Genomic DNA, 72,089 nt, shown 5'->3' with positions numbered 1-72,089 from the left:
GCACATAGGGGCCTGCGCGCACGCAAGGGGGGGTATGGGCGCGTGCACCCCTACTGCGAGCATGTGGCGTGGCTGCTCTCGTTGCTAGCTCGTGGCCTTTTTGCGTGAAGCTTCGATCCTAGAGCTCTCATGCATCCCTATAGTCGACGCTCTCATGTGATGCCCGCGAGGAGGGCAGCCTTGAAAACTTCATTTTTGCGCGTTCATGATCAAGACATGCGATGATGGTGATGCACGAGAGCGCCAAAGCCAAAAGTGGGAGCTTGTCTCTTAACTTGCACATATGCCAACCAAATGATGCGAAAGCTTGTCCCAAGCATCCAAAAGACTTGGACAACCTTCCAAAACGAATCCTGAGGGCGAAGTCCTGTAAAGAAAGAAAGTAGAGCAAGTAAAAAGGAAAAGACGAAAATACCCTTAAAATGCAAGAAATTGCAAAGTAAAGGGAATGAAGGAACTAAATCATAAAAGATCAAAACTAAAGCATTGTTTAAAGATAAAAGATATAAAATATAAGAAAAACGTCCTAAAATGCTACCATATGAGTGCCATAAATGACACTCATCAAGTAGTCAGCTGGTCTCCTGGTACGGCTGAGACTAGGACTGAGGATGTCGGCTCTGGGTGTATGGAGCAGCCTTGTACATCCCCAAAATCGATCGTCTCTATGTCTGTGTAGGACACAATGGCTCGGACTAAACAAACAGCCACCAGACGGTGAAGAAGAGACGGTACATTAGAGGTACCATCTGATGAAGTAACGCCGGTTGAGGGGGAAGACATGCAAGTTGATTCGGGGGAGTACTCCCCTTCCCAGGACCTCAAGTGACGGGATCTTATATGAGTCTGAAGGTGGAGATGGTGAGGAGGCTGTCTCCAAGGTTGGATTTGAAGAATTGATCCCGAAGATGGAGACATGGAGAGAGCCGCGTCTGCCTCGGGGGTCAGACGGTGAAGAGGTCTCCCAAGAGAGAGACGGGGGAAGCACCGTCTCTGGGTCTAGCTCTGAGGATAGTAGCGATGCTCCCTTTTTCCCGCTTGAGGATAATTGAGGAGAGGAAAAAATGGAATGAGGGTGGAGATTCCTTTAGAATCCATGTCTTTGCTAGAGATAGGGAAAGTATGTCAAAGGGTCTTAAAGCCTTTACCCTCAAACGACCCCTCAGAGGGGGATATAAGATTCGGATGCCGCGCCAGGTGGGCACCATTGCGTGGAAAGATGACCAGCCTAACTGCAACGAGTATTTCGACTGCTATGAGGCGGCGTTCTTGGCTAGTCTCCGTTTCCCCCTGCATGATGTAGTTAAAGCCATCTTGCGGGGGTATAACCTTGATATCTGGCAGTTGTCCCCAAATTCCTTAGTCAACATTCTAGGGTACATAGCCGCCTGTGAGATGCAGGGGCTGCACCCCGAGTGGGAGGCATTTGCCCACATGCACTATCTCAGTCGTAACTCAGGCGGCTGGAGAGCGTGGTACACCTTGACCACCTAATGACCTTAGACAAACCGTCTAAGTGGGACAATTGGAAGAACCGGTTTTATTTGGTTTCTGCCCCCACATGGCGTGAGAACCATGAGTTCCGCCGATATATAACAAAGAACCTGACCTGCTGGGTCAAAAATGTAAGTTTCCTGCTATCCCGAATGAGGACTATGAAAAGATCATAGAGGCGGGGTTTTTTGAACTCAAAATGGACACCCTTTTAACCGGGGAATTAATAAGTGTCTCAAAAAACTGGATTCCGAAGCATGAGTGGTTGAGAGACGAGGTGTTCTTGTCCGTCTGTGGCTTGAGCACAATGTTTGACAAGCGTAGGTTTACCATGCATCCGGCAATTAGCCGTCTATATTGGCATTTCCATTTTTTTGAACAACTCTTGAACTGACCGTCTTCCCTTTGTTTCGTAGCCACTACTTTGAGGATGCTTCCTGAAGACGAGACACCCACGCGGTTTGCCGCTCAAATCCGTAAGGATAACGTGGAAGCCAGACGGGCCCAAATTCAGGCGAAGGTAAGGACTATTTGATTCTTCTTTGTAAACATTATAATTTTTGATAATGCAACCGGTTTCTTCCGGTTATAGGTCTAATGAGCAATTTCATTTGCAGGGTGGTGATCCTCCTAGGTCCTTCCAAAAGCTGATCAAACGGACCAAGCACGACGACACCTCCAGCCCTAACAAATCCCAGAAGGCATCGTCCATGCAGGCGGCTCCGGATGTTTCATCCGGTAGAAGCCGTCTGAGCATGGGGGGAAAAGCATCAGCCTTAAAGGCTTCGGTCTAGGCATTGATCTGGGGATTAAGTCGGGTGCCCATTCGGTACCGAAGGGTGGTGATAATCCACCCAAGACTGCAACCGATTCTGCATCCACTGTAGGCGATGATAGCCTACAGGTCCTCGAAGGTATGGATAACCCTTTCGAAACTCTGCCTGTGCTTGGCTGGCCACTGCGAGTGAAATCACACTCTCATCTGACGGATCGTCGGGTAGCCGGCACCTACCAGGTAGGTGCCGCCTATATAGCTCACTCACCTAATCTTAATTATGGTGCAGATCGCTCCCTCCGGTGGCCGGACGTCCAGCAGCATGCCAAGTCCATGCTTGGGGCCATCTCCAAGAAGGAAAAGGTTGCCATCCCTTGCATTGAGACGTTCAATCTAGAACGCATCCTGGCCCTCTTGTCTGAGGTATAACATTTTTCCTTAGATTCCAAGTGTTATCCTGCTTGTGTCCCTAACACCATTTACACATTCACTACTACAAAATGATTGTTTTTTCGCCGACGCTTGGTAAGGGGTGTCAGCACGTAAATTTAGTATCCGCGTTTTTTCGACGCTTTTAGGTGACGAAAGCAATTTTGTCGCTGGTAAGCGTCGAGAAGACAAGCACATGTCACGCACGTGAATTGTTAGTACCTCACAACTCAGCCCACGTTTCAATTTTAAGGGGAAAATAAACCCAAAAAAAGAAAAGTAAAGAAAAAACAGACTCAGTTCTCAACCGTAACTATTCCTCCCTCCTTCACGAGATTCATGAATTCTAAATCTAGATCTTAAATCTTCCTGCAATTCCCCAAATTGTGCTTGGTGAAATTTCTCTACTCACTTTGAACTGTGATCAATTTTGTCACTCTCTATGCCGCCGTTAATTCTAAGGTACATCTTTCATTTTCGAACGAATTCGAATTTCGCTTTTGATTGAAGTCTATTAAATTGTTTTTAGCAACGTTTTTTTCAATATTATCACAAAATTATGATCTGATGTTGTTTGATTTTTGAATATATGCTTGCGATTTACATTTGAATTTGGGTAAATATTCGGTTATTAGAAATAGTATAGTCAGATTTCATGGGCGAATTTGAAAGAAGTTTATATTCAATCGATTGAATTGGAGATTTTGAAGTAAATTCCTAAATAAAAGTTGTGATTTTGAGAAGTAGTAAGTAATGAAGCAAAGTTTAACCAAAAAAAAAAAAAGTAATGAAGCAAAGAGAACCAAACCGGAATGACAGTTTCTTGTTCCTTTTTACTGTATTGGTGTTTGATATATTTTTTATTTTTAGTTAGTTTTAATCAAATTCAATTCATCTTTGGTTGTTGCTTTTACCTAGCAAATGTTACTTGTAATTTGGTTAGTTCTAATATGATTTTACAATTTAATAATTAATTCCTCCTCTAGATCTATGCATCAAATACAGTGTTAAAGTTCTTTTGGTTTGCTTTCTTCCATTCTTTTTTTTAAAGGTGTACTAGGGACTGTGATTAAGAGGTTTTGAAGAAGTTTTTTCTTCACTTGATCTCCCTAATGCTCTTGTCTTGCTGACATAATATAGCAACCACATTGGCAGCCTCATGGCTGGTGGCTTGGCAACAGGTTGGGTGTTGCAGGTACCTATGTGTTGTTGCTTTTGTTATTAATTGTTGTTCTGTTTTTGGTCTTGTTTGATGTTGCTGCTGTTATTGTTTGATGTTGCTGCTGCACGCATTGAGGTGTTGTTACAAACTCGCTACTGCCTTCCTTTGTTGACTGAGATGCTGCCCCAGCTATCTTCATGGCTGTGTTTGTGTCCTATCTTGTGTGTGTGTGTGTGTGTTCGTTGTTGTGATTGTGTCCTATCTTGTGTTATTTAGACTTAAATCAATAAAAGAAATCCTTTTTGTGAGTTTATAAAACTACTAGGATTCTACTTTGACAAAGCTAAGCTCACCTATGGCCCAACCTCACTTGCCTGTGGGACTATTTTTAGTCCCATCTTGTTATGTACTTTGACTGAAATCAATAAAAGAAACACTATTTGTGTACTAATAACTTACCTATAGGACTCTAGGACTCAAGTTTAATAAATCTAAGCTTACATTTTTTTTCCAAGGAGGTCAGCAATTGCTTCAAAAACTACTGGGAATGAAATTCACAATCTTGTTTGGAGATATGTTTATTTATTTAAGAACTTTTTCATACTTATTTATAGGTAAAAGAGCCATTTTATGTGCTAGGTTTTTGTATACATCTTTAACCTTTTTTTGGTAAAGTTTTGTCCATGTTTGAATATTTTATAAATATAAGAGAGAAATAATTTGATTATAGAAATTATAATCTGAAATTATGAGTTAGCAAAAGATGAACTTTGGTTAAAATCGACTCTTTAACTGAATTGTAACATATTTTTCTTCAACTGAATTGCAGCATAAAATTACGAATTAGTAATTTTTTTGTCTTATTTGTACCCTCTAGCTCTCTGCTCACTTTAAAAAAAATTTACTTAATTAGTAGAACTATAGAATCCTGATGATTGTATGGAATACTATCTCTTTTGAAAAATGAATGGCCTTGAAATGAGGGCTGCAAATCCTGCAATAGGGGTAGCTTGATTAATTCATTTTTCGGAATCTTGCCTTTTGAAGTAATAAGGTTTTTTAAAATCCTGCATTTGAAATAAAAGTGTTCAAAATTACTATTCTATTTGTTGTTGTCTTTGGGTTTGTGATCTACACAAATTTAAGTTTTACATTTTGTGATGCTTTGGGTTTCTGAATATATAAATATATAATTTACTTTTGTATGTGTAATCACTGTAGATTAAATGCAATCTTTTTTTATGAAATTTAAATTTACTAGTAATGTATACTAGAACAACTGCTGTATGTGATTGCAGTCCGTATTATCATGTACTGTGATATGTTTTAACCGCCACTGTTGTAAGTTGCAATTAATACATGTAGACTTCTCTGGTTTTGGGTGTTGATTTACGCATGTATATGTTTTGTAGTTGTTTCTGAACTCTTAACTTATGATGAGCTCTCCAATTTGTTAAAAAATTTCTATTGTTGTCAATTTTATAGTGATATGTTGCCATCATCTTTATGTGGTACTCCTTCAGTTTAAGTCTTCTATGATTGCTCATCTTATAGATTGATGTGGTTCAATTGCAGCAACTGTACCTCGAGGCACTAACTGTTAAGTCAGCAATACCACATCCAAGGATAATATACCAGGCATTGATGTATCTGTTCCTCTACCTTGTTGTGGTGCAGGATTCTAAATTTTTGTACAAGTGTGTGAGAACTTTGAAAGCCCTTGCTTTATTTCATTATAAAGAAACTATTGCTGGAAACGTGGGTCTAGGCTCACATGCTACTAGTGGTGTCAAGGATACAGGGGAGAATGTTTAGGAAGGAATTTTGAGTCGCTTCCTTCCTTCCCTACTGCAGTTAATTCTGTTTGAGGATTACAGGTATAATTTTGTTGAAAATTTTAACTTGTTTTATTTTATTTTTTATTTTGGTATCAAGCAACGACAGTTGCTTCCGCTCTAAATTGTGCTATCCTCGTGGCTAAGGATATAATCTCCTACCATCCGGGCCTATGTAGTTTTGAGTTATTTTAATGTATACTATGTCACTTTCATTAATTGCCTAATGACTACATTAGCATGAATCAATTTAAAGGCATGGTAATACAAGAGTTCGAGAAAAGCAGTAATATTGCTAGGAAGGCTGCATCATTTCTTATGTACGATGAGAAAGAGAATGGCAATCTATACCTGATGTAATTATCTGCTAATATTCTGCTGTAATTTTCTGTCAGTTTGTTATTTGCCTTTTGTTGATTTAACAATTTTTCTGTACTTCCTTACATGCAGAAGTACGTTGCTGTCGATAAATATAGCTGTGTTTCTGTTTGAGATAGCTAGTCTAGTAAAAGGTTCAGACTACAACCTCTATTCGCTGCTCCTGATGTACGGTGCCAAGGTTAATGATCTGATCATAGTTGGCCAATGGTGGAGGCTTGTCACACCAATGTTTTTGGTACAAGATTAGTGATACATAAAATGTATTTACTTTTCTTTTATCATTCTTGCTTATATAAAAAATTGTCAGAATATATTGGTTTTTGGCACTGTATTGTAGATATACCAAGTTGTACTCTTCTTTGATTATGATCAATAAAATTGCATTGTCTTCAAAATTTTCTTGTAATTTCTTTTTAACTCTGATATGGAGTATATTTGCTAGCTATATTAATTTCCAGTGAATGAATTAAATTTTATTTTTGCCGGAAAAAATTTCTCCACATTGGATAAATTTATAAAGAGTATGGACTAGAAAAAGCGCCGCTCAATTTAAAAAAAATGAACTGAAAAAAGCGTTGATAAAATATAGGACATCTAATATAGGAAGCTAAGGACACAAAAAAGCGTTGTAATTTTGTGAAAATAGACAAGAAAAAGCGTCGCCAAATATAAGAAAGTGCGCGAACTGATGCATGTTTCGACGCTTCGTATAAAATTTGGACAATAAAAAGCGTCGAGAATTGCGACGCTTTTTGTGTCCACCAAATTTCTCGACTCACCGAAAAGTGTCGAAAAAAAAATTCGATGCTTTTTTGCGTCAAAAATAAGCCTTAAAAGCGTCCAAAAACCACGAAATTTGTAGTAGTGATTTCAGGCTATGCTGAGGGTTGATGGGCTCAAGAGGCCATACACTCAAAAGAGAGAAGAGGTAAAACGGGCCAATAAAGAGGCTAAAGATTCCGCAGACGTTGCCCAATATCAAAATACCATAAATGAACTTGAAAGTAAAGCCTTCGAAATGACGCAGGCGGAGAACATCAGGCGTTTGGCGGCTGAGTTGGAGGTTGAAAAGAAGAAGGCCAGCGATTTCGAGGCTGCCCTCAAAAACGCTCAGTTGAACCTCAAGGCTCTAGAGGGTGCTGATAGCGAGAACACCAGCCTAAGAGCAAACGTCGCCCGCCTGATGAAAAACGAGATGGCCCAGGCTCAGGCTAACTTCATGGTCACCTTGAGGGCGGATCAAAATCGCCTCATCGAGAAGAATGAGACCAACTGCGAAAATTGCATGATGATAGCCTGGGAGACGCTACATCCGGGGAAGGAGTACGGCATCTGGGCTTTGGCTTACCAATATGCTGATGAAGTTTAATCAGCACGAGATGAAAGGAAGCCGGAGCCAGAGCCGTTTGACGTCTGGGCCAACAAGGAGGTTGATGAGGGGGAACCGGCTCAAAGGGCTGTTGGAGGAGGGGAGCAAGAGCCAGAGGAAAGTATCATACATGACTCCCCTATTCCTCCGTCTGAGACTGACGCTCAGGACCACTCGTCTGCACCTCAATAGTTTCTGCTTGGGCTATTTCTGCGGCAGTATACCAATTAATTTTCTCCGGCATGCGTGCCGTTTGTTTGAATGTAATGAATCAACAATTTAGTTTTCTTTTTACCCGGATGGTTATCTAGTCAACAATATTCCTCCCGGCTACTATGGCCGGGTCCTATTTATGAAAGTACCGACTGAGTCGGTTTTGATTCAATTTGCTTCAATTTTTTTGCATTTTCGATTTTTGCGTATGTATGTGAATTTGCTTAACTTTTAAAAGCGTGAAGCAACCGGCTGTACTTGCCCCTGGGCGGCTGTGTGGTTGGTTTCAAAACTTGATTGATTGACTTGGGAACTTGTGATACTTTAAAGGGTATGAGATGTTCCTAAGTCAATCAATCACAGTAGTGATTGCCCCAAACCAAGTACACAGCCGTCCAACTAGCAGATCAGCCGGTTTTGTACCGTCTAGGGTACTTGCAATCCAATTGTACTCTATGTCCGTTTGCCCCTTTGGGAGGACTTGTACAATTTCAAAAAATAATCTAAGTTAGAACTTCGCCGGTCACCGGCTGATGTCTTTAGACATCCGGCTCTCGTAGACTTAGTAGTTCTTTAGATTAACCAGGTCAGACGGCTGTGAATTGACCAATTAGGTTGTTCAATCTTTGTCGTCGTCTGTATGCGTTTTTAGAGCAGTGTGCCACCCAAATGGGATATTCCCTCTGCGACGATTCCACCCGGATGGGCGTCGCCGGACGTCTTACTCATATTGGAGCAGACGGATTTATAAAATAGACTATCATTCGGCCATTACCCTCATGTCTCTTATACATTTGCTTAGCTACTAAGTTTTTAACTTAGTTTAGATTTAGCAGGTGAAATTGGTCGTCTGTGCTTTGCATAGGTGACGCTTAAGCCATATTACGCATGTACGTAAAGCAATAAATAACAAAATTGAAAACAAAAAGCAACTTTTCATTGATGGGCTTTTCATTTAAAAAAATTTACAGTCTCTTAATAGTAGTACTTTTTTAAGATTGTCTACATTCCAAGTTCTGGGCAGCCGCCTACCGCCTAGAGCCTACCGTCTCTTACTTCATCATAGATCCGGTAGGGGCCTTTCCAATTGGGCGTCAACTTGCCTCGTTCATTGGCCCTACCGGTTGCCTCCATTTTTCGTAACACAAAGTCCTCAACTTTCAAGGGCCGTTGTGTATTTTCTTGTTGTAGGCTCTGGTCATTCTCAGACGGTAAATCTCATGATGCAAGGCGGCATTCCCCCTGCGTTCCGGGAGCGAGTCTAATGCTAGCCGCATGGCCTCCCAGTTTGCCTTTTCATCGTATAGCATGACTCGTAGAGTCGGCTCATAATGTTTGATGGGAAAGACTGTTTCAGCACCGTATAACATGAGAAATGGGGTTTCACCGGTTGCCCCCTTTTAAGTTGTCCGGATGGCCCATAGGACATGAATTAATTCTTCTGCCCATAAGCCTTCGGCTCTTTCAATTTTCTTTTAAATTCAATATGAGATGAGTTTGTTGAAGGCTTCAACTTGGCTGTTTGCTTGGGGTCGGCCGACTGATGCAAAGCAATGTGAGATCCCTTGATCTCCGAACCAAGTTTTGAGCTGAGGCATCTCAAACTGAGGGCCATTGTCAAAAACCATAGACATAGGTACCCTAAACCGGGTGATGATGTTCTTCCAAATGAAAGAGATGACATCTTTAGTCTTGATATTTTTGACCACCTCTGCCTCAACCCACTTGGTGAAATAATCCATAGCCAACAGAATATACCGTTTTGCACTTGGTGTAGGCGTATACGGACCCAAGATGTCCATGCCCCATTTAGCAAACGGGACTGGGCTATGAATTGCTGTCAAGTCAGTGGCCGATTGATGGATGAGCCTGCCAAATCTTTGGCACTTGTCACATTTTTTGACCATCTCCATGGCGTCTGACTCAAGAGTGGGCCAGAAGTAACCCTGCCGCTTGGCCCTGACAGCCAAGGATCTGCCGCCTATGTGAGAGGCGTAGTATCCGCATGCAACTCTTTGAGAACTTCCTGCCCCTTTTATTGGGTAACACACTTAAACAGAGGTTTTAAGAAACCCGCCTTGAATAGTTCTCCGTTTCTTATCTCAAAGTTTGCAGCTCGTTTCTTCATGACAACCGCTTCCTATGGTGAGTCAAGCAGCGTGCCGTCTTGGAGGTATGCCCGGATGCCATCCATAGAGCTTCGGTCAAGTACTCCAATGGGCTCTTCTTTAGTAATACTTCATTTTTCCATCACTTCTTAGAAGACTGACTGTAGGGAATATTTCAACCATTACCCCAAACTTGAACCCCACTGTGATCATACACTTAAGCATGGTGGCGTCCAAAGGGAAGGAAGCTAGAGTAAAAGAGTCGCCAACAAGTTTTAGGAACTTGTAAACCGTTCACAGGGTGAAGGTTACACCCCTTAACGATCCATGAGATCGTCAACTCCAAAAGGTCTTGAACCAAATAGGGTTCGGGGATGAAGGTACAAATCCAATCTAAAAGAGAAAGAACCTGCCCTATAAAATAGGCCTCTACTTTATTCTTCTCGTATTCATGTGCGCTTTCAAACACGGAGTCCACTTATCAATCAAAATTGACTTGTAAAGTCCGTATGAAAACTGAAGTCGTATTTTTCATAAAATAATATTTTATTCCAAGTAAAACTTATCAAAATCTAATTATTAATTCTAATTTTATTAGGACTTAAGATAACCTTCTAGAGAATTCTAGAAGACTATAATTAATTCTAATAACTTTAGGAATAACAATTAACATTGAGCCCTCCCCTAGATCATCGGGCCGCATGTAAAGATCAAACCGGGCCCAGTTTAGTATTTTGGCCATAACTTCCTCATTATTCATCGGAATTGGGCTTATAATATATCGTTGGAAAGCTCTTTGCAAGCCCCATCCAACTACACTATTATTGGACCCTTGTCGTGGACCAAACTAAACTGGATTGGCTATTTTCATAAAATAGAGTTATTTTTCGAAAACAGAAAGAAAGAATTTTTAAAACTAACCGCAACACCTGACCTTTCACACTTTCACTTTATTCGATTATCATTCGACGCAAAAGGTATTCATCACTGGGTTTGGTTTTGGGGAGACACAAATGGGTGTCTACACCGACCGAGGCGTATCACAAGATGTTAGTTTAGATGAACTATTACGAGAGGGGGGGTGAATAGTAGTAGGTTCTAATCACGGAACTTAAGCGGAAACAAAACGCAAAAGGAACTTAAAGCACACAGCAATTTTACGAGGAAACCATCCAGTGTCTAGCTGGAAGTAAAACCTCGGTCCTATTGGGACTTATAAACAAATTCCACTATAATAGACAACTCTCCTAGTACAACCTATTACACAGACCTTTGCTTCGCAAGTTCCTCCATAGACACTTGCTAATTGATAAGAACCTATCCTATCAGACCTAAGACACACTCAGGCACCTTTTTCGACCCAAGACACACTCAGGTTCCTTTCTCGACCTAAGACACACTCAGGTTCCTTTTTCCCACTGTGCAACCCAAGACACACTCGGGGTGACTCACTACCACTTGAATTTTAGAGAATTCAAACTCTTATACTCAAAAGTGAATTTAAGAGAATTCACAATCTCACCCCAAAACCCAAAACACTCAAACCCTTTTTCCCATTACAAGATCTCATTGAATAACTCTAAATACATATATATGAATAAAGAGATAAAACAAATATGTTGGACACTCGAGATCTGTTTGGAACTCACTGGACGAACTGTAACCAAAACCTGATAGGAACTTTGATCAGGAGGACTGACTTAGCTTCGTGGTGAAGGATAAAATCATTAAGCACGACCACTCCACTTCATCAGCCTCGACTTTGAATGAATACATATGAGCATATTTATAGTATACTCGAATTATTCATTTCACCTTGAAAAAGATAGGTTTTACGAAAAGATAAGTTTAAAAGATATTTTCTAAAAATAAGTTTTCCGAAAATATATCTTTTTGTTAAGAATAAAATCTGTCATTAATAATAAATATATAATTAACATAAAATCAGATTTTATTCAAAACTTATCTTTTTGTTTAAAAATACTTTTTAAACTAACTTATCTTTTTCCAAAAGGAATTTATTAGAAAATAAATATCTTTATTCAGTAAAACCACATCCCTAAAAGATATGCACGTATTAGATAAATATATATCATTAAAACCAACTTTTAAAGACGTGCATACTTAAGTTCCTATTAGGTTCTAAACTTCTGACAGTCTCTGAGTTCCTGACAAGTCAGTAACTCTAATTTCATTGACTGTCTGGAGTTCACCTTGGTTCTATATAAACTTGTTCCAGACCGACTTTTATGTCCAACATACTTACATGAATCCTAGAGCAATATACTTCTATTTCTCCGTCTTCATGTTGCTTCTCTGAGATTCTTGTTCTGGAATCCTGTAGTATTCTGGATCTCAGGTTTTGCCCTATCATTACACCGGAACCGGGTCATTATAACCCGTTGATATGTTCTTGTCAGGACACACCATTGCCCCAACATTACACCGGATACAGGTCATTACAACCCTTGATATGATCCTGTCAGGGAACACCTTGAAGTTCCATTTCTGGAACTCTTCTTCTAACTTTACTTGTATCCTCATGGATCTTCTAAAGTTCCTCTGTTTCAGTTCCTTCTTCAACTCCCAGAGTTTACTAAACCTGCAAACATCACAACACTAGAAAATCCTTATTAAATGGAAGTTTGCTCAATCATAACTATCATCATCAAAACCTCATAAGGGTCAACAAATTGCCCCTTTTTGATGATGACAAACTAAGCAAACTTTTGAGGATAACAAAGTAAAACAGAAGGTTTTTTTTTCATTTATAAAAACAATAAAGAAAACTAAACTAAATTAAAAGACTCCTACACATACATGACCTATATATGCATAGGATACTTACCTCGTGAAGCTAACATATGTAAACATCTATTTACATAGTTACCTTCATGAATCCTTCGCCATCATCATGCTCATCAACCATCTCTCATTATTGCGCTTGTTCCTTATATTGCTTATCATATATTACTCAAGTTCCTTACATATATACCTGTCATTACCAAGATTCCTTGTACCCTATTCCAAGCATAACTTGTTCTTTCTATGCACAACTAAACAAACATGTTAGATAGATAATCATCATTAGTTTATAATCATCAAAACCTAATTACTCAACACAAGAGGCGGAGGATGCCAATTTTGACAGTGCATCCGCTTGATTGTTTTCAGACTTGGGCACTTGACTCAGATGGAATTCTTCAAGTGTCCCAACTTTAGTTTTGACCGCCTGAAGGTATTTGATCATAGCCGGATGGGTGGCTTTATAGTCACCATGGTATTGGCTTACGACCAACTGTGAATCAGAGCAGGCGTCAATTTTTGTTTCCCCTACCGCCTTACACATGCAGATACCGACTAGAAGGGCTTCATATTCTGCCTCGTTGTTTGAGGCTTGGAACTTGAACCGTAGTGTGTACTCATATTTGTCCCCTTCAGGAGACTGACAGATTACGCCTGCACCACAGCCGTTCATAGTAGAGCTCTCGTCTACATACACTTTCCAAACTTGATCAACATTGTTCGGTGTAACTGGCCTTGTCATCTCGACAATAAAGTCGGCAAACGCCTGACATTTCACTGCCTTTCTCGGTTCAAAAGTGATTTCAAGACTTTGCATTTCAATAGCTCATTTAAGCATCATACCGGATGACTTCAAGGTTGTCATTGGCCACTTGAGTGGTTGGTCTGTGTAGACCACAACCGGATGTGCCAAGAAGTAAGGTTTCAACTTCTTGACAGCCATGTAAAGAGCAAGGCCACATTTTTCAACCATGGGGTACCGTAACTTAGCATTTCTGAGTACATGGATAATGAAATAGACCGGGAGCTGAATGCCATCTCTTTCAGCAAGGAGAACGGCACTGAGGGCATGATTTGAGACGGCTAAGTAAATGTAAAGCGTCTCTTTGGGCAGAGGGCTAACAAGCCTTGGAAAAGAGTGTAAATCTTCTTTTAATTTTTGATAGGCCACCTCAGCATCGTCCCCCCATTCAACTATGGGATACCGTAACTCAGCATTTTTGAGTACATGGCTAATGAAATAGATCGGGAGCTGAATGCCGTCTCTCTCAGCAAGGAGAGCGGCACTGAGGGCATGATCTGAGATGGCTAAGTAAATGTAAAGCGTCTCTTTGGGCAGAGGGCTAACAAGCCTTGGCAAAGAGTGTAAATATTCTTTCAATTTTTGAAAGGCCGCCTCAGCATCGTCCCCCCATTCGAACCTTGTCTTCTTCTTGATCGCCTGGAAGAAATAGAGGCACTTGAGGAACCTCCCCAATGCCGCCAGACAACTAGTGAGTTTCTGAACTTCTCTCACAGTACGGGGTGACTTCATGTCTATCACCGTCTGTATCTTCTCGGGGTTAGCCTCTATCCCCCTTTGATCAATCAGGAATCCGAGAAACTTCCCAGACTCAACACCAAAAACACATTTCTTGGGATTTAACATGACCTTATGCCGCCTGAGTGTGGTGAAGGTTTCTCGGAGATCAGCGAGGTGATCCGTCTGTAGCTTGGATTTGACTATCATGTCATCAATGTACACCTCTACATTCCTCCCAATTTGATTAATGAAGACAGTATTAATCATTCGTTGGAAAGTAGCAGGCACATTCTTCAAGCCAAACGGAATCACGGTATAGCAGAATAACCCCCGATCAGTGACGAAGGCCATCTTCTCTTGATCTTTCTTCCACAGGGGTATCTGATGGAAGCCTGAGTAGGCATCCATAAAGCTCATTAAGGCATGCCCGGCTGTAGAGTAGACCAGACTGTCGATCTTTGGAAGCGGGTAACTGTCCTTTAGACATTCCTTATTCAAGTTAGTGTAATCTACACACATGCGCCAGGTACCATTCAGCTTCTTTACAAGCACAACGTTCGCAACCCAATCAGGGAAGTTACATGGCTGAATGAACCCAGTGTCTAACAGCTTTTTGACCTCGGTAGCTGCCGCCTAACTTCTTTCCTCGCCGTGATTTCTTTTTTTTTGCCGGATGGGCTTCTTTTTAGGATCCACGGCGAGTTTGTGGACAGCAAGATCTGGGCTGATGCTTGGCATCTCTTCCACTTCAAAGGCAAAGATGTCTTTGAACTCTTTTAGCAGGAGGTGCAAGTCTGCACCTAACCTTTCAAAAGCAGCCGTCCCCACCTTAATAGTTCGCTCCGGACGACTGTCGTCCAGAGGAATATCAATGTGCTCACTAGCCGGCCGGGGATGGAGCTCATCTGACCGTTCCCCGGTCAGTGATTGCTATTTCTTCTCCTTCTTCACCTCCACCAGCTTATCAGCTTTTCTTTTCTTTCCGGCTGCTGGTAGGGCTGGGTCGGAGTCCTTGACATCGTCAAGGTCTATTGGCTCTTTCGTCTTATCGGCTGCAGTAGCCGTTGGTTTGACGTTTGAGAGGTAACACTCCCTGGTTGTCTTCTGATCCCCGTTGAGTGAGCCAACAGAGCCATCATCCTTTTCATATTTTAACAACATGAAAGCTGGGATGATGACGGCCTTACACTCGTTCAGAGTGGGTCGGCCCAGAATGATGTTATAGGCGGTCAGCTCTTCACCCACCAAAAACTGAACGATCATCTGTCGCCCTTTTCACTTTTGCCCCAGTCGGATGGGTAGGTCAATCTTTCCGACTTGGTGCATGACCCCTCCCCCAAAGCCAACAAGGGGATGAGAGACATCACGCAAATTGTCCAGCTTATAATTCAGCTTGGACAGACACTTGTAAGTCTGCACCTAACTAGGGGTGTCCATTCGGTTTTTGGTTTGGATTTAGCCTAAATCCAATTCGATCGGAAATATATTTCGGTTTTTAATTTTCAAATCCAATCCGATCCGAATTACTTACCAAATCCAATCCGAATTATAATTCGGTGATTTGGATCCGATCCGAAAATCCGAATTAAAATACGTTGCTAATTTTTTTTGAGCCTAATGCGATTATAAAAATAAAATTGCAATAATAAAATTTCAATTTTTGAAAGTATAATAGTACATGATTTATACAAGTATTGAAACACATAGGTTTACATATTATTATAATCATAAACATAGGTTAACATGATTAATATTAACACTATTTTTTCGTAAAATAACATTTTCATAATTCGGTTATTTCGGTTTTTTAGATCCGAACAAGGTCAATCCGATCCGATCCGAAAATCCGAATTTTCAAAAAAATTTATCCAATCCGATCCGATCCGATTTAAAGTTCGGATCCGATCCGAATTGATAATTCGGTTTAGATTGGATTGGATTTCGGTTTTTACCCAAATAATGGACACCCCTACACCTAACCTTTCAAAAGCAGCCGTCCCCACCTTAACAGTTCGTTCTGGACGACTGTCATCCAGAGGAATATCAATGTGATCACCAGCCGGCTGGGGACGGAGTTCATCTGACCGTTCCCCGGTCAGTGATTGCTATTTCTTTTCTTTTCTTCACCTTCACCAGCTGATCAGTTTTTCTTTTCTTTCATGCTGCTGATGGGGCTGGGTCAGAGTCCTTGACATCATCAAGGTATATTGGCTCCTTCACAAGGCCGACTGCTGCAGCCGTTGGTTTTACGTCTAAGAGATAACACTCCTTTGCTGTCTTCTGATCCCCGTTCAAGGAGCCACCAGAGCCATCATCCTTTTCATATTTTAGCAACATGAGAGCTGGGATGATGACAGCCTTACACTCGTTCAGAGTGGGACGGCCCAGAATAATATTGTAGGCAGTCAGCTCCTCAACCACCAAAAATCGGACGATCATATGTCGCCCTTTTCCCTTCTCCCCCAACCGGATGGGTAAGTCAATTTGTTCGATTGGGTGCACGACCCCTCCCCCGAAACTAACAAGAGGGTGGGAGACGTCGCGCAGGTTGTCCAGCTTGTACTTCAGCTTGGACAGACACTTGTAGTTGATGAGGTTAGAGGAGCTACCCGTGTCTATAAGTATCCGACCAACCAGTTGTTTGGCGGCCTTACATTCAATGACAATCGAGTCGTCATGCGGTCGGCGAACTTTGCCCCGATTTTTCTCAGTGATGAGGACGTCTGGGAAGATACCGCTGGTAGAAGCCTGACCCTCATCAACAACATTGATCATCTTTTTTAGATGATCCTTGGTGCCCCGGATGGTCGGGCCACCACTTGCAAATCCGCCTGCTATGGTGTAGACCGGCTATTTTTTAGTGTCCAAGCTACTAGCAGGCTGGACAGTCTTGGACGACTGTCCAGTATTCGTCTTGACAGTCGCTTTGGACTTCAAGATGTAAGACTTCAGCACCCCCTTGTCAGCCAAACGGTCCAACGTCACTACAAAAAAATGTCCATATAGAAACGAAATTCTAGCGACGGAAATCAATCCGTTTCTAAATTAGAGACGGAAATAAAAAATCCGTCTCTAAATTAATTTAGTGACGGAATTAAAAAAATCCATCTCTAAATTAGAGACAGAATTATAAAATCCGTCTCTAAATTAGCAACGGAATTGAAAATCCGTCTCTAGATTAGAAACAAATTTTTTTATTTTCCGTTGCTAAACTAGAAACGGATTTTTTCTGTAGCTGAATCTAGCAACGGATTTGTTTTCCGTTGCTGAATTTAGAGACGAATTTTTTTTCCGTTGCAAAGTTAGAGACGGATTTTTTTTTTTCCATTGCTACATAAAGAAGGGACGCATCTCACGCATGTTCATGGTTCATAAGTTTGAGGTTAAACATTGCTCCTCTCTCTATTTTCAAATGATGATCTATCTTGGCTTTTACACTAATTATATATACTAATTTAATCTCAGTTTGTGCTTTATACATAAAAGTCATATCGTTTTAACATATGGTTTTCGAATAACAAATTTCTAAAACTTATACTTTTTGTTTTTAACAACTAACTAAAGATTATGAATCAAAATTTCGCATTGAAAACCATAAGGGGCAAATTAGGACATCTTGTAAAGCTTAACCATGCATCTACGGTCTCTTCTATCTGATAGCTCATCTATTCCAAAGGTTGGCTTACAAATTTACAACTATTACACCCAACCCAACTAATTGAGTAATTGAGCCTAACACTTGCAAGAACCAAAGAAACAACACAAACTTTTAAAAAAATCGGGTGTACATTATTATTGTACATATATTATAAAGATAGTTTAAAGTGATCAAAAGTTACCCCTGAAATAAATAAAAGTTACTCCAATATGTATAAAAATAACCCAATACAAATAAAAATTATCTACGCTTTATTAGTAAAGAATCACATTTTAAATGACTAAAAATCAATGATTAGTGATTGAATGTAATTAAATTATCTTTAAAAAACTTTTTTTGTTGTCTATTTATATAAAAATTGTATTATGTTTAAAGTTATCTAAAAAAAGATAAAAAGTTACTCTAAAATTAGCTAAAAATTACTCTTATACTACGCGATGTACACTAATATTAGTGTAAATTGGGTGTATACAAAAGTTTTTCAAGAAACAAAGACACACCATAATACAAAGAGATATTTTCCATTTAAAATACAGATTTTTATGATATTATTGGATTGCGACCTCGTGACTTATCAACTTTTTTCCCACTAAAAACTAAAATACACTAAAAAACAACAAAAATAATCTTAAATGAATAATTTCACAGTCAACCACGTATACTCAGAAATTAACAGATATTTATGCCACTTTTCACATGCCAGGTTGGCAAAAAAGTGCAAATAATTTAAGAAATTAGGCCCTACAAAACCAAACTTTTCTTAATTTTCTTAAATTTAAATATCCAAAAAATCATTTTCAATTATTTATTTTATTGATTTTTTCCCCAAATGTCACGTCTCCTGAAACTGGCCCATGCTTATCATGTGCCCTTCTTTCATTTCCATTCTTCAAAATTTTCCCCTTCTCTCTCTAAAAAAAAAAATCACTCAACTCAACTTTCTCTCTCTAAAAAAAATACAACTATGAAGCTAGAAGAATGCGATTATTGCAGCAAAAACGCCGCCGTTTTATTCTGCGAAGCAGATTCCGCCAATCTCTGCTTACTCTGCGACAGAGAAATCCACTCCGCAAATTCCCTTTCCCTAAAACATCTCAGAATACCCGGGTTCGGAACACCCGACCCGAATTCCGAACCAAAATCCGCCATTGATGGACTTCCAACAGCTATTGAGCTTGCACCCATTTGGGGTATTAGCGATTTAGTTGTTCCTTGTTTGGGTGATGAAGAAAAGGATGCCGTTGTTAAACAATTGATGACTTTGAGTAAGTGGGATTTGGAGGAAAGAGAAAATAATAGTTCGGAGTTTGGTCCGGATACTCCGAGTCTAGAAACGGGTGATGGGTCGGATATGTTAATGCATAATATGCCCTTTACTTCTTTGTTGATGAAAGAAGGTGAACGAACTTTTGCTGAAGATAGAGATTTTTTGTGGGATTTTGAGCCTGATTATCAACCTCCTCAGGTATAAATTTTATTTAATTTTATCTTTTTTTTTTATAATTATTTAATTTGAATTACTGCTTTTTTATTTTTATTTTTGTTATGTTATTATTATATTTGGTTGATGGTGTCTTTTGCTTAAAAGTCGGTTCAAGTTGTGATTATTATTATTATAATATATGATTGTTTTCATTTGTTAGATATTATCCTGGTTGTTATTTTTATATTATACCTTTTGGTGTTATTGTGGTTGATTATGAGTGGTTTGTTACTTTGTTAGTCATATCAAGAAGATATTTTTAATTCGTATAGTTTAACTGATGCTTAATAGTGTTGCTTAATATTCTCTCCTTCCTTTTTGTTCTTCCTATATAAAATCCGAGGGCGGTGGTTGTTGAATTAAGGTTGTACGCAAGATTTGTGTTTATGGCGGCTATATAGTAAATAGTAATACCATCCTTGGTTAATGTAACTATGTAAGTCTAAAGTCTAAAGGGGGGTTGGTTAGTTGGTGGTGGTTGGTTGTTTTTAATTAAGGTTGTACGCATAATTAATATCTAAGAGACTGAAAGAGTTTGTGGTTTACGGCGAGGCCAACCTGGCTGTTCTTCATTGCTTTAATGGAGGATTAAAGAACTGATTAATAGCAATTAGAGTTGTAAAATGTCATTTGTCATGTCTAAATGGTTATCCAAAGCACTCTTCATGGAAATTGGGTGTTTTGTTATTAAATTCGGAATTTGTTAAAAATGAAACTTAAAATTGCCTGCTAGCCCCTGGCGGTATGAGTTTAAGGGTAACAATATATTAGGTGAATTGAAGATTTTATTTGCAATGAAGTGAGATTTGTTGGTTAGTGATGACTATGGAATTATTTGCTGTTTCTGCTCTTGCACTCCTATATCGCTGCCCTTGTGTTATAAAATGCTTATTCAGGAAGTGAATATGCAGTAGAAGTAAGCTTAAGAAAGTGATGAGTAGAAGATGACTAGATGCTGTGTAAGATTTAGAGAGTGTAGACATGAGTTACTGCATAATTATTAAGGTTTTAGCATAAGTTGGGTCTTTGATCTGGTCTCTTATAACATGTTTGATATTAGATTTTGCTTTACGTTCCAACCAATTTTAAGTTTTCTGTTTTCTGTTTTAAGCTTTTTAAAGATATAGGTTGTAAACTTGTAATCGAACTTAGATTACTCATATTTATACTGATCATGTTATATTTGAAAATTTATAACAGAATATAGCAAGTAATAACTACTATTATTTTTCAAAAACTTCTTTTTTTTTTTATTTTTTTTATTTTTTAATTTTTTTTTATTTTTTTTTATTGAAAGAAAACTCTCAACAACAAAGTGGCCCTTGTTTTCCTAATTTTATTTAATTAAATTTGCAGCTTGCTGGATGCTTGCGTAGTTGTGTGTATCCATTAACTCTGAGCTTGTCATTAATTTCTTGGCTGCAATACCTTTTACTCCTTATGTCTTATGTAGCGAGTTGAGTGTGTTACTCCTATGTCATATGTAGCGAGTTGAGTGTAGAATAGTAGATAATGTAGTTAAAAGTGTATTAAATATTTGATCTTTCAATCTTTTGTTGCGTGATCCATAACTGACCTCCAAATAATGAATACTCTTGCTAATGCTTCTCTTTATATTTGAATGTGGCTAAGGACTGGGATGGTCAGTGGGGAGGACGAATGGATTTTGAAGAACCTTCATGCACGTCAACTGGGGTACCAGAAGATATGTCTGAAATGCAATGCTCAAGAAATCTCGAAGGTTCTCAGTCAACTGGAGTACCAGAAGATGTGTCCGAGATGGCGGAGATGCAAAGCTCAAGAAATCTTAAAGGCTCTCAATCAAGAGATGTAAGTGAATCTAAATACACCAGTACTATATTGAAACTATTCAAATTAAGTATGGATCTTACTTTTTTACACAGGCTGTAATTTAAAATTTGGTATTTACAGAAATTTTCTTGTGCTGAAAGCATGTTAAATTGTTTCTCTCTTCACTTCCTGTCACCCATTTTATGGAAATACGTTTCTCTTCTGCACTTCTTGCCTCCAATTTTTAATTTTTAAGAGTGGACATTTGCGTAAAGTAACAGCAAACACTAAATTTAGTTGGAGCTTTAATGTTTGGTTGAGTTGTTAGCAACATGGTACCTGAATTATTGGCGGGCGACCTCAGAAGTCAGAAATGTGATCTTCAACAAGGTTTGGGATATATAGATCTATGTTGGAAGCTAGGTCATGAATCATAGTTCTGGACCTCAGGTGGGGCGGGGTGCATGATTCAAGTCTAATTGCTCTGTTGTATGAATTCCTTGTACCATGACTATCACATTGTAAGAGTTGGCAATAGTTGATTAATAGATTTGTTTTGATCAAAAACTCTGCAGGATGGCACAAATCAGATGATGGACAGTGAAGTTTACTTAACAGTAGATAACTGCAGTGTACCAGTTGTTGGAGCATCTTCTGATGATAAAGTAATAAAACCTGAGATGATTGATGGGGAGCACAATATGCAGTTCATGGAGTGGCCTTACTGGAGGAAACCGATGAATACAGCTGATGTGGAACAGCTTGCAGAGAATCGAGGGAAAGCTATGCTACGATACAAGGAAAAGAAGAAATCACGAAGGCAATTAAATATCATAAATTCTGATTACATTTCTTTTATATTTCGCACTTATCATTCAATGCTTATACTTGGCAAAATCTCATGAACAGATATGACAAACACATTCGATACGAATCAAGGAAGGCTAGAGCTGATAATCGACAACGAGTGAAGGGTCGATTTGTCAAGGCAAATGAGTCACCTGAAATATGAATTGGCAGCTGATTGCCCTCGTTACTCTCTTTTTCGTGTATGTAACTGTGTATGCGGTCATTTGGTTGGACATAGGAAGTCACGCTGTCCCGGAATTTACAATTCCTAGGAAGTATGGAATATTGTTTGGATGATTACAGGAAGCTCCATTCACCCGGGAAGACTTAGCAAGTAACTTTCCTATGTGGAAAATTGAACTTCCTGTATTTTTGTCAACCAAGCATCTCCCAGTTTTCTACTTCCCATGTTCTTCCTATGTAAATTTGTCTCGACTAAATGACCGCCGTAACTATGCTGACTTAGTATGTATATATTTATATTCATGTAAACCAGCTTTCCTGTCGACAATAGATGTCTGACTGAAGTATTATATTCCCCCTATTTTCTGTGAGAAGGATAGATTCATCTCTAATTTTTATCTAACGCGGTTGTTGGATGACTGTTTTTGGAATATGAATGAGAATGGCATATCTTAAAATTCCTGGTCCATTGCTGTTGGTCTGAAGATTCATGGTATATGCAAAATGTATGGAGATTCAATATCTATGCTTTTGCTTATGTTGGAATTCAGATACTCTTGACAGTCTGATTCTGACATGCCAAAACCAGTCTATTCTTGTTTTCTTCCATCAACTATATATCTATGCACTTGTACCTTGACATAATTTTATTCATTGCATTACTTGATATGGGAATAGGCTAAAACTGCACCGAAATCAGTTTCCAGCAATCTTGACATAATTTATTCACTGCATTCCTTGATATGAGGCAAAATCGAAACTATGCCGAAATCGTTCCAAATAACTTGCTTGGTTGCTTTTTGCTTATATTTTCTCACAAGCTAAAAGAGTAAATAGTTGAATGTCAGAAAAGAGGAAAATGTTTATACAAAAATGGACCAAGTAATTTGGAAATTTTGGAGTAAATGAGTGTAAAATAACTAGTGAGTAGTCCGGACATTGTTCCGAGTTGCTACTTTTGTAATTGTACAGTGGAAGTATTTTTTTTATGGATTTTTTATTTTGCAATTGTCTTTGTGTAGGCAAATTTTATTTTATTTTATTTTTTATTATTATATTTTTCATAATAGGAATAAAGAGTCAAGTTGTCATTTAGTACCCACCTTAAATCATTAATACGGACAATGTCTTTATGTTTACCTGTCTTTTTTTTTCTTTGAATGAATGTGGGTGTTTTTTTTTAAATAATTAAACAATATATACTTTCGATTTTTTTTAGTTGTAACTTTGGAATATTTTATATCTCTCAAATAATACCCCAAAGTTGCAACTAAAAATAAAACGGAGGTAGTATATATATATATATATAGGGGAAGGGATCCGGTAAGAACCCTCTCTTATATAAGATCCTTACTTATATAAGAACCCATCTCAGCCGTAGGATTAAGTTATTTTAAACGGTTTAAATTAGAACACGTATCCTCCTCTAACCCCCTATCCACCGCCCAAATTTTTCTCTCTCCTCTAACTTCTCTCTCTTACTCACGCATCTCTCATTTTCTCTCTCCTCAAACCCCCAAAAATCTCCATAGAAATTGCAATTTGAAGGATTTTCGTTTCAGGTATGTTTTTCTTTTCAATTTTGTTCAAATTTTCATGAAATTACCATGATGCTAAATTGGATTTTGCGATTTTTCGATATAATTTTTGCGATTTTAGGGTTCGAATTTAAGGTTCATTTTTTGAGTGCGATTTTTGTTCAAGTGCGACTATTGTTGGTTCGAATTAGCATGATTGTTCAAGTGCGATTTTTTTGAGTTCGAGTTTTGCAAATTTAGGGTCCGAATTTTTTTTTGAATTATTTTGTTGGATTTTTGCGAATTTTTTTGTTCGATTTTTGCGAATTATTCTTTTCGATTTTTGTTCAATTTTTTTTCAGATTAATTAGCTCAATTTTTGTTCAATTTTTGCGAATTAATTAGTTCGATTTTTGTTCGAACAATATAAATCTGTTGATTTTTTTATGTTCGAATTAGTTCGTTTTTGCAAATTAATATCAATATTTGAATTTTTTGTTCGAATTAGTTCGATTTTTGCTACAAAAACACCTTTTCCTTTTTATGTCTTAAATTGCTAAAGAAACCAGCCAGATGGAACTATCAAGTTCGTTGAGAAAATAGGAGAAGTTAAGATGGCAAGCAAACTGATTCTTCGCAATACACTGTGTATTGAAGAATTTAAACACAACTTACTGTCAGCAAGTAAACTGATTGAAACCAGCAAGCTCAATGTGGTGTTTGATACAGAAAGTTGTATCTTACTTTAGGGAAAAATTTGTGGTGAGGTGGGTTTTCAAAGTGGTGTAGGTGGTTTTTGGGGATGAGGGTAAGCGAATTAGGTTGTTAGGATGGGATTTTGGGTACCAGAGTTTTTTGGGGTGAAGGGGGTGGGACGGTTTAGGTTATTGGGCTGGGTTTTTGGGTGGTGTGGTTGGTTTCAGGTTTAGTACTCTATCCTTTCTCGCAATTCTGCTAAAGACACTTGGATTGTAATTGGGATGAATACTTGGAATTGTTAATGCTATGTACTTGTGATTTTCTTGATTAAACATTTTTGGCTATTATGTGCTCTTACAATCTGTTCTATGTTGTGTAGTCCTTTCTGTAAGAACACAATGTATATTTTCTGGCAGTATGGTGCTACGCCATATGTTTAATGAACAGGATAAGGGTACCATTGTTTCTGCTACTTCTTGTATAACTTGTACACAAGGTTCCTATATTAGGCCTCTGCTTTACTTTTTTGCTTCAACATCTAGCATGGCTGTTAATGTCCATCCTGTTGCGCCCAGCTCCCAAAACTCCCAACCTATTTCGCATACTGGATTCTCTCTTGATCAATGTTTAGTCTTCCTGAATCATGGAACTCATCCAATCAATCTTTGCACTTCGTATGTAATCAGCTTTGGCTGACTAATGTTAAATTCTTCTTGCCTACACAATGTTCTAATCATTCAATACATGTTCGATAGTACCATCAAATCTACTACGATCTGAAGTAAAACTTTTAAATGATAACTATGCAAAAGGGCAGACTTCCCAGATGCATTCTTAACTGAAGCAAGGCTAATACAATACTTTTTTTTGAAGTGGGTGGGATAGTTTAGGTGGTTGGAGTGGGTTTTTAGGTGGTGGGTTTGGTTTCGGGTGAAGGGGTGGGCTAAGGCAGTGGGGGTGGCCGGGTTTTTTGGGTGGTGGGCTTTTGTTTCGGGTGAAATCAGGTGGTGGGGCTAGGTTGTGGCTAAATGGGGTGGTAGCTTAGTGGAGATGGTGGTGTCTGCAAGGGAATGGTGGACCATTAATAATCAAGTACTATTTGGATAATGTATAGATTTAGTGCAATAAGAGAACAAATATTAAATCTATCTCTTGCTGTGTTCTTAATTGTTAGTGATATAATTATCATAGCATGTTCTAAACTATTTTCCAGCATGTTCTAAATTATTCCTATGTTTAAAATATATTACTAATGTTGGAATGTTACTAATGTTTTTGATTTCTTAAAATTGCAGCAAAATGGAAGGCCAAAATAAAGAAAAAACAGAAGAAGAAATTACTATTATACCAGATGATAAAATTACTTATGAAAGAAAAAGGTAATTAAAGTTTATGTATTATTTTTCCCTTATGTTCTAAAGTATATCTATTATATTTTAAAGTATTTCTATTATGTTCTAAGGTTTTCTATTATGTTCTAAAGTATTTCTATTATTATGATCTAAAGTTTTCTATTATGTTCTAAAGATTATTATATATGTTTGAAATTATTTATATTACATGTCAATGTTTTAAAGTACTTTTGAATATATGTTCTAAATAATTTATATTTGATTTAAAGGAAAGTTGTTGAAAATGAAGCGGAAGTAATTAACAAAGATGAATTTGAGAAACATGTGCAAAGTCTAAAACAAAAAAAAAAATAGCAAGCTTCCATTAAGGATTCAACCACCTAGAAAAACGAAAAAAAGGAAGAAGAAGAAGATGATGACAATGATGAGAATGATGATGGACCAAAGTTGGAGGAAAAAGATGATACTAATGAAGAGATGGATGGACCAAAGTTGGAGGAAAAAGATGATAACAGAGAGGACGTGAAAGATGATAGAAAAAAGGTTCTAAATTATTTGTTGATGTTCTAAATTATATGTTAATGTCATAAATTGCATGTTTATATTCTACATTCATGCTTATGTTCTAAAGTAAATGATTTAATTAATATGTAAGTTACATACTTACATTTCCAAGTTTATGTTTTAAAGTATATACATGTGTTCTAAACTTTATTTTTATAACAATAACCTATATGCTTATGTTCTAAGTTACATGTTCTAAACAATGAAATTATGTTCTAAAGTTCATGTTCTAATTTAAATCTTTTTTCTCCTAATTTGTATTCTTATAATCTGATATAATTGTGTATGTTATAAAACTATGTGCTCATGTTAATACTATGCACTCATTGTAAACTATGTGCTTATGTTCTAAAGTATAAATTTTTAACAAGTACATGTATTCTAAATTATATGCTAATGTTCTATACTTTATGCTGATGTTCTAAAGTTCATGTTTTTATTATGTTAAAATTCTTTCTAATGTTCTACTTTTTTCAGGTGGTTCTGAAAAAAAATCTGAAACGAAAGATTGAAAAAGAAAATGATGATGAGGATGTCAAAATAATCAAAGAGGAAAAAAAATAAGAGAACAACTTATCAAAGAGTTACAACTATTGATGAAACAAGTGTTGCTAAATCTTTCTGATAAGCATAAAGAAGCAATTGAGAAAATTGGATTTGGAGCTTTTTTGAAATTGGATGTACCACATCATGCCGATTCTTGGTAAGCACTAGCACTAAGTTTTATTTTTATTTTTATGTTTTAGAGATTGACTATTATGTTCTAATTCTTATAAGGTTCTAATTAATGTTCTAGAGTTTAATTATTATGTTAATTTTTATTTTTATTTCTATTCTAATCTATATGAATTTTGTATTCTAAACCTTTAATTTGAATCTAGGTTGACAGAACAACTTCTTATGAATTTTGATCCCAAAAGATGTTGCTTGATGCTACCGGGGAGAGAAGAAGAAATATTCTTTGATGAAATTGATGTTCACATGATATATGGATTGCCAATGGGAGATATTCCAATTGTTGATACCTTAGAAAATAAGGAGAATGTGGAATGTGCAAAGTTTATGCAAAAATGGAGAAAAAACTTTGACCTTGAAGTGGTATGAATATTTTTATGTGTGCTTGTATTCTAAACTTGTTATTTGGGTTATGTTCTAAATTATATTTTTTGCATATTTACATTGAAAAAACTTTGACCTTGAATGGGTATGAAAATTATATTTTTATGCTGTATATATCTATGTGTGCTTGTACATTGCATGTTATTCTGATCATGTTCTAATGTATATATTTATATTCTAAATTACTTGTCCATGTTCTAAAGTAATTCCGAATATGTTCTAAGTTACATGTGTATGTTCTAAAAGTAATTCTTATTATGTTCTAATTTACATATCAATGTTCTAAAGTATTTCTAATGATGTTCTAAATTATATATCTATGTATTAAAGTAATTTTGACTGATTTCTAAATTACATGTCAATGTTTTAAAGTATTTCTAATTATGTTCTAATTTACTTTTATAATCTTCTAAAGTATTTCTGATTATGTTCTAAAGTATTTAATTTTATGTTCTAAAGTATTTCTGATTATGTTCTAAATTACTTGTCTATGTTCTAAATTACTTACAGGGTGCTCCAAAAAATGAACAATTGATTAGTAGGATCCAAAAGGTGAAAGAGGTAGATAAATCACACGATCGAGTTTTCGATGAATTCATTTGGAACTTCATTGTTTGTGTAGTTAATAGTTGCATTCGTTCAACTAATAGCAACCAACTATACATTAAGTTTTTGTATAGTTGCAAGGATATAAAGAATATAGTGAAGTTGGATTGGTGCAAATTTGTGAAGGAGCACTTGATGGAAACTTGTAAAAAATGGCTAGATGGAGAATCTTACTTCACGGGTCCTTTAATCTTTCTTATGGTAATTATTAATTTTTTTAACATTCTTTATATATGTTATTTATATTATGATTAAAATGCACTAAATTAGTCTAATTAATTAACCTTATTTTAAGTTATTTTGATTATGTTGTAATGTACATATCTATGTTCTAAATTACTTGTCTATGTTCTAAAGTAATTCTGATTATATTCTAAGTTACATGTCTATGTTCTAAAGTATTTCTGATGATGTTCTAAATTATATATCTATGTTCTAATTTACATATCAATGTTCTAAAGTATTTCTAATGATGTTCTTGTAGGTATCCTATTTTGACCGGGTACAAAGAAAGGGGTTGGTGATACCACGTGGAGTTCCACTAATATCATTGTGGAACCAAGAAAGGTTTCATGCGAGATTGAAGTTTGAGAAAGACCTTGGATTTGGAAAAGGAAAAGTACTAGAAAGAATAATTAGAGAAAAGCAAGGGAAAGACAAAGGTAAGAAGAAAGAGCAACCCTTGACAATTAGAGAAAAGCAAGGGAAAGACAAAGGCGAGAAGAAAGAGCAACCCTTGACAATTAGAGAAAAACAAGGGAAGAAGAAAGTAATGAAAAAAAAACTCATGCCATTGTCAAAAAAGCAATGGAAAGACAAAGGAAAGATGAAAGTTATGGAAAAACAATCCATGGCTTATAATTCTATCACATCTCCAAATGACATGATGGTATAATATTTATTTTTGTTTTATTTATTTAATTACTTATCTCTATAATGTTTTAAATATTCATTACTTTATGTTCTAAATTATTAGGGCTTTTTAAGCAAATTTGGAGATTTAGCAAAAAGTCTTGCATCGAATGTGAAAGAGATGTATTGCATGTTGGACCAAGCAAAAGATTTCTTTGTTGAGGAAGAAACAAGTGAGAAAATGCATCATCTTATAGACAACATTTGGGGAAAGTATACCACAAAGGTATTATAATCATGTTCTAAATTACTTATGATCTAAATTAGCTTTTGGTTATGTTCTAAACTATTTTCAGCCTATGTTCTAAAGTGTAATTTTTATATATAGCCATTGGAAAATCAAGAAAAAAAAAACCAACCGAAGAAAAGTCCTTCTATACTTAGTCAAGATCAACATTTCTTCGACGAGCCGGCATTCATAGAAGAATTGGATATGTTGATGAACATAGCATGGAAGAAATTCAATGATGAAAAGCCACCAAAGACATTGGGACATGGTAATTACATGCTTAATTTCTAAATTATACCTATGTTCTAAATGATGCTCTTAAATTAAGTGTTTATGTTCCAAATCAAATCTTTATGATATAGTTATGTTCTAAAATTGTGTCTTATAATTATTATGAAGATTTGACATCAAATGAAGGAGAAAGAAAAAAACAACGATGAAAGGAAAAACAATGAAAAGAAAGATGATAGTATCTCCTCACCTATTGTTGGTAATTTCACATTATTTTCAAACTCATTTCTTATTAATGTTCTTTAAATAAATTGATTTGGAAAAGAAAAAGTACTAAAAAGTATGAAATAGAATATTCGTATATGCTTCTGTTCTAAAGTTTACGCTATATGTTCTAAAGTTTACACTATATGTTCTAAAGTTTACACTATATGTTCTAAAGTTTATATTTATGTTCCAAATCAAATCCTTATGATATTATTATGTTCTAATATTGTGTTTTATAATTATTTTGAAGACTTGTCATCAAATGAAGGAGAAAAAGAAGAGAACAACAAAGAAGAGAAAAGCAATGAGAAAAAAATGATAATATCTCATCACCAATAGTTGGTAATTTTACATTATTTTCAAACTCATTTTCTTATTTACTTTTCTAGGTTGTATACTAATTGTTTTTATTTAAAATTTTTAAATAGAAGACAAAAAAAGCAAGGAGAATGAAGAGAAAAGCTTGTTGCCCTCTCCAGAAATTGGTAACTTCACATTTATTCAAATTACATGTCTTTATTATAAAGTATTTTGTACTTATATTTCAAAGTTCTTATGTTCTAAGTATTTTCTTATATTCTTTTTCATTCACATTTGCTTTAGATGAACAAATGGTTGAAGATGTTCTTAATTGTGATTTTCTAAACCCGGAAAGTGATCACAAAGAGAAGCAACTAGAAAAGAAAGAGGAAAAGCAAGAACAAGAAGAAAAGCAAGAAAAACAAGATGAAGGAAAAGATGAAAAACAAGAACAAGAAGAGAAGCAAGAAGAAGAACAAGATGAGAAGCAAGAAGAAAGACAAGAGGAGAAACAAGAAGAAACCAAGGAAGAAGAAAAAGAGGAAAAAATGATGAACAAGAAAGTTGAAGCAAAGGAAGGGTAATCAATGTAACTTAGTAATAGGAATATTTAAAACAATGGTTTTGGTTTAGAACATATGTTGGATGATTTAGTAAAACTTTAATATAGAACTAATGGTTTGTATGTTCTAGTTATATATATTGGTTTGTGTGTTACAAGTTTGTTTGGTGTGGTTTGGTGTGATTTTTACAACTTTGGTTATGAACTAGGAATAGAATAACAAATACATAATTATTTGCTTATGAAGCTTTTGATGTTTGACTTAGACTAATTATTTTTATTTTTATAATGTTCTAAAGTATTTCTGATTATGTTCTAAAGTATTTAAGTTTATGTTCTAAAGTATTTCTGATTATATTCTAAGTTACTTGTCCATGTTCTAAAGTAATTTTGATTATGTTTAGACAAAAGAATAAGCTTAAAATTTTCTTGCGTACAACGAAGAAGAAAGAGGAAAGGAATGAGGACACACCAAAGACATCAATACCTCCAAAAAAGACATATAAAGATATTTCTCCTCCAAGCTTCAATTTGTTGTCTCCCTCACCAATAGTTGGTAATTTCAACTTATTTAAATTTTATTTTTCTTATATGTATATTGGATATTTATAGTATTTAATTTGTATGATATAAATTTTTGATTATGTCAAAAGTTGTTTTAATGTTCTAAATTTTTTTTGGTTATGTTCTAAATTAATTATGTGAATTTGTTAATTGTGATTTTTTTTTTGAATCAAGATCTTCCACCTACATTGAATGAAGAAAAAGAGGACAAAAAAACCAAAAAAGAAAAGAAGAAGCATGATGAAGAAAAGAACAACAAAGAAAATAAGCAACGGTAATCATTTTAAAAACATTAGAAATTAGGTTTAGGCTATGACGGTTGTTTGATTATTATTTGATTATAGTTTTTTTTTTTTTAAATTCAATTGAATAGGAAGCAAGAAGAAAAACAAGAAGAAGAAGAAACAAGGAAAAAAAGAGGAAAGGATAAGCTTCCAATGTACTTGCGTTCGCCTTTTATGGTTAATCATGAAAAACTCTTCAACAATGTAGATCATAAAATGATAGCAGAGTATGCTTTTGCTCAAGGAGATAACACGTAAGATTTCATCAATCTATATTTATATGCTTATAATAAATATATATACTTATGTTCTAAACATTATACTTATATTCTAAGGTAGATGCTTATGTTCTAAAGTACATGTTTGAAACTATATGCACATGCCCTAAATTTAAATGTTGTTTTGATTAAATATAGTTTTTGTTCTCATTTTAGGGAACTTTTGTATGCTGACAAAGCGGCAATGGTGATTAGGAGAGATGAGATGGATAGTCTTTGAGGAAATAGTCACATGTTCAACAACATTGCAAATGCTTTTGTTTCCATATTAAATTGTGAAAACAAAAGGCGGGGTGTAGACAAGAAGAGTTGATTTTTTTTTTCTACTGAATGCTATGTATGTTCTAATTATGTTCTAACTTATACGTCTATTTTCTAAAGTAATTCTGATTATATTCTAATTTACATATCAATGTTCTAAAGTATTTCTAATAATGTTCTAAAGTAGTTCTGATTGAGTTCTAAATTACATGTCAATGTTCTAAAGTATTTCTAATTATGTTCTAAATTACATGTCTATGTTCTAATTCTGATTATGTTCTAATTATATGTCAATGTTCTAATTACTTAAGTTTTAATTTCTTTTTTTTTTTCAGCTCATTCTTTGCACTGAAAAATACATCAAAAATACAGAAAGTTTGGAAGATAGAAAGAAAGCATTGTTTCATCAAATGAGAAAAGAAATGAGAAATGCCGAAGTAACAACATTTAACAACTTTTAATTGGTAACATATTATTTTTTATTTTTATTGTGTTCTGTTTATTTTTATTTATGTTCTAAAGTATCTGATTATGTTCTAAACACATGTTTGTTTATGTACTAAAGTATCTGATTATTTTCTAAACGCAGGTTTTCTTTCCGGCTGTTTTATCGGATCACTATTATTTGTTGTGCTTCAACTTTTTGGAAGGACCTCTCGATGTCATTGATAATAGATTTCTTCCACCAAATTTTTCTGTTGAAGATAAATATGGAGATGACTTTACAAAGATGGTAAGGTGTAGAGTTTTGACTTGGTTAATTATTATTTTCTTATTATGCTATATAGAAATTTTGGAACATTAACCTAATTTAAGTTATTCTGATTATGTTCTAATGTACATATTTATGTTCTAAATTACTTGTAAATGTTCTAAAGTAATTCTGATTATATTCTAAAGTACATATTATTAATTTTATAGTTGAAGGCATTTGGTGAGTTCTATGAAGAAACTGATAACAAGAGTGTTGTTTTCTCCACTTACGAAACAAGAAACATTGAGATGAAATGGAAGAGCGATGTAAACAAACATGATTGTGGAGTATTTCTGTTCAAGCACATGGAAACTTATGAAGGCCAATGTCAAAAACAATGGAATTCGAGGCTAGAGAAAGATAATGTAAGTGTCAAGACATATGATTAGGTTCTAATTACATGTCAATGTTCTAAAGTAATTCTGATTATGTTCTAAATTACATGTCTATGTTCTAAATTACATGTATATGTTCTAAAGTCAATCAGATTATGTTATAAATAACATGTATAATTTATTTATTTTATTTTATTTTATTTTATTTTTTTGTTTGAATAGCATATTCAAAAGTATTTTTGACTATGTTGTAAATTACATGTGAATGTTCAATCTGACACTCTTCATTCTCTTGTCACTATTTGGAACATGGGTATCATTTGGAACATTAACCTAATTACAAGTTATTCTGATTATGTTCTAAATTACTTGTCTATGTTCTAAAGTAATTCTGATTATGTTCTAAGTTAAATGTCTATGTTCTAAAGTTAATCTGATTATGTTCTAAATTAAATGGGAATGTTCTAAAGTATTTTTGATTATATTCTGAATTACGTGTTTATGTTTCTAAATGTGTGTATTTTAATTTTAACGTGTTTGTATTTTTTTTTTTTTTTTTTTTTTTTGCAGTTTGAGCAAATGAAAAGGTTACGAGTGGAGTATTGTGGGAAAATTATAACATCAGAAGTAAATGAAGAACGGAAAAGAGTGACGAAGATGGCTAAAAAGTGGTCAAAGATGAACAAAATTTGATATATGATTGTGTAAATCTCAAGTATATATCTTTAGAAAGATATTTAAAACAATATAATAGTACATTTTTGTACAAATATGGAGATGACTATTTTGAATATGGTATCATTTGGAATATTAATATCATTTGGAACATTACCCTGATTTGGAACATCATTTTTATAATGTTCTAAAGTATTTCTAATTATGTTCTAAAGTATTTAAGTTTATGTTCTAAAGTATTTAAGTTTATGTTCTAAATTACTTGTCCATGTTCTAAAGTAATTTTAATTATGTTTAGACAAAAGAATAAACTTAAGTTTTTCATGTGTACAACGAAGAAGGAAGAGGAAAGGAATGAGGTCACACCAAAGACACCAACTCCTCCAAAAACGACACAAAGATATTTTAACCTTTTCTTTTATGTATATATAAATATATTTTTTTTTATGTAAAAGGTTATGGTTTTGATATTTTGGTTTAAAAATGCAATCAAAAAGTTAATACTACCTTCAATTATTGTTACTTGAAAAATTTGCCAAAAATAAATGGTTCACATTACTCGCAAAAAATTATTCTTTCATATTCATCCAACCCCATTCTCATGGTAAATTCCGTTTTGTCGGTGTGGTTTACAAATGTTAATTCAACATGATTTTAGGTTGTAGCCTCGTAGGTGATATGTTCACATGGTGGGGTTCGTCAATGGTAGGTTGGTGAGTTCAAATCGGTGATTTGTCGGTGGTTGTGGATCAATCTATGGGTTGGATACTATTGTTAAAGAATAATTGGACAAAAAAAATAATATGATATTATGTTAATAAATTGAAAATAATACAAAATAAATATAAAAAAAAATTACACAAAATTTTTTCCATGTGCAAGTAAATGAGATTATTTCCTAAAAATAAAATGTCCCATGCGGTTGTACTAATAGCATATCCATCAACCTGTAAAAAAAATTAAAAAAAATTAGAACATAAACACATTAAAATATATGATAAATTTTAGAACATATTCAATGCATTTTAGAACATATACAAAATGATATGAAGAGCAGAAGAGGCATTTATTAAATTAAAACTCAAAGTAAAAAGTTAAGATATCATTAATAGGCTTTAACACATATATTATATAATAATTTTAATTTATTACTAATTAAAACATAAGAAAACTAAAAAATGTTTACTTACAATATCACTTGACTTTTCCTAGACAATTACGACTATCATGATGACCAAGCTCTCCACATGCTCTACATAATCTTTTCTTCTTTTGACTTTGTTCAACAGCTTTTTCTCTGTCACTCTTCATTCTCTTGTCACTATTAGGAATATGCGTGTCATTTGGAACATGGGTATCATTTGGAACATTGATATCATTTGGAATATGGGTATCATTTGGAACATTGATATCATTTGGAACATGGGTATCATTTGTGACATTGATATCAATTGGAACATTAACTTGATTTAGAACATGAACCCCCATACCTTTGTTTTTTGAAATTTTAGTTCATGTTAGCCGACCCCACTTTTGGGATTAAGGCTTTGATTGATTGATTGATTGATTGATCAAAACTTCAGAAGGTAAACTAGCTCCAATAAGCATTTCAATGTCTTTAACTTTGCTAGATAGATTGTTGCTTCCATTTGTTGTTTTCTTCTGTTCCAAATCTATTCTCATGGCTCGAAGTTTTTTGACAAGATCACTTAGATCATCTTCATTGTTTTGCACTAAACTCACACAAGCATGAATTTCAGACCACAAATCATTTAATAGCATCTTCTTATCTATTGCATTAAGACATTCCTCCAACACATTACCCTCTAAATTAAAAATGGGCTTCTTATAAGCCATTGTACACCATCTATTGAAAACGTAGGTCTTGGGAATTTTTTCTAACATCCTTGCCTTCCACACCCAAATCATATGCCTACAAGGCACACCATCACGTTAAATTTTTTTACAAAAACACTTGGTATCTAAGGTAGTTGAATCAAAAACAACATCAAAAGTCCTCCTCCTAGATCCTTCCCTTAATTTGAAAATGTAAATCTCATTGTCCTTCTTCATCTCCTCAACACCACAATTAAAACATCCAATTTCAAGCTCATATTGAAAATCATAGAAAATTTTTGTTGTAAACAACTCGGAAGCATCTTTTTCTAAAGGAATTGGAGTCTTACACTCTGGACGCTTATTCTTTGAATCATTATCCATTTTATTTTGAGTGTGCCTTTGAGCATCCAATGCACATTCAAACCTATAGAAAATAGAAATTAACTTTAGAACATAGAAGATAACTTTAGAACATAAAGTGAATTACATTAGAACATATTAAAATAATACACATGAAATAATTATTATGATCTAAATATTATTAAAACATTAAACTAAAAATTTTCAACAAAATTTAGAACATAAAAGAGAGTTATAAAATAAATAGTAAAACTATAAAACATAAAAAGAAAACTTTAGAGCATTGAAGAAAAACTTTTGAATATAAAGATTAACTTTAGAACATATTTAGACATTTACTTATTATCTCATATAGAACTCAATCAAAGTGAGATGGGGATTTGTGAACATAGTGAAAAAATTATTTTCACTTTCTGATCTAGATGTGGTCCTCATGATGCCACCTAAAAATAAATCTCTGAAATACGCTGGAATCCACATATCACGTATGTCGTACATGTTTGCCAACCATCCATGATTGTTCAAATTGAATTCTGAAATAACTTTATTCCATTTTTTTTCAAATTCTGCCGGCTCAATCTCTAAATGCCAAACACATGCACAAAGTTTTTTCAAAAAATCAGTTTCTTGGGTAATTGTCCGACCTACTTTTTCAGGCACCTTTTTCATAATATGCCACATACAAACCTATGTTCTGTAGTTTGAAAAACATTACGAACAACAACTTTCATTGCAGGGTCTTGATCGGTAATCAAACACATAGGCTCGTTATTTCCCATTGCTTTAAGAAAAGTTTTGAAAACCCATTCAAAAGATGATATATCTTCATGAGCTACAAAAGAAGCCGCAAAAGTAACACATTTCTTATGATGATCAACTCCAGTAAATTGACCAAAGATCATATTATATCTGTTATATACACAAATTATATATGCAGAAAATATTAGAACATAAGGGTAAACTTTTGAACATAGAGGTAAATTGTGAAACATAAAGGTATACTTTAGAACATTAAAGATAAACTTTAGAGCACAGTAATTTATTTTAATTATTAAACTTGCCAATATTATACTTGTTTAAAAACATAATGAATTATCTAAAACATAAACAATAAACTATAGACATAATGTTTAGAACACAAGACATAATGTTTAGAACATCAGAACATGATAGATATTAGTTTAGAAGACAAGGCATAAAGTGTAAAACACAAAAGCATAATGTTTAATACATGAAGGCATGATATACATATTTTAGAACATAAGGCATCTATGCTTAGAACATCAGCAATCTATGTCAGAACATCAGCAATCTATGTTTAGAACATAAGACATACATAATTTAGAACATAAGGAATATATGTTTAGAACATCAAAACATGATAGATAGTAGTTTAAGAACATAAAAAAATTTACATTTAGAACATCATCTGTTTGTTTGGAATGTGGTATCAAAGGAAACCATATCACCAAAAAGTGCATAATTTTTTCGACAAATAGGATCAGCCCATAAAGCTCTACAAAGTCTATCTTCTTCATCAACATCATAATAAAAAAAAAAATGCACTCCAAAGCAATTTCTTATTTTGAAAGTTATCCACAAACATTTGGGCATCTGATCCAGCAATATAAGCCTTCAAATTTCTATAAAAGTTTTTGAAATCTTGTTTAGGTGCACCAACATTATCATGTGATCCAGCTAATTCTTTCATCATAGTATAAGACTTCACGGGACCAACATTTACCTGTGTATAAAAAAAAATTACTATGATTAAGGATCAACTTTAGAACATAGTAAATCATAACAATTAAAACAATATTTGGCACATAAAAATAAATCACCTTTGAATTATCAATAATCAACTTTTTATGTATAATATGCATTTTCCTATTATCCTTTTGAAATTTTGCACAACTTGGAGTATATAAACAATGATTATGTTCTTCTTTGAAATGACTAACAACATACTTTCCGGCATCATATCTCGTACATATGTGAGCATTGCATCCTACACGAGTGACTAAACGTTTCCTAGTAATACGAACTTTTCCTTCTTCATCAATGGTTTGTTGAGCAATAGGTTTTTTTGTTGCCCTGAAACCTTCCTTATTGCAAACTCCATATTGAAAAACAATTATAGCTTTGTTATTCTTCTTCCTTGTAGTAGTAGATTTCCTAGAAGTAAACCCAGCGGCATTTGCATATGCTTTGTAAAAACTAAGACCCTCTTCAGGATCTTTGAATATCATCCCCAGACGGGGTTTTAACTCCTCGGTAACACTTGGAATCCATTCCTTAGTGGTACCACTAGGGCTAAATGATCCAACAACCTCATGAGTACGATAAATAACTCCAACTGCATTAGAACATAAAAAGTAAAATTTAAAACTAGAAGGTAAACTTTAGAACATACAATAAAGTCATAGAATATGTAGAAAATATTATAACATAAAAATAAAGTTTAAAACATAAAGAGAAAGATACGTATAAAACTTTAGAACATACAAAAAAAAGTTTAGAACATTAAGGATAAACTTTACAACATAGTGAATTACTTTATAACATACATAAAAAAATATAGAACATAATAAAGTGAAAAAATTTAGAACATAATGAATTACTTTAGAACATAACCAGGAAAAATTTAGAACATTAAAACAACTTTTGAACATAATCAACATATTCACAAAATTACTTTAGAACATGTAAGTAAGTAAGGTTTAAAACATGTAAGTAAAGTTTAGAACATGTAAGTAAATTGTAATTAAAGCATTAAAACAATTAAACTTAGCTGAATACCTTAGAATATAGCAAATCACGGACATACTTATAACATATTGCTTTATAACATAGTGAATTACTTTATAACATACATAATAAATTTAGAATAAAGTGGAAAAATTTAGAACATAATGGATTACTTTAGAACATAACCAAAAATAATTTAGAACATTAAAACAACTTTTGAACATAATCAACAAATTCACAAAATTACTTTAGAATATGCAAGTAAGTAAAGTTTAGAACATCTAATTAAATTGAAATTAAAGTATCAAAACAATTAAAATTACCTGAATGAGTAACAGAGGAAGAAGGAGAATTATGTTCAACATCATCAAAATCCATGAATATGCAAAAACCTAATTATCAAAAACACAAATTGAAGCAAAAAATACAATCTGATATTAAAATCCAATAAAATTCAAGCAAATAGAAAAAGTCAAGCAAAAAAAAAGTCGAAAAAGAATCTGGAAAAAAAAATTGAAAACGAAAAACAAAAATTGGGAAAAAAGTCGAAAAAAAAATCGAAAAATCTGGAAATACAAACTGGAAAAATTTGGAAAAATCGAAAAACTTGAAAATAATAAAATCTGGAAATCGAAAAAATAACTGGAAAAAAATCGAAAAAAATTTGGGAAAAAAAATCGAAAAATTTTTTTGGACAAAAAATGTAAATTTAAACAAACAAATTTAAACATCACACATTAAAAAACAACACAATCACAAAAACAAGCAAAATCGCAAAAAAAAAAAAACAATAAAATCGGAAAAAAAAAAAACCAAAATCGAACAAAAAAAATGTAAAAAAATCGAAATAAAAAACACAAAAAAATCGAATGAAAAATCGAAACAAAAAATCTGGAAATACATCGAAGCAATCAAGTAATGAAATTAAATCAGAAATTTTGAACAAGTAATAAACTTACCCAAATTATTTTTGTTGATGTATAGATGCTGAGGAGAGAGAGAGTGATGTGCTGAGGAGAGAGAAATTGGAAAGAATTAGGGTATTTTGTTAAAAGTGTAAAAAAAAATGTAAAGAATTATATAAATGTCATTACTAAAGGAGTATTTTAGATGGTTAGATCAAAACCAATGAATGGTTGGGATGGGTTCTTATATAAGATTGGGTTCTTATATAGAGGAGGGTTCTTACATGAGCTTTCCTATATATATATATATATATATATATATATATATATATATTTCTCTTTCACATTTGTAACATGCTTGATAATTGGCTTAGATGGCTGAAAAGTCAATTTTGTTACTGTATAAGTGGTTCGCGGTTCAAATGTCCTTATCATGAAATGTTTGTGAAGTGACGTACACTTGCTCCACTTTTTTTGTTAGTAAAAATATAAAAAAAAAAAATATTGATGATATGATTTATATTAATAATACTTGCTCCACTTTTAGACTAGATTAAGCCCCGTGTCACGCACGGGTTTAATAAAATTTTATAATGAATTATAATTTTAATTCAAAATCTAACAAAAAGTAATCCTCATATTTTTAAATGAAATTGAAAACTTTGAATCTTAATTTATACTCGAAATTGAGCCTCAAATCAGGATTAGACTAAAGGTAGGCCCTGTTCTGATTTACTGAACTGAGCTGAACTGAACTGAACCGAATATTTTATGAGAGAAAGAAATTAGGAACTGAAGTGAACTGAATTAAACTGAACTGATTGGAGCTTAACTGAATTGAACTGAAAATAAGCTGAAGAGAACAACCCCGTAAAATTAGGGATGTCCGTTCGGTTTTCAGTTTGGATTATGGACACCCCTAAGTAGAACACCAAAAAAAATCAAAGTAAAAGATGTAGAATAATATTTTATACAATAAAAATATGAAAATATGTGAATTTTTTTTTTTTTTTTTTTGAAGTGAATCACAATTATATAAAGAAATGAATATTTTTTTTAGGATGTGAATTAAAAAAAACAAAGAAAAAAAGTTTTGGAGGGAAAAAAACAACACCTAGAATTGACATGTGTCATTCTTAATTGGTGTCTATTTTAGTATTATGTTTATTCTTTAATATCAATAAAATAAAAACCTCATGAATCTTCGGCGCAAAACACTGACTAGATAACCCTTGATCGATCAAGTAACCTCAGACCGAGTAACCCCTGACCGATTAAGTAACACCTAACCAAGTAACGTAACCCCTGACCGATTAAGTAACACCTAACCAAGTAACGTAACCCCTGACCGACCGAGTAACCCCTGACCAAGTAACCCCTAATCTAGTAACCCCTGATTGACGCAGTAACCTCTAAATAAGTAATCTTGAGTAACCACTAACCAAATAACCCTTGAGCTAGTAACCCCTGACCGACTGAGGACCAGGTAATCCCTCAATAAGTAGTAACCCTGGCCACAAACTTTGTGATGAATCTTATATAAATGATAATAATAAATTAATAATAAAAAAAGTATATATGATAGGAAAAATTGATTCTAATAATCCTACCTTTGGCCGGTTTGTCGATAATAATCCCACCTATCGATTATTATTTAATATCCCACCTTTGAGGGTCATCTTCTTCTAATGGTCCTTGACTTGTTAGTAACCAGTATAATAGGTGAACATGCGACGTGTCACTTTATGATTCGTCCAAATATATATTTTTTTTTAAAAAAAAAAATTAATTTTTCAATTTTTTTTTTTAATTTTCTTTCCTTTCCTCTTTCCTTTTCCCCTTCCCCTCCATTGATTCCGGCCACCCAGACCAGCCACCTCCCACACGCAGTCACGTTCCACGCGCAACCACCTCTCTCTGAAACAGGCACCCTCACGACCTCACCCATAACCAGCCACCGGACCAGCCATCCCCATCCATGAAAAACCCCACCCACGACTGGCCACTGCCACCCACAAAATCAGCCGCCTCACCCACAAAATACCCCACCCACGCCCTACCACGACTGACAACCCTATGCACGAAACCCCTACCCTCGAAACCCTCACCTAAAAAAGTGAAAAACTCGTCCTTTTCCCTCCCGCAAAACACCCAACCTTACGCATTCTCCAATTTCCCCATTTGCTGCTACTATTACCTTGTTGTAGGAAGAGAGAGAAAGTGAGGTGGGAAAGTCATGGAAGGGAAAGGGAAAGGGAGGAGAGAGAATGGGCTGACTTGTGATGGAAATGGAGGATGAGGGTCTGAGGGGGAATAGGAGAAAGAAAGAAAGAAAAAAGGGAAAAAAAATAAATAACTTACCCATTCTTCAAGTTACCGGTCATAAAAGACCAATAAGAGAAGATGACCCCAAAAGGTGGAATTATTAAATAATAATCAATAAGTGGGATTATTATTTGAGAATTGGGCAAATGTGGGATTATTAGAATCAATTTTTCCTATATGATATTATTAAAATTCAAAAAGATAACATGCTAACGCCAAATGTCATCGTTCCCTCTATATGACTTGGCACCACATGAGCACTATGTGTCATCATTCATCACCTTGTAACTTTTAATATGTGTAACCTTTGTACTTCAGAACAGATCATTTTCCCATATAATGTAACTCCTAAATAATTGCACACTAAGATAATAAATACACACTGATTCTAACTTTCTAGATTCAATACTAGTTAAGCAATTATACAAGGTACTCCATAATATTTACATAAGTTATTATTTTATTTTATTTTTAATAATAAGTCTCTATTTTTTTTTTTGATGGGAAGTTATTATTTTATAATGTAAAGTAAAATGAATAAAAACTAGCAGCTTTCTTCAAAAAATAAACAAAAATAAAAAATAAAAACTACTCCGTAGGATCTATTAATCTTAAATTTATTATATTTTTATTCACTTATTAATTTTTTTTAACACTAATCTTATAAATTTAGTTTTTATCAAATTTATAAATTTATAGTGATCCGGGACATCGCCCGCGCCAATAACTAGTTTGATATCAAAATGAAAACCAACCTGAAATATAGACGTGTAGTGGTTTAATTGAGACATTACATTAGCCACCTGGTTTGTAAAGTCCTAATTACAAGTGAAATGATGATGCTAACTTTCCATTTAACTCCCAAAAAATGTGGTTTTTCAAAGTGGACCGCTATACATGGTGGATTCACTAAATCTATAACATAATAGTGGATTAGTGATTCATCATCTCTAAGCACTCTGCACTTTTAGGCTTTCGTTTGCTTCATATTATCAAAAAGCACCCTAATTACCGACCTCTAATCCATTTTTATACATATAAAAAAAAAATGACAATTATACGATGTTATAAAAAAGAGAGTGACGATGTTATCTGGTACTTGAATGTCCTACATCGTGTTTTATAATATTTCTTCCGTCGATTTATATATTTATACACTTCTCTTTTCAAACCAAGAATTGTTTGAAGTTAAAAGAGAGAAAAAAATAAAGTGTAAATATGTGAAAGCGATAATTAAAAATACTTTGTATTACTAGTGAGCGTAAAAGAGATGAGTTATATTTCCAAAAATAGTAAATTGTAGGTGTGTAAAAATAAAATAAAATAAAATCCAAACAAGAAAAGTAAGTAAATTGAAAGAACAATGGAGAGAGTATATTATGAATTTTTTTTAAAAATGAAATTAACTTAAAAGTGTGTTGAATAGAAAAGGGAATGCGGGGAATGAAAGGAAGGGGAGGGAGGAGAAAAGGTGGTAGGGAAGGGGAGGAAAGTGAAGAATGATGAGTTTTCTTTTCGAATCTTTCCATTATTGAAAAGATCAATTTTCTGAAATTTAATTTAATAGTTCTATTTTTTTCCCTCTTCAATTCTCTTCCTTCCTCATTTGTTATGCAAATATAAGATTATCCATCCTTCAATTTCTCTTTCAATTTTTTTCCTCAATTTTCTTTAATCTAAACAAACTGTAAATGTTTTGTTGCTTCCAATTCTTTGATGAAAGATACTTTGAAAACAAATGACGTAAATTAGATCACGAGCTAATAAACTTATATAAAAACAACAAAAATAAGAGAAAACTACTCCGCCGTATATTTCTTTTGTTTCTTAACAACTGATTGCAACATTTTCGTTTTAACATCCGTGAATAATGCTATCTTTATGCATCAAAGGGTTTGTTTGGTTTAAATTCTTTTGTAGGGTATGTTGTCAATTTTCAATAAATTTATACAAAGTCAAATCAAAAAAATAAAATAAAAATGTCATATTATATATCTTAAGAGTTTTTATTTATTTATATTTATTATTTATTTATTTTATTTATTATTTATTTTTTATTTTGAAGAGTACTTTATGTTAGAGATATCGAAAAATATATGTGTGATATATTTTCCGTATATATCATTTAAGAGAATAATATATTTAACTAGGATATTTATGTTAAGATATTATTTTGAGAATAGGTTTATGGTTAGACGTATATCTTTTAGGAAGATTGTTTCCTATTTTATGAGCTTAGGTTTTGTATAAATACTCAACCTATTGATGAATAATAATCAAGCCATTCTATTCTATTTCTCTCTAATTTGTCATGGTATCAAGAGCAGGTTAAATCTTGGGACCGCTTATAAAAATTTCCCCCCTGCCGGTGGGTTAGAAAGTTAAACCCACCGGTGGGATTCAAAATTTTGCTTCCGCTATGCAATATTAATATTTTTAAAATTTTTATTTTTTTGGGTTGGTACACGTATCATATATGTGTATGTGAATTTTTTTTTTGGGAGAATTTTTTTTTTTTTTGGGAGTATGTGAGTGGACTTCCTCCACTATAACACATCTTTGGAGATGAAGAAATTAAAAAACGGCTCTTTTGTGTCGTGAGACAAGATATATTTGGTTCTCCTTGTGCCGTGAGACAAGGTTTGTGAGTTGATTTGAGCATGATTTTGCTCTTTTGAATTTGAGTTTGGTTTTACTCTGAAAAACTAATAAAAAATTTAAGTGTGGTTTACTCTGAAAGACCAAGAGATTTGAGTGTGGTTTACTCTGAAAGACCAATAAAAGATTTGAGTGTGGTTTACTCTGAAAGACCAATAAAAGATTTGAGTGTGGTTTACTCTGAAAAACCAATATTTGATTGGAGCTCGGTTTTGCTCTGGAAAAACCAAAATTATTATATTTGCAGGTTCAAAAAGAATGACGTTCCTGCTTGATTGATTGATGACTGATGAGTTCGAAAAGATGAACGTTCTCATCATTGAAAAAAAAAATTGAAGGCGACATCACAAGAGTGTGCATCTCGGCTTCAACAAAGTGAAGAATTTCCAATCGCAACGTTCGTGTTACTGCCGTTACGATTGCGGGAGGGTGTTAGAGATATCGGAAAATATATGTGTGATATATTTTTCGTATATATCATTTAAGAGAATAATATATTTGATTAGGATATTTATGTTAAGATATTATTTTGAGAATAGGTTTATGGTTAGACGTATATCTTTTAGGAAGATTGTTTCCTATTTTATGAGCTTAGGTTTTGTATAAATACTCAACCTATTGATGAATAATAATCAAGCCATTCTATTCTATTTCTCTCTAATTTGTCATTTTAGTTTTTCCAATATTATAAATTAAAATTACGGTGTAATCTTGTGTATATTAGAGTTGGTGAGTGAACCGCAGAAACAAATTAAAGAGGTAGAGATTGATAAAATAATTAGGAGAAAGATAAAGGGCAATATAAGGAGTTGTGCCCAGTTAATTCCCCATATAAACAAAATTTGTTTATCTAGGGGTATAATATAATCGTCTTTTCAAGTACCAGTGGAGGGGTACATGCATTTTTTCATGCACTAATTGAGGGGTACATGTGTAATTTCTTAAATGCAAGTTGCAAACAGGATAGTTCATCAAAAGTACTAAATAAATGACCACACTTTTTCAATATATTTACTGAAATGCCACCAGATTAACAAAATTCGTTTATCTGGCACACAAACTTGTATTTGCCCCAATATAAGTACTAGAGAAATGGACACAATATTTAACTTGGGAAAAATTATTAAAAAAAAAAAAACCACGAATGACGAGCGTCGAAAAATAATACACTATATGAGAAATAGGATAATACAAGAACCCTTGAAATGGTGATATGAGTAGTACAAGTGAACTCTCACTATAGAAACTCACAAAGAGTAGTACAAAATAAGGATAGTTCGTACCAGGAGTTGTAGTATGTGGGAAGACTAGTGTGTATGGCATGGCTTCTTATATGTGTATGTGTTGAATGCCCATAACTCATATTTATAGTTTTATATGGAGCTCGGAAGAAATGGCCCGAAAATTTCAGAAATTCCTCCATCATTCATGTATCTATGACGTTCTAGAAAATTAACGAATCATGTATTATATATTAATTGCTTCCAATGTCAATAATGCTATAGAACATTTAAGTTGGTTATTATTCTAGAGAAATCATGAGCAAATAATGACCTTGCTTGGTCCTTCCAGAAGCTTCTAGAATATGCACAATGATCCACCAAAATAATAGACTTAGAAAGTATGGGCCATACCCAACCGTGTGTATAGCTCAAAATCAAGTTGATCATGTAATCAATCACTTAATTTTGTACAAAAGTATAAATTTTAGAATTTATGTCAAAACTACTTATAAATAGCAATAGATGTAACTAATTATTACTTGTTCTTAATTATTTCAGATTTAACCTTTTATATTAACCTATTTATTATGACGAAATCACACATAATCCAGCACATACAAAAATGACAAATAGTCTACAATTATCTTTTCTTCTTATTTACAACCTAAATTTATCCTAGTTTAAAGCATTATTTCGTCCATTTTAATGTATTATCAACATGGTAAGAAATCAGTCCTAATCTTTATTTGTTGGACCAATGAGTCATTAACAAGTTGATGTTAACCATTCAAACTTTTTATCTTTCAAATATGGATTAAGAGGTAATTGGTGGTCCAGTGCTTGACCATTCACATTGTCAATTTGACAATTTAATGTCACTATGCGCAATCCAACGATTAGATTACGGGTTGCTGGAATTCACATGGTGGTCCTTTTAAAATAGGTTAGATAGCTTACTTATTAAGGATTTCAAAAGGTATATTTTCTAGTTTGTTTAAAGACCAACATTCATCACTTAATTACTATAGAATATAAAAACAATTTGGTGACAATTATTAGTTTAAGTTTAAATTTTTGGTTGAATTGATTAATTGATATGATACGATACGATCAGATTAGAACTAGCTTGTAAGAAGGTAATGACTTTAATTTTTTTTAGAAATTAGGTAATGACTTTAATTGTTTAAGTCTTATCCACCTCTTTTTTAAAAAAAATTGGAATTTTGAGCACAAAGTATCAAGAGTCGGTGTTAATTTTGTTTTCAAAAGACTTTCATTCAAGGAAACATGACACAGGACCGGAGTAGAACATAAACCTATCAAAGAACTTGAATCTTCAGCATAAAATTTTAGTTCAGTGAGTTCCTTGACAAAAAAAAAAAAAAAAAAAAAAAAAAAGAACCTAACCTCACATATAATAAATATTTTGCATTTTGAGTTTCCAACAATTCTTCTTTACTTGCACCTCAAAATAAGACCTAAACTTTCTTGAACTCTTAAATGCAGATATATTTGTATTTAGTAAGACGGCATTTTTTTTTATTATTTCAAGGTTGATATATGCATTTTGGTGCTTTAGGATGAGTAATTTCTTTTATTTATTTTTTTAAAAAATAATTATTATTTTAAATGAACTTGTTGATAAACATAATATCATAAACGTTATACGATTTCATTTAGTGCAAGTCAACTATATTTGATTGAGATCTAATGGTTTATTATTGATATTGTGAAGATCATTTTTGAAATGATGAGACTAATTAGGTGCAACAATCGTCTAAAGAAATCCTTAGAGATTTTGAAATCTGCTGTGAAAATCATAACAAGTAACACCTAATTCATGCTAATAATATTTTTGTCTATTTTACCTTTGTTTGTTTGTTTGTTTTTTTGAGATCAATATCTCAAAAGGAATGGATTTCATATCCAACTTTCATAAAACATTACCATCTTACTTTGTAACTTTGATTACAGTTATGGTTTTTAGTCAAATGTTGACGAGGAGGATGAGCTAGGTTGTGTCATATAATTATGATTGGACTTGTTCGAATCGTAACAATGATATAATGGATTTGTGTTGAAGTATAAAATTCCCAAATAACACATGTAAGGGTCCTACATTTAAAAAAAGAGAGAGTTAAACACTTAATACTGTGTGATTTTCTTCAATCTTATTTAGATTATCATCTTTTCATATGTGAGCTGTTAAACGTCGCTCCCATTTTACATACTAACGCTCCCTTTTTGACATGAATGGACAAGTTTGCCATTTTTATAAGTTGTATTATAAAAAGCTTCTTTGTTGGTCATGGACATTATTATATCAAACGGTCCCCTCAAATGTGTACCACGTGAATCCCGAGCCCACCAAATTGGTCCCCCCAACATCCTACCCCACTTGCTTCGATCCACCACCCAAAAATCTTTTTTTTTTTTTTTAAAAAAAATTATCTAGTTTTTGCGACGGGTTTTGCAAGATGGACGACTAAAACATTCGCACTCCGGAGAGGTCGTCAGATGAATCTATAAGGTTTTTTTTTTTTTTTTTAAAATTTTTATTTAATTTTTATTTAATTTTTTATTTTTAAATTTTCTGGAAAAGGGACATCTGCCCAAAAATTCCGGATGTGCCATGGTGGATCCGCCTAAAACTTCCGGATCTGCCTAGGTGGATTCGGAAATTTCAGGAGGATCCACCTAGGTGGATCCGAAATTCTTGGGTGGATGTCCCTTTTCCAGGGAATTTTATTTTTAATTTTTTTATGTAATTTAAATTAATTCTAATACGTAATTAAATTACTTTTTTTTTTATATTTTTTTTTGTGGTTGTTATTATGTTATTGATAATATAAGTAATTAGTAATAATTATTTTGTAAATAGTATTAATGTGTTTATTGTAGTTATTAGTATTATTGTTGTTATTGTTAATATTATTAATGTTTTATTTTTTAATTAATTAAATTTATTAACTTAGTTGTCTTATTAGTATTATAATTATTAATGTGGTTTTTATTAATATTTTGATAATTTGAATAATTACTATTAATGTTATTATTGTTTATATAATTAATATTAATGTTATTATTAGTATTAACGTTATTATTATTAGTTCTAATATCGTTTTATAAATAGTGTTATTATTAGTATTAACGATATTAATTATTGTTATTATTAGTATAAATATTGTTATTATTAGTATAACTATTGTTATTATTGTTGTTATTAGTATAAATATTGTTATTATTAGTATTAACGATATTAATTATTATTATTATTATAGTTATTATTAAAGATATTGTTAGTTCTAATATTGTATTATAAATATTATTATTACTATTATAAAAAAGAACATAATGTCTTTGACCATTGTTTTGTTTAATTTTTTATAGGATTTGGAATCTGAATACGGTGGTGATGGTGTGAATTATAGTGGGAATTTCGTCACGGACACGTTATTTCCAACATTTGAGGATGTAGTTAAATGGGCGGCTGCTGTTTCCATAAATCTCAGATTTATTTTGGTGAATCGTCATATAACAAAACCAGAGATGGTCGGCCGTATTGATATTTAAAATGTGATCGGGCAAGGAGGAGCAAGTTGAGAGATTTGGAGAACGCGATATGGAAGGACACAAAAACCAAAGCTAATGCTTGTCCTTTCTACATCAAGATATATTATGAATTAACCACTGACAGTTGGAAGATCCGTGCAAAAAATGATCACACCAGGACACATAACCACCTAATGATTGTGTATCAAGAGGGTCATCATAAAGTTAGTGGATTGAGCCTGGGTGCAAAACAGGTTGTGCGTGACATGACAAAGTCCAAGGTTGTGCCCCGTAACATCATGGCAACTATTGCAGAGCAATTTCTTGATGATCATCCAAACATCAGGCACATTTACAATTGCCGGAATGACTTGAGGATGGAGATGTCTGAAGGAAGAGGAGTTGTTCAGCAATTTCTTCGTTTGGCAAGAGAGAGTAAGTACATTTACTGGGTCATGGCCCATGATCTCGGCGTCCTGCAACATGCATTTATGGTGCACCCGATCACGGTCAACATACTCCGTACATACTCACATGTAATAAGTATGGATTCTACTTACAAGACCAACCGATATGGGATGCCGTTCTTTGAGATAGTAGGTATGACACCGACAAACCAGAATTTCCTAGTTGGTTATGTTTACATGCGCAACGAGTGCACGGCTAGCTATCGGTGGGTGTTGCGGAGATTAAGGGAGTTGATTGGGTTTGATAAAAAGCCATCGGTATTTTTGTCAGACCGTGAACTTGGGCTATATGCGGCTTTGAGAGAAGTGTTTCCAGGGACGACGCATTTACTCTGTCGATGGCACAGTAACAAAGATTTGGAGGCTAGGGTGACGTAGATGTTCAAAAACAAGAAGATTGGTAAGAGTTTTAAAAATGGCAAATGGAAACGTCTCATGGATGCAACAACCGAGGCGGAGTATGATCATGCTCTAGCTACCATGAAAGCAAGGTGGGCAAGTTTTCCGGCAGTGATTCAATATGTTGTAGGAACATGGCTTTGTCATAAAACCAAATTTGTGACATATTAGACGAACCAAGTTCTTCACTTTGGTAACACGAGCACCTGTAGAGTTGAGAGCCAACATTCAGCAGTGAAGACGTGGTTTGAATCATCCACAAGTTAGTTGTTTTACTATATTAGTTGTTGTCTTTACTTCATTATTGTAATTATGATAAAAAATTATAATGTTTTTACTAATCTGAATCAATGGCAGGTTCTTTGGACACCGTATGAGCCCGAGTCCATTGTCATATTGGTAACCGAATCATTGCAATTCGTAATAGTTTGGAGGCATCAAGATTTAAAATTGGTGAGATGTACAGACAATTGCCACTGTCACTTATAAATGGCAAAGTGTCTCAACATTGCTTGAAAGTACTTGATGACGAGATGAAAAGGATGCGGGATTTGAGTTACCAGGTTTATGAACGTTGTGGATGTGCAATGTGTGTGACCCGTGGTGTACCATGTGCTTTCCAGATACATGATTCGCTAGTTGCACAGACAGGTTTGTATACCAGGAAAATTCATTCTTTCTGGAAGACTTTGGTTATTGGTGATGGTGTAAACATTCCTGATTTTGTTAGCGATTCGACCGAGGAGGCTGTAAATTTTAGTTCCCTGGTTGATGAAGTCATGGAAAGTGATCTTGTTGTACTTCGAAATGTATCTCGCATCACTAAAGAGGAGCTGCATCCGGATCATACAGACCTTCAAGAACCACATGTGAACCTCAACGTTCGTGGTCGACGGAGGAACAATGATACCCGGCGTGATCAAAGTTATTTCGAGCATGTAAACCGTCGATACACTGAACGTGGTGGTGACCAAGAAATAGGTACTATTAAACAAGCTCACTTAAACAACTATTGTTTTTATAAAATAAATGTATTTCATCTTGTAGCTTTACTAATAATTGACTTCTAATTATGTGCAGTAGATCCGTGTGACATTAGTCAGTGCAGGTATTTGCACCAGCTTCCGGGCCCAATGTTGCCGTACATCACGTCGTGGAAGGATGTCATTGGAGATGGGAACTGTGGCTTTCGTTGTATGGCTGACTTCTTCTTTGGTAATCAGGCGCATGGTTTTGACGCTCGGGAAACAATAGCGAACGAGATCGCCGGTCATCCTCAGTTGTACGAACGGATTTACAGGATTAGACGACTATGGATGAATATAGAGCGTATTCGATGGGATGGTGGGGCTGTTGGGGAGTGGCATTGGATGGTAACAATTCAAGATTTATTTCCTATTGCTACTTGGTTCAACACAAGGGTGATTTGTCTCGGTGTAGGCTATGTACCAACTTGCTACTACCCATGCATCACAGTGTTACCGCTGAGGGCACAAAACGGGGTTCGGACACCGAGTCAAGAGTTCGTGATTGCTATAGTTGGTGGGGCACATTTCATCCGTCTTGACCTTGCACCTGATTCACCTCTTTCGCCAATCGCCGGTTGGTGGATTGAGCACCACGAGACTAGTGTTGATGGATGGGATCAACAATATGAAGGTAGAAGGAACATTTGGGATGCATTAGTTAGGTAGTTTGTAATGTACTTTCACTAAGTTTGAACAATTGTAGATATGTTTAATTTTTAATGTAACTTTTAATGGGCTTTCATTGAGTTAGTTAAGATCTTACATTACATGCAACAAAACAAAAAAATTAAAGTGTCCAGTTCTTACATTACATGACGAATAAAAAAGAAATATAAAGCAGTTCAAACAAGTAATAAAAACCACTAACACGAATAAAAAGCAATCTATAGCCCCTTTTTGACTTCTAATTAAATACAAGCTACTCAGTCGTTGTCCTAGTTTTACGCGACATGTGAGGATACTCAGCCAGTGCTCTTTGGTGAATCTCCATGGAACGACTCATCCACTACAAATCAGACAACAACATATTATATAAACAACAATTATTAGAAGTCGAAATAATAGTATAATAAACACAAAAACTTACATAATCCGTGTTACTCCGCTCTGGTAGGTTGCTTGTAACTCCTGGACCTGGAGATACACGAGGGTGAGAAAACCTGTACAGCCACTGCATGTAACCAGGTGCAACCGTAGGAGCTCCAGCACTAAGTTTGGTGAGGGCACCTAAAACTACACTAAAAGATACCCTAGGAACAAACCTCTTCCACATCACTGATGTCATCTCGGTCGGGAAGTCTACCCAGTACATCTTCAAGTTAGTCGGCCTCTTGGCCTTCTCTGGCCTGATATTGCTACTAGGATTGCCTTGCACGAATCCAAGCTGTCGAACCACTCTATCAGTGTAGGGAATAATTTCAAGCATCCCACACTTGAGCCCCACTGTGATCATACACTTAAGCATGGTGGCGTCCAAAGGGAAGGAAGCTAGAGCAAAAGAGTCGCCAACAAGTTTTAGGAAATTGTAAACCGTTCACATGGTGAAGGTTACACCCCTTCACGATCCATGAGATCGCTGAATCCATAGTGGTCTGGAAGCATGACTGGATATTCGGGGATGAAGGTACAAATCCAACCTAAAAGAGATTGAACCTACCCTAAAAATAGGCGTCTACTTTATTCCTCTCATATTCATGTGCGCTTTCTGACTAACATACAACCAATATATTAATCCTAAAACTGTTTATCTATGTTGGTTGAATATTAATGCACAAACAAAACTATTATTGGCGATCACTTGAATTATAATCACATTAGCTTTAACAAGATTATTAATTATCTTATTAAGCATGATTACAAGTACAAATTCCCTTTAAACCTGCAAGAGGGGGCGTGATCAAGCAACATGATAATATTGATACAAAAAATCATCATCATAATAATATTCTCATCAAAGCATAATAATAATAGCAAGTTCCTAGGCATGATACTAACAAGATTAATAACAAATCCTAGCATGTCGCTAAACAATGAAGATCAAAGCTTTATCTCTAACATGATACCAACATAATAGAGGAAAATAGGAAGCAACCTAAACATGATACTAGAAAGCAATAAAAGCATCCTAACATGATACTAGGAATCATAAAGACATCCTAACATGATACTAGGAATTAATACAATCTAAAAATGATTTCTATATCAAAAGAATAATTAAGCAATTAAATTACTTACTTCGATGCCTCGTATCTCTTTCTAATAACAAAATACACACGTTAGTAACTTCAAGGAAAATAGCAAACAATAAATCTAACAATTAAATTAAATAATTAAAATAGGGATTTGGGATCAGACCCTCAGAAATTATCAACCTTTCACGTCTAGGGCGAAGGCAACCTCGAACTTGGCTAGGTGTGTTTAGAACTTGTGAATGCGGTATTTTGTAAAAGGGAAAGGTTTAGAAAGAGGGAGAAATAATAAGCTATTGCTTGAGAGAGAAGAGAAAAGATAATTGTTGATGATTGTGAATCAATAAAAAGGGGGAAATACGGCCCTATTTATAAAGAAAATAGTCCGAAAACGATAGAAAATTATCAGAATTTGAATCAGAATAAAACTGGCTCCTGTCGCCAGCGACAGGATCCAGCGCGAAACGACAAGCATCACGCATGGCGACAGACTTGTCATTTGGCGCTAATTAAAAGATAAAACACGCTTTTGTACGGAATCCTTTTCTTAATATAATTAAGAAATTAAACTCCGTGTTTATCAATTTAAAATCAGATTTATCATAATAAAACACTTGTTTTATTTCAAATCAAATTCATTATTTTTCTAAAAAGATAATTATCGATCCTAACTCTATTAGAACTCACAATAACCTCCTAGACTATTCTAGAAAATTAGAATCAATCCTAATAATTTTAGGAATAATAATTAATGGGCCCTCCACTAGATCATTGGGCCATAAAACCATTTCAAACCCAATTTAGTACTTTAGCCATAACTTCCTCATTATTCATCGAAATTGGGCTTATAATATATCATTGGGAAGCTCTTTGCGAGCTCGACCCAATTACACTATTATCGGACCCTCATCATGGACCAAGCTAATTGGACTAGCTATTTTCATAAAATAGAGTAGATTTTCGAAAACAGAAAGAAAGGTTTCTATTTAAACAACCGCATCACAAGACTTTTCACACTTTCACCTCGTTCGATAATCAAGTGATGTGAAAGGTACTCATCACTGGGTTTGGTTTTTAGGGAGACACATTTAGGGTTCTATATAAGCCCCCACTTTGACTGAGTTTGGAGAAACGCATGTTTCGAAAACAAAAGTCAAAGTAGCGATGTGGATGGAGAATGATTCAGAACGTTCTGCGATCCTAAATCATCCTTGTAACGCCGATAGCTGCAAACTAGCGTTAGTTAAACAGATAACAGAGTTAAGAAATGCGTATTTTGCACCGTCGAGCACACGTCTCTAGAGTAACTGATTTTGTTGCTGCATTTTGTTGTGACAACGTCCACAGTGCCTCGTGAACGCCATCGTCGAAGACCACTTCCTGTAGCTATCCTCGATTGTTTGTGACAACTCTCCACATCCTAGAGATCATCGTCGAAGATGAATGCTTGTAGCCATCCTCAGCTTTGACAATTATCTCATCCTAGAGAATATCGTCGAAGACCACTGCTTGTAGTTATCTTCAGTCTTGGTATGAAAATCTTCCTCATCATAGGGAACGTCGTCGAAGACTACTGCTTGTAGCTGTCTTCAAAATCTCTTCTGTGCCTTGACTCGATCATTTAATTGACAACCTTCCCATCCTAGTGAAAGTCGTCGAAGACCTCATTGCCTTGTGATCCTCAGTTTGCTGTGTTGATACTTTGGGGGTGATGACAATCCTCTCTTCGTTAGGAATAGTTGCCAATACAACTCTCAAATGATGTACGACAATCCGATTTAAGGAAAGTTGTCAATTCCACGTAACAATCCGTCCTAGAAAATTTTGCCACGATGAAGCGACAATCGGTATCTCGAAAATTTTGCCAAAATCCAATTTTGGGAAAAGTTTCCAATGCTTCGTAACAATCTGTCATAAGAACCTTGCTACGATCGACAATCCACATCTTGGAATATAACTCTTGAAAGAAATCCACCTTGGAAATTTGCCAATGTTATGCGACAATCCTTTTGGGAAAATATTGCCACATTTGACAATCCGCGTCTTGGAACATTTGCAAAAAAGAGTCGATCGACAATCCCCTTCGGGAAAATTTGTCACTTATTGAAATGAATGACAATACACGTTAGGGAACCTTTGCCGAAATTTTTAAGATGGATAGAGACCTAAGACAATCCTTTGGGAAATTTTGCAATAGGGAACTGGGTGTATGATAATCCAATCTCGGAAAAATTGCCAAGGTTTCTATGAATATATGACAATTCGAACTCGAAAAATCTTGCCAAACAGAGAAGGAGTACGACAATCCACGCTTGGAAACTTTGCCAGAGGTGACAATCCAATCTTGGAAAAATTATCGTTGAAGAAGATGTGCAACAATCCACTCTTGGAAATATTGTCAGTTTGAGATGACAATCCAATCTTGGAAAATTGTCGCATAGGTGATGTGCCTACTTTTGAACCAATGCCTTGGTGCTTATAATGAGCCAATGTTTAGGCGCTTAAGCTAAGTGAGATGATCGTCGTCAGGCCGATCACTGATTGTAATTGTAATCGAGCCGACTACTAATCATGTCAATTTGCTTATAGGGGCTAACTGGCGCACCAAGGAACCCAATCAATCAATATGACAGTCGGCAGGCCGATCGGCAATCAAATATGATTGCAATCAGGCCGACTCCAGTTGATTTGCTGAGTTGTTTGCGTCCTTTTGCTTTAAATTTTTTGTAAAGGTTACTCGTCCATCGGGGATTTAGTGTACCTGCATCTATATTTTGGACTATATTGCTCATGTTTTAGGGTTGACCCAAGTTTTGGTGTACTTGACACTTGTGATTGGTTGACTCAATGTGTTTAGACACGACATGACTCAATGTGCATGACTCGCGTTTGTAGACTTAACTTGATGTGATGACACGACATGACTCAATGTGTACATGATTCGTGTGTGCGTTGTATTGTGATTGTGCTCGTGCGACTTAAAAATAAAGAAAAGCAAAAATTTTCCGTCATTTTTGTGGAGGGTACCGACTTTCTCCCGAAAAAGAGAGACACGAAAAAGAATCGAAGCGAGTGTTTGCGGTGCATGTTTAATGAGCTTAGTAAAATGTATACGTCGATGTTGTATCTCATAGTGTAAAGGATTAGTTCATCCTAGGCTATCTCAATTGTTGACTCGATGATGAAAGTATTTGGGTAACTTAGGCGCGGAGGCTAAGTACTTCATACTTTGTGATGCAATGATGATTACAAGTGATGAGTGATCTTGATATGACAAGGCATGCTTCAATGTTTTTTTGAGATTTCATGACAAAGGGTTCCTAAAGGAAGGTTTATTTAGTCATGTATCTGTGGAGTGTGTGAAAGTGATGCTAAAGTTAGGCCGCAAAGGCTAACGGTGTAGAGATATATTGAAAAGAGTCAAATAATGGTGACTCTTAGGCTGGGTAGACTAATGATGTAAGGATCAAGCCCCCAAGTCTAGCTCTAAATGGATAGGGAATGAACATTGGAGATCCCTTGGTATTATCATGTATGTATGTGAATGCATTTTTATTACGGCCGTACCTCAATGTGGGGTTACCTACGTATCCGTTAGGAATCAGGCCGAATGTAGTTCTAGCCGAACCTCGAACAAGTGTGTGTATACCTCAAAGAGGTCTTTTGATGGGTTGTAACGCGGTTAGGCTAAATATTGAAGAAGAAGGGGGTAAAGGCTCAAGACCCCAGATAAGCCCCCAAGCTGTGCAACCTTGCTTTTGCATCTTTGTATTTGTATGCTTGAGATTTCCTCACTTTTAAACTCTTTTTGTTTATATTTTTGCTCTTTTTTATTTTTTTTGCATTCTTTTATTTTTTTTTTATTTTGATAAGTGTGGGCAATCCCGATCATGCAGTCTATCACTCACTTGGCATTCATGTTTCTCAGGCATGATACCAAGTACTCGATAAGAGACGTAATATGAGACGTGTTCTTATCAAAGACATGTTCATATCAATGACATTGGAACACTTACCCTTTTGTACACTTTATTATTTTTTGCTGTTTTGAATTTTTTTGAAATCACTCAAGCTTTTGAAATTGCATAAGTTGCACACCATCCCTTCCCAAGGTTAGGTAGATGTGGGTTGAAAAAAGAAAGGTCAATCGTTAGACGAGGCTCAAAGTGGTTTATCGAAAAAGGATTGTATATTTGAAAGGGTGAAAGTGATATGATATGGCTATAAGGGTACCTCAAATCACTAGTATACCTTGTGCTAAGTCCGGCATGGATATTTTTTTTGGGATGCAATGCAATGATCATATGTAAGGAATAAATGCTCATTTTATTAAAAGGAAAAGAAAAAATCCTACAAAATAAAATCCAAGGAAAATAAAAGGTGCCTATGCTAGACTTATTGGGGAAAGAAGGAATAAAGAAAAGAAAAAAAGAGGTCATGAAATCTTGTCATTGAAGCTCGCCTTGTGTCTTTTACTTAATCATCACCCGGTCTTCTTGCTAGCTAGAGGCAATGGAATCTTGCTTGCTTCTATGAGATCTTGAATGAGATTTTAAAATCTGTAACATTCATCCGTGGTATGACCATTTCCTTGATGGTACTTGCAATAAGAGTTGGGATTCCATCTTGAAGATCGCCTTTCTAGCGTTGGATCTTCAGTAGGGCCAATAAGTTTGATTAATCCTCGATCATGGAGACGATCAAAAGCAGCATCATAGGTCATTCCAATGGGTGTGAACTCTCTTTTTGGTTTCTTTTTAGATCGTTGATTATCCATGGTTAAGACATCGACAAGGTCAAAGGTACTAACATTGTTACTAGAGTGGGTGTTTTCGGAAGAAGAAGGATTGTCGTTCTTCTTTCCTTTCCAGCCACTGTTGTTATTATTGTTAGTAGCTTTTTGTTTTGCAAGGTCATCTTCGATTTCAATACCTATGTCATAGACGGCCTTGAAAGTATTCAAGTTGTGTTGATATTTCAAGTGCTTTGAATACTTTTCTTGGAGGTTCTAGATGAACATCCTTACAGACTCCTTTTTACTAGGAACTTCAACCATATTAGCGGAAGTTTCCTCCACTTGTTGAAGAAAAAGGTGAACCCTTTGTTTTCTTTTTGCCTTAGCATCTCGAGTTGTCTATGGTCTATTTCAACTTGAATGTTGCACTTATATCTATCAATGAAAGCGTTTATTATTCCTTCCCAAGTAGAGATCTTCTCTTTATCAAGAGAAAAGAACCATTGTTAACAAATGATTTCAAGAGATAGCGAGAATAAAGAGTGAAAGACTTTCCTATCAATCCCCTTAATGTTCATTATAGTTTCAAAAGCCCTTAAGTGGAAATAGGGGTTGTCAGTTGGCTTGAACTTAGGGATGTCATTGGCATTGAACTTCTGCGGAAGAAGTTCCTTGTCCACTTAGACCCCTTGTGAACTAATGCCCTGGAACTTGTAGTCGTTGGAGAGCTTGTTCAAGCTTTCCTCCATTCGTTGCATCTGTTGCTGTTTCACAGGGTCATTGACTTGAAGAGCCATAGCCTTTATCATTTCAGTTACATTGGCCAAGTTTTGCCTAAGTTCATTGACTTCTTCTTGAGTTGCCATTATCCTCTTAGCTTTTCTCTTTTGACGAATCGGTTTATCAAAAAGTAAGAGAACAAAAGCATTGTCCTTGATTAGCTGCCCTTCTCTTCTTGACCAAGTATTGCGGAAAAGGAAGTTATGAATATTTATTGTTAATTGTTTGACTCAAACTCGATTCAACATGCATAAATGGAGAAAGATCATGGAAGAATGAGGGGAATGATATGTATGTAGCAAGCATGTGGAGAATGGAAAGATGATGTAGATGGAGAGATGTGGAAGAATTTAGGAATAGAGTGGACCCCTAACTCAAATGATGGAAAGAACGACTCATGCATGAACCTAAGATATGGTCAAGGTGAAACATATGTATAAAGTTTGTGCTTTGACGGTGAGTGACAGTGACATGCTTTGAAACTTGTGTAAGACCATGAGACTATGTGCTTAGACTCAATTAAGGACTAAATATAGCTTCTCCCGTTTAATAAATTGATTAATTAGACTCAACGTGAGGACTCGAGCAGAAAACTGGACCGTTACCTAAGCAACGGGACTGTCGCCAAACGCCAGGACCAACGCGACGCGACAGTGCTGTCGCATAACGCTGGACACTAGCGTGTCGTACCACAGGCCAAACTCATGCACCATTACCGAAGCAGTAGTCTGGGCCTATTTCCAGTGTTTTACTCTAAAAGGACAAGCCTATAGTCGTACTAAGTCAGGTTTGATCAATATATTTAGACTTTAATTACTCTTATTAATTTATTAATTAATTAAGCAAAGTCCTTTAGTCATTAATTAGTTTATTTAGACTCATTCACAAGTCAAACAAACGGTTAGTGTAAACACACATAGGTTATGCACAAGCAAAGAATGCACAAGTAGTCAAGTAAGCATAATATGATGCAATGAGTTTGCAACCTAACCATGGCTTTAGTTCTCTAAAGTTCAAGGATAAGGGTTAGTCAAAGAGGGTCCATGGTTATGAGTCCGGATGCACTGCGCGAAAGCCTTACCTTTGGAAGGGTTGGCGCGTGTGGATGGGACCTCGCAAGTTAAACTCGCTTCCACGGTTTGGTGAATTCACAAACTCGGATGTACCCTTGGTTGCCATGAGCGTTTGATTGGGTAGATGGAGTGTGAATTCCCAGAGGGTTATGGCCATATGTAGAACACATATGGGTTCAGAAAAGTGAGAAAAGCTCAATCAGGAAGTAGAATTGAGCGAACAATACTAGAATCTGTCGAAACAAAGAAGGTATATTTTTGGCTCGGTATTGGAAGAACATGGCGCGAGACAACAGGGCCTATCACTAGAAGATAACCCTATCACCAAACGACATTGCTGTCGCACGGCGACAGAGTTATTGTATGGCGCTGGCACTATTTTCTCGGCGCCGGTTCCTACATGCCTCAGTAGCTTTTGGTTCTTTGAATTTTTTGATTTTTCGTAGCGTTTTTTCCGATCCTAGTTGTGAAAGATGTTTCCCAAATTTCCTATGTCTAAAAATCCTATGTTTTTGATGCACTACGGATGGTCTTTCCAATGCGGACCTTTTTTATGCTTATGCTAATAATGTCAATCAAAATTACGCACATGAATACTTAGAATGTTTCGAGTCTCATCCACTCATTCTAAATCATTGCCAAAACAAATTATTAATCCTAAGCCTGTTTATCTATGTTAGTTGAATATTAATGCACAAACAAAACTATTATTGGCGATCACTTGAATTATAATCACATTAGCTTAAACAAGATTATTAATTATCTTATTAAGCGTGATTACAAGTAAAAATTCCCTTTAAACCTGCAAGAGGGGGCGTGATCAAGCAATAACAATAATATATCAAGCAACATGATAATATTGATACAACAAATCATCATCATAATAATATTTTCATCAAAGCATAATAATAATAGCAAGATCCTAGGCATGATACTAACAAGATTAATAACAAATCCTAGCATGTCGCTAAACAATAAAGATCAAAGCTTTATCCCTAACATGATACCAACATGATAGAAGAAAATAGGAAGCAACCTAAACATGATACTAGAAAGCAATAAAAGCATCCTAACATGATACTAGGAATCATAAAGAAATCCTAACATGATGCTAGGAATTAATACAATCTAAACATGATTTCTATATCAAAAGAATAATTAAGCAATTAAATTACTTACTTTGATGCCTCGTATCTCTTTCTAATAACAAAATACACACGTTAGTAACTTTAAGGAAAATAAAAAACAATAAATCTAACAATTAAATTAAATAATTAAAATAGGGATTTGGGATCAAACCCTCAGAAATTATCAACCTTTCACGTCTACGGCGAAGGAAACCTCGAACTTGGCTAGGTGTGTCTAGAAATTGTGAATGCGGTATTTTGTAAAAGGGAAAGGTTTAGAAAGAGGGAGAAATAATAAGCTATTGCTTGAGAGAGAAGAGAAAAGATTATTGTTGATGATTGTGAATCAATAAAAACGGGGAAATATGACCCTATTTATAAAGAAAATAGTCCGAAAACAATACAAAAGAATCAGAATTTGAATCGGAATAAAACTGGCTCCTGTCGCTAGTGCGAAACGACAAGCGTCACGCATGGCGACAGACTTGTCGTTTGGCGCTAATTTAAAGATAAAACGCGCTTTTGTATAGAATCCTTTTCTTAATATAATTAAGAAATTAAACTCTGTGTTTATCAATTTAAAATCAGATTTATCATAATTAAACACTTGTTTTATTTCAAATCAAATTCATTATTTTTCTAAAAAGATAATTATCGATCCTAACTCTATAAGAACTCACAATAACCTCCTAAACTATTCTAGAAAATTAGAATCAATCCTAATAATTTTAGGAATAATAATTAATGGGCCCTCCACTAGATCATTGGGCCATAAAACCATTTCAAACCCAATTTAGTACTTTAGCCATAACTTCCTCATTATTCATCGGAATTGGGCTTATAATATGTCATTGGGAAGCTCTTTGCGAGCTCGACCCAATTACACTATTATCGGACCCTTATCATGGACCAAACTAAATTGGAATAGCTATTTTCATAAAATAGAGTAGATTTTCGAAAACAGAAAGAAAGGTTTCTATTAAAACAACCGCATCACAAGACTTTTCACACTTTCACCTCGTTCGATAATCAAGTGACGTGAAAGGTACTCATCACTGGGTTTGGTTTTTAGGGAGACACATTTAGGTGTCTACAATCAGGCATGTACGACTAAATGATGTTACGGTATTGGATGCAGCCAATGAATAAAGTGGAGGGCACTTGTAGTGCAGGATCAACTCCGTACGGTAGCCAGTTAACCTCAAGGTTAGTCAGCGCATCAAGTTTAGTACGAAAAGATAATAGGCGCTCCAAGTTCTTGCTAGGACATCCCGCTCTAAAATCCCAAGCAGACGCACGATGGATATTAAGGTCCCTCTTCAAGGTACCCTATTGAGGTCGAAAGCCCGGAAAATACTCGTAAATCCATGCTTGCAGAAGCATGAGACAACCAGTGATCGATTCAGCATCTTTCCGTGAGGCCGTACCCAATTTTCGGTATAAGTATGCTAGAGTAGCTGCACCCCAAGAGTACTCATTAGTAGGAGTATCTCCAACACATAGCTCGTGGAGGAAGGAAGGATGTGTACGGTTACCACTCTTGTCTAAAAACAGTGAACCTCTAAGCAGTAACCACAAGTAAGCAGTATAATGGACACTAAAGTGCCTCTGAGCCTCCAACGTCGAGTCAAAAATCTTATCAGTCAACATCCCACTACCTGCCAAATTGTCTAGGTGCCGCAAATCTCAGTCAACTCATCCGGAGTCATATCCACGGTAACTGAGCACGCGTCCCGTAAGACGTCCGTGCTAGGTGTAGTGGTAACCATCTTACCATCGACACGTAGCCCAAGAATGTAGTACACATCGTGAACATGATCGTGATCTCCCCAAATGGCATATGAAATGTGTTTGTATCTGGCTGCCATCTCTCAACAAAAGCAGAAATCAATGGCCAATTAAGTTTTTTAAACATCAGCCCGGGTAAGTGAGACAACCAACTGCCACCAATCAATTCAAGGTTCTCTACTGATTGACGACCTCGCCACTAAACCAATTCAGAACACAACTTTAACCTACTCAAACACCGCAAAACATTTTGCTCCTGCTCGACCCATATATATGACGCCACGTGACTACCAAAACTAGGGATAACAGTCCTATCCTCGGGACCACCTGGCATTGGCTGCTGCACTAACCATGTCTCTTAGAGCTGGTAGTTGGCTGACTCGATTGACCACCAACAAATCCCCCATGATAACCCCTAAATACCATATGATAATCCTGAGGGTCTGATTCTTCATCCCGATCACCAGCATGACTAACTGAGTCTTCGTCCTCCTCGTCAGATGTAGGTAGTCCACCTGGCGAATACATGGGCCGACTACTTCCTGACTGATAGTCTCCCGACCAACCACTATGAGACCCATATTGCTGCTCGTGCTGAAGCAGTGACCCGGTCATTACTGAACGAGATGTCTGTCTCCTAACAGATGCATTCAAACGTCGTGATATTGCATGACGAGCACCAGAATCCTTGATCTACATTAAATAAGTACAAAATCAAAGATTAGTAATAATTACAAAAAAAAAGCTATTTGATTAAAGTTATACTATAAATATTCATATTTAAATAAATATTCATTTCATACCAACGCCATCACCAAAAATAATTATAATAATAAACCACATATTTTCCAATGTACTAATAACATAGTACATACTAAGAACACTGATCATAACAACAAAAACAACAATAACAATAATCACAATAACAACAACAATAATCACAATAACAACAACAATCATATTAACAAAAACATATTAACGATAACGTAGTAATAATAATAATAATAATAATAATAATAATAATAATAATAACACTAATATCAACTAATAATAACAATAACAATAATCATAATAATAACAACAACAACGAAATCCAAAAAAAAAAAAAACAACAACAATAATAAAAATAACAATAATCATACTAATCATGTTTTTTAACCATAACAACAATAAAAATAATCACAATAACAACAACAATAACCATAATCACAAAAATCATACTAACAATAACATACTACTACTACTACTACTACTACTACTACTAATAATAATAATAATAATAATAATAATAATAATAATAATAATAATAATAATAATAATAATAATTATCATATTAAAAATCATAAAAATAACAATCATAATAATAATAATAACAATACTTTATCAACTAATTATAACAATAACAATAAACATAATAATAACAACAATAACGAAATCCCAAAAAAAAAAAAAAAACAACAACAACAATAATTAAAATAACAATATTAATAAAAATAAAAATAATCACAATAACAACAACAATAACCATAATCACAAAAATCATACTAACAGGAACAACAATAATAATAAACATACCACTAATAACAATAATCATAATAATACTATTACTAACAAACATACCACTAATAATAATAGTAATGATAACAATAATAATAAAAATAATCATAATAAAAATCATAAAATAAAAATAATCATAATAATAATACTATTACTAATAATAACAATAACATTACTACTAATAACATTACTAATAATTAATCACCAAAAAAAAAAACAAAAAATAAACAATAATTATTAGAATTATTATTCATGAAAAAAAAAACAAAATTAAAAAAAAAAACCAGAAATTGGGACTTCCGCCCAGAAATTTCGGACGAACCTTGGAGGATTTGTCTGGAATTTGCAGATCTTTCTTTGTTTTTCCGGAAATTTCAAGCGGATCTTAACTTCCGCCTGAAATTTCCGGAAAAACCAAGGAGGATATGGAAATTCCAGGCGGATCCTCCAAGGTTCGTCCGTAATTTCTAGGCCGAAGTACCACTTCCGTTTTTTATTTTTTATTTTTAATTTGAGGGTTACCTGTTCGCCACTGCCGCCAACATCGCCGCCGCCCAAGCTATGACCGCCGTAGGTCACCCTAATTCGCCTTGGATCAACCATCCCTTTGCCTCGTTCTTCAAGTGGTGGTTGTAGGTGGTTGTTGGTGGTGGTTGTTTTGGTTTGTTTTTTGTTTTTTTTTTAAATTTTCAGATTTTAATTTTTAAAATTTTTAGAGAGATAAGTTAAGAGTGAATGAGGTTAGAGAGTGAAATATGTGAGTCGTTGAGTGGAAATTCCGTATTTATATGCTAGGGGTAAAAAAGGAAATTCCTTATAAAAATGCGAGCGTTAGTATGTAAAGTGGGAGTGACGTTTAACAACACCCTTTCATATTTACTAAGGCCATCTCATTATTTATGGGAACGATTTCGCTGCAATTGCTACTTTCAAAACTTATCTCACAGTGATTGTTTTAAGATGAAGGATCTTGGCTGTTATTTGAAGTTTTTTTTGGGTATTGAGGTAGCCCGAAGTTCAGCAGGTTAATTTTTTTTCGTGTCAATGTTAGCATACATTGGATATTATATCCGAAGTAGACTTGTTAGGGGCAAAGTAGAGTGGCTTTCTGGTTGAACATAATCATAAACTCGATCTTGTTAGCGGATAGTTACTTGAGGATCCTGAATCATATCGTTTCCTAGTGGATCAGCTCATATATCTTGCATCGCGCTACACGACCAAATTTGGCATATTGCGTTAATTTTGTCATAATTTATGCAGGAACCTCATATTAGACATTAGGAAGCGACACTTTAAGTGGTGTGCTACTTAGAAGGGTACATCGTGTCAGGGAATATTATTACATGTTGATTATGATTTGAAGTTACAAGATGGTGTGATTTCAACTAGGCAGCATGTCCTCTCACTTGTAGGTCTTTGACAGGTTGGCTAGTGTTTCTTAGTAAGTCTCCTGTATCTTGGAAGACAAATTAAAGAAGCAGCACACAATATCTCACTCTTCGACAAAGGCCAATATTGTTCCATGGCAGCGGTCATTTGTGAATTACAATGGCTCAAAGGTTTGTTATTGAGACTAGGTGTCCATCATCCTAAAGCAATCAAATTATTTTGTAATAGTAAGTCTGCTATTCACATAGCTAATATAAGAATCTAGCATTTTCACGAACGCACCAAGCAGATCAAGGTTGATTGTTACTTTGTCCGTGATGCGATAAATGAAGGTTTGATATCTTTGTCATATGCTCCTGCAAAGTCACAATATAGGCAAATGTATACACTAAACTCTTAACAAGAGACAATTTGATTTTCTTCTCTCTAAATTGGGTATTCATAAATCCCATGCTCCAACTTGAGGGAGGATGTTATATTTTAGGAGTAAATTTTGGAAGAGTATTTTGGGAATATATCTTTGGGTAATTATGATAATATCGGAAGATATCATATTTAATCATATATTTTCCATATATTGTAGGGATAGGCATAAGGTTTGGTAATAGGTTCCACTTTTTATTATATATTCCTTTACTTTCATCAATGAGAAGCATCAAGAAAATAAAAGGTTCAATAAAATTATTCATGGTATCAGAGCCAGGCTTACAGTTTTTAAACCTTTAATGACATGAGTAATGAGTACACTAGGCCAAATTGAGTGGGTCCATGTAAGGGGGAGTTGAAAAATGCGCTCTAGCCCATGAAACATCAAATGAGATGAAATTTAAGAGACCCTATATGTGAGGGGGAGTGTTGAAGTATAATTTTCCTAAACAACGCACATAAGACAATTGTAGGCGTCATTCGAAGTGCGCCTAAGTTAAGCATGTTGTGAATATGCTTGGCACTCATAGGAAGTGGGAATTTACATATACCATAGGGACAACTATTAGGGATAGAAAAGTAGGGAGTCACATTCGCTCGTATTGACCTCTACTCAATTCTTATAGTGAAAAGCAATTCCTGCGATCTCAAAGGCATGCAAACAAAGATTTAATTTTCTCCAAACTATAATTATGCTAAATTGGATGAATGTTAATGAAACATATAATTTTAATTATTAGTGTTCATTGCGATTAAACAACGAGATTAAAAAGGAACCTAAACCGGTCGTCCAAATTATCTTATTAGGCGTCATCTTCAGTTACATATTCCCTTTAAACATGTAATGATCAACAATAAACAATAGAATAAACATCAACATTGGAAGCAATTTAACAATAATATCGTTAGTCAAATAAAATTATAATAATAACCCTAATCATGATACTAGCAATAAATAATAAAAATAAGAGTAATTAAGTGATTAATTACTCACTTTCCATGTTTCTTTGAATTGCTACATCATGAATAAATTGTTAATAACTTCAATAAAAATAAAAATCAAATTGAAACAATTAAATTAAATAAAAAGTAGAGTAGATTTGGTCCAAACCCTCAATCAGTTCTACCTTTCACGCCTTGGTTTAAGTATGGAACTTCGGGTCAAGAATGGAATCCTTGGAGTGCGTAGGGGAAGTATTGTAGAATAATAGGCAGGCTAGTGTTTAGGCTAAAGAAGGAGAAGAGAATTATTTTTGGTGTAGGGAGAAAGAGAATGATTTTTTGTCCCCCAAACTGAGGAAATCAGGTTCGTATTTATAGAGAAAAAGAATAGGTGAAGCAAGAAACCCTAGAAGTGAAGGCACCGTGGAGAAAAGCCCAGGAAAAACACCGTGTCATGGAAAATATGCCATGCCACGCTGGCATTTTCCGTGACACGTTAGAATATGCTATGGCACGATATTTATGTCGTGACGAGGCAAATTCCAGTTTTTACGCGTTTTTAAAACTATGATAACTTTTGGTTCGTAACTTGTAATAAGGCATATAATATACCGTTAGAAAGATTATCAAGTCTAATTTCCAGCTCAATTAGAATCAGGTCAAAATCCTTTGTAGAGTTTAAGATATGGCCATTTTAGTGAAAGGGTATCGGTTTTGGGCCGAGTTTAGTGTTTTGCTTATATCTTCTTCATTTTAAATCGAAATTGGGCTTATGATGTATCGTTGGAAAGATTATTTCAAGGCCTATCCAATCAAATATTTGGATCAAAATTAAAGGGCCACAAAATCAGTTTATCTTGGTTTTGTGATGTGGACATGAAAAGTGGAAAGTAAGTTATGGTTTGGGCAAAATGGGCTATGAATTGGGTAGATTTGTGAAATGTATTGGGTTGAATATGGATTTAAGAACCCCAAAGAATAAATACTTTACCCAACTAGTAATGGCGGTGAAAGGTTTTTCATCATTGGGTTTGGTATTGGGGAGACATTTTAGGCGTCTACAGAAGCCCCCACTTTGACTGAGTTTGTAGAAACTTCAGTTTCGAAAACGATAGTCAAAGTAGTTGATAGGGACGGAGAATGATTTGAGACGTTCTGCGATCCTAAATCACTCTGTATACGCCGATACCTACAGACAAAGGTTAGTTCCACAGATAAAAGAGTAAAGGGATAGAATGCGTATCTGACAGCAATACATGGCAACAAACACGTTTGGTAGTTTTCTATGCCTCGAGAAATCCACCAAATGAAGACTGTTATGATATTTTCCTTGCCTCGGGATTGTTGTTAGATGATGATTCCACGCCTCTGGAACACTATTAGATGATGATTTTTTCCCGCCTCGGGAATATTATAATCTCTAACTTCTTCACATTGAGAGGTGGCAACGACCGGCAATGTTCTACGCCTTGTGAAAAATTTGTCTTATTGAAGATAGCTTCCTTACCTCAGGAAAAGCTATCGTGAGTTACTCCTCCTTGAGAAGCCTATTGAATGATGATCATTGAGTATTTGAAGAATGATGATGGTTCGCTTTTCCCCGAATGCGGGCTGTAGATAGTTTGCTTATCCCCGAGCGTGGGATGTAGATAGTTTTCTTATCCCCGAACATGGGATGTAGATAGTTCCCTTTTCCCCGAACGCAGGCTGTAGATGAGACCTGCAAAATAAAATTTGCCAAGGGACTCGTATAGACTTAACTAGATAGTGTGTGTATAGTTTGAGTGTGTGTGCAGACACAAGCAAATGAAAATGCAAAAGCAAAAATTTCCTGTTATTTTTTGTCATGAGTGGAGGGTACCGACTTTCTCCCAAAAAGAAAGACGCGAAAAATGAAGTGAGAGTTTTCGAACTTTCCTCGATAAAGACTTCGAAAATGTTTTTGAACTTCCACAAAAGAAGAAGGATTTTTGAACTTCCTTGCTGAGAAATTTTGAAAAAGTTTTTGAGCTTCCCTAAAAGTAAATTCATGAAAAAGGGAAGAAGTTTTGAACTTCCTTGTTGAGCAAAGGGAAATGAATCGCATGGATTTTCTTCTTGTCAAATTGAATTGCTCATCTTGCAAATAACATATGCATTATGAATGTTTGTAGGCCAGGAGGCTAAGGACAATTACATCATGTGAAACGATCCACAAATGCACTAAGGTCATGAAGCTAAGCACAATAATGTATGTTGCTTAGGTCGGGAAGCTAAGCATCACATAGTGTATGAAGAACAATCTTGATGAACATTGCTTAAGATTGGAAGCTAAGCACGTAAATAGATGAAGTGATTGCTGGGTATTGCATAATGAATGTTGCTTAGGTCAAGGACCTAAGCGAGATATGCTTTGTATGATTGCAGATCTTTGATAAATGTTGCTAAGCACATTATACGATGTGTGAAACAATGAATATTGCTCAAGTTAGGAAGCTAAGCAAGTATACAATGTTTCTTTTAATGAATGTTGTCTTGAAACAAGATTTCATGATATGGGGTTCGTAAGGGAAGGAGGATATGACTATGTATGTGTGAGAGAAGTGTATAAATGTGATACTAAGGCTGGCTGCAAAGGTTATGGTGATGGAAAGAGATGTGAAAAGAGTCGAGATGGTGACTCTTTAGGCTGGGTAGGCTAAGTGATGTGGGTTCAAGCCCCCAAGTCTACCTCTAGATGGATAGGGATAAGCATTGGACATTCTTTGACTCAATCATGTATATGAATGTGGCCACACCTCAATGTGAGGTTGCCTACGTATCCATTAGGAATCAGGTCATATGTAGCTTTAGCCAAACTGTACACCTCAAAGAGGTCTTTCAAGGGTTGTAATGTGGTTAAGCTAGTGGTTTGAAGATGAAAGGGGTAAAGGTTCAAGACTCGAGAGAAGCCACCCAAAGATATACAATTGTGTTTTGAAATTTGCAAATTTACTTTTTTTTTCTTCATATTTTGCTTTTTGCCTTGATTTATTTATTTATTTTTAATTTTATTATTTTGAATCAAGGTAGGCAATTTCAGATCATGCGGTCCATTACTCACTTAGCATTCATGTTTCTCAGGCACTTGACATTGTTTTATTCTTGTCATTTTTTTATTTTTCTTTAATTTTTTTTTTTAACTTGCTGTTGAATGTTACTTAAATCACACACCTTCCCACCCCAAGGTTAGGTGGATGTGGGTTGAAGAAATGAAGGTTAAACGTTAGATGAGGCTCAAAATGGTTAGTGAAGAAATGAAATATATATTTGAATGGTTTAAGGGAAATGAATGGGTTGGAAAGATGCCTCAAATCATTGGCGTACCTTGTGTTTAGTTCGACAATCGATGATTATTTTTTTTTATTTTTTTAATGACATGATCGAGATGTAAGGAAATAATGCATATTTTATTGATGGAAATGGTGAATAAGCTAACAAAATGATCCAATTACAAAAAGGGAAATCTATGCCGGACTTGAATTAGGGAATGGGAAATGAATGATAAAAGGAAAGCATCATGAAATCTTAGATAAGGGCTTGCCGTGCGCCTTGTCTTCATTGCTGCTTATCACTTCTTGCTGCCTGGAAGGACAAGAAGTTTGTTGGCATCCACTAGATCTTGAATAGCGTCCTTTAAATTCTAATACTGCTTGGTGGAGTGACCCCTTCCTTGATGGTACTTATAGTGAAAGTTGGGGTCCTACCTGAAACTGCTTTGTTCAGGTTTTGGCTCTAGAAATGACCCAATTGGTGTGATCAAGCCTTGGCCGTAAAGGCGATCAAAGGTAGTGTCGTATGTCATTCCCAAAGGAGTGTAAGCTCTCCTTTTCCTTTGAAGGGGAGCATCTAGAGCTAAAACTTCATTGAGATCCACTTAGCTAATATAATTGGTAGCATTTTTGGGCTAAGAAGTCGAAGAAGAGGCAAGGTTGTTCTTCTTGTTTTTCCAAGTGTTATTATTATTACTACCGACAGTTTTTATTAGCTCATCCTCGATATTGATGCCGATATCATATACAGCTTTGAAAGTATTCAATGGAAGAAATTGAGATGTTGCTTGTACTTGTGAGTCGGATTTTGGATGAAGAGGTGAATCATCTCTTTTTCTTTGGGGGGATTTACCTAGAGTGCAGCTATTTCCCTCCACCTGTTCAAATAAGCAGTGAAGCCTTCATTCTCTTTTTGTTTGAGAATGGAGAGTTAACGTTCAGAAGTTCTGGCTTGAAAGTTACACTTGTAACGATTCATGAAACTTTTGGTGACATCCTGCCAAGTTACAATGTGCTTGGCATCTAGAGAATAAAACCATTGCTGGCAAGCATGCTCTAAGGAGAGAGGGAAAATCGTAGGGAAGAGTGTTACATCCAATCCCTTGAGAGCCATGGTTGCAGAAAAGGCATTCAAATGGAATATTGGGTTGTCAGTAGGCTTGAATTTTGGGATATCAGCAGTGGAGAACTTCTCAGGGAGTTTGTCCTTGACAGCCAAAGAAGTGGTAGGTTGCTCCACATAGGTGAAATCTTCAGAAATTTTGATCACTTGTTCTTTGATTTTGTTAGCTGTAGCAACAGTGACTTTGGTTTCTTCCATGGTATTGACCTTTGTGGTAAGGGTTTGCATGATGGCAAAAAGTGCCTCGATGGACTTGTTAATGTTCTCCATATCTTCTTAAGTGGCCATTAGAATGAAATAAAAGTAATTTGAAGGTGATAATTGATGTGGAGATGGTGAAGTATTCTTTGAACGCATCTTAGGCATAAGAGGTTTTTGTGGTAGTGACTCGAACCGCACCAATCTACCCCTGTTCTTTGACCAAGTACTGTTAATAAAACCAATTCACTTCATGGTTTATTTGACTCACTCCTCAAAATAGGAAAGAAAGGGGGAAAGATAGACATTTGAAAACAGGTGAGAAAAACTCCACTCATTTTTATTATGACGGAAAACGATGCATGCATGGTCTTAATATACGATCATAAACAATATGGT

The 72,089-nt window shown here is 34.9% G+C and overlaps 4 protein-coding genes and 1 pseudogene across 8 annotated transcripts in view; 4 read left to right on the top strand and 1 right to left on the bottom strand.

Moving 5' to 3' along the window:
* LOC145562484 (cullin-4-like) overlaps positions 1-6,465 on the top strand; it is a 24,729-nt pseudogene extending 18,264 nt beyond the window's left edge. The window contains exons 10-11 of the transcript XR_014094390.1: positions 5,436-5,737; positions 6,146-6,465. The product of XR_014094390.1 is annotated as a cullin-4-like (transcript). The remainder of the gene's footprint in view (positions 1-5,435; positions 5,738-6,145) is intronic.
* Positions 6,466-18,673: 12,208 nt separating this feature from the next.
* Positions 18,674-22,458, top strand: LOC145564005 (zinc finger protein CONSTANS-LIKE 14-like). Its single transcript, XM_081624377.1, has 4 exons — positions 18,674-19,216; positions 20,867-21,064; positions 21,601-21,845; positions 21,935-22,458. The coding sequence occupies exons 1-4, from the start codon at positions 18,716-18,718 to the stop codon at positions 22,035-22,037; spliced, it is 1,047 nt and encodes a 348-aa protein (XP_081480503.1). The 5' UTR covers positions 18,674-18,715; the 3' UTR covers positions 22,038-22,458.
* A 1,037-nt stretch (positions 22,459-23,495) lies between these two features.
* LOC145564004 (uncharacterized) lies at positions 23,496-29,895 on the top strand. Of its 4 annotated transcripts, XR_014094710.1 has the most exons (11): positions 23,496-23,619; positions 25,569-25,652; positions 25,895-26,168; positions 26,667-26,892; positions 27,071-27,287; positions 27,819-28,115; positions 28,399-28,803; positions 28,891-29,052; positions 29,155-29,323; positions 29,455-29,545; positions 29,804-29,895. XR_014094710.1 is itself a non-coding variant. In XM_081624374.1 (10 exons), the coding sequence occupies exons 4-10, from the start codon at positions 26,786-26,788 to the stop codon at positions 29,890-29,892; spliced, it is 1,446 nt and encodes a 481-aa protein (XP_081480500.1). In that variant the 5' UTR covers positions 23,496-23,619; positions 25,569-25,652; positions 25,895-26,168; positions 26,667-26,785; the 3' UTR covers positions 29,893-29,895. The 4 variants fall into 4 exon arrangements, 3 of the variants coding, with proteins under 3 accessions (XP_081480500.1, XP_081480501.1, XP_081480502.1); XM_081624374.1 differs by lacking the exon at positions 29,455-29,545; XM_081624375.1 differs by lacking the exons at positions 25,895-26,168; positions 29,455-29,545.
* A 5,624-nt stretch (positions 29,896-35,519) lies between these two features.
* Positions 35,520-38,891, bottom strand: LOC145565292 (protein FAR1-RELATED SEQUENCE 5-like). Its single transcript, XM_081625342.1, has 5 exons — positions 38,837-38,891; positions 37,607-38,121; positions 37,370-37,509; positions 36,453-36,674; positions 35,520-35,829 (listed from the first exon to the last, which is right to left on the bottom strand). Exons 1-5 carry the CDS (start codon positions 38,889-38,891, stop codon positions 35,520-35,522), a joined length of 1,242 nt encoding a protein of 413 aa, XP_081481468.1.
* An 11,609-nt stretch (positions 38,892-50,500) lies between these two features.
* Positions 50,501-51,736, top strand: LOC145565291 (uncharacterized). The gene is made up of 2 exons (XM_081625341.1): positions 50,501-51,023; positions 51,123-51,736. Exons 1-2 carry the CDS (start codon positions 50,501-50,503, stop codon positions 51,734-51,736), a joined length of 1,137 nt encoding a protein of 378 aa, XP_081481467.1.
* Positions 51,737-72,089: the final 20,353 nt, after the last annotated feature.

The sequence above is a fragment of the Chenopodium album genome, chromosome 10, assembly GCF_948465745.1.
Source record: "Chenopodium album chromosome 10, dcCheAlbu1.1, whole genome shotgun sequence".
In the NCBI taxonomy this organism is placed as follows: Eukaryota; Viridiplantae; Streptophyta; class Magnoliopsida; order Caryophyllales; family Amaranthaceae; genus Chenopodium; species Chenopodium album.
Note: the sequence above shows the minus strand (reverse complement) of the source record. Positions and strands in the feature narration are given on the sequence as shown.

Bases quoted from the DNA above. Each gene is read 5' to 3' on its own strand.
- LOC145564005 (XM_081624377.1), top strand. From the start codon at position 18,716: ATGAAGCTAGAAGAATGCGATTATTGCAGCAAAAACGCCGCCGTTTTA. The intron at 21,065-21,600 runs GTAAGTGAATCT...AAAACTCTGCAG, and splicing joins AAGGCTCTCAATCAAGAGAT to GATGGCACAAATCAGATGAT. The intron at 21,846-21,934 runs GCAATTAAATAT...TCTCATGAACAG, and splicing joins GAAAAGAAGAAATCACGAAG to ATATGACAAACACATTCGAT.
- LOC145564004 (XM_081624375.1), top strand. From the start codon at position 26,786: ATGAAACAAGTGTTGCTAAATCTTTCTGATAAGCATAAAGAAGCAATT. The intron at 28,116-28,398 runs GTAATTATTAAT...ATGTTCTTGTAG, and splicing joins GTCCTTTAATCTTTCTTATG to GTATCCTATTTTGACCGGGT. The intron at 28,804-28,890 runs GTATAATATTTA...CTAAATTATTAG, and splicing joins CATCTCCAAATGACATGATG to GGCTTTTTAAGCAAATTTGG.
- LOC145565292 (XM_081625342.1), bottom strand. From the start codon at position 38,891: ATGGATTTTGATGATGTTGAACATAATTCTCCTTCTTCCTCTGTTACT. The intron at 37,510-37,606 runs GTGATTTATTTT...TTTTATACACAG, and splicing joins TGATTATTGATAATTCAAAG to GTAAATGTTGGTCCCGTGAA. The intron at 35,830-36,452 runs GTTTGTATGTGG...TATTTTCTATAG, and splicing joins TTTCAAACTACAGAACATAG to GTTTGAATGTGCATTGGATG.
- LOC145565291 (XM_081625341.1), top strand. From the start codon at position 50,501: ATGTACAGACAATTGCCACTGTCACTTATAAATGGCAAAGTGTCTCAA. The intron at 51,024-51,122 runs GTACTATTAAAC...AATTATGTGCAG, and splicing joins TGGTGGTGACCAAGAAATAG to TAGATCCGTGTGACATTAGT.